The sequence below is a fragment of the Beta vulgaris genome, chromosome 1 (assembly GCF_026745355.1).
Source record: "Beta vulgaris subsp. vulgaris cultivar EL10 chromosome 1, EL10.2, whole genome shotgun sequence".
NCBI classification, from domain to species: Eukaryota; Viridiplantae; Streptophyta; class Magnoliopsida; order Caryophyllales; family Amaranthaceae; genus Beta; species Beta vulgaris.
In genome coordinates this window covers 31,459,211-31,531,299 of record NC_079202.1, presented here as the reverse complement: position 1 = coordinate 31,531,299, position 72,089 = coordinate 31,459,211, and the positions used below count along the sequence as shown (strand labels likewise).

The 72,089-nt window shown below is 37.3% G+C and overlaps 1 protein-coding gene and 1 non-coding gene across 2 annotated transcripts; both read left to right on the top strand.

The window, feature by feature from the left end:
* The first annotated feature begins 30,922 nt into the window (after positions 1-30,922).
* Positions 30,923-47,394, top strand: LOC104884640 (uncharacterized). The gene is made up of 10 exons (XM_010669322.4): positions 30,923-31,223; positions 31,304-31,617; positions 33,821-33,959; positions 36,532-36,653; positions 36,743-36,946; positions 37,981-38,040; positions 39,451-39,589; positions 44,967-45,085; positions 45,957-46,178; positions 47,037-47,394. The coding sequence occupies exons 1-10, from the start codon at positions 31,022-31,024 to the stop codon at positions 47,229-47,231; spliced, it is 1,716 nt and encodes a 571-aa protein (XP_010667624.1). The 5' UTR covers positions 30,923-31,021; the 3' UTR covers positions 47,232-47,394.
* Positions 47,395-70,313: 22,919 nt separating this feature from the next.
* Positions 70,314-70,420, top strand: LOC125494484 (small nucleolar RNA R71). Its single transcript, XR_007270732.1, has one exon. It is a non-coding gene; the product is annotated as a small nucleolar RNA R71 (small nucleolar RNA).
* Positions 70,421-72,089: the final 1,669 nt, after the last annotated feature.

The window sequence follows — 72,089 nt, the reverse complement described above, 5'->3', positions numbered from 1 at the left end:
GTGACCTGGAAACCAACACAAACCACATGTATCGGAAGGAGGGGTAGAGGTAACATTGTTACTATTTGATGAATTACTCCCTGCAGACAACAAATTATTAGTAATATAATCTAGGCAAGGCATACTATAGGATGACAAGTTAGAAAATTTACCTATACCATTTGATCGTCCCCGATTACCATCGTTGTTGTTTCCTCCAGAGCCACGATTATTATTATTTCCTCCATTCCCACCATTATTACCCCGAGCATTGTTGCCCCCACGATTATTATTACCACCTCTGTTTCTGTTATTCCTTCCCGATTTCTCCCTCCAGAATTAGTCTGGGAGGAGGAACTTGAACCAGTACCAGTAGATTTAACGGCAAGTAAGGCATGATGGGATGAGGGATCAGATGCATCCTTCGAATTTATCAATCTTAGTTCATGCAGTAACAACTTGGGACACAAATCATCAAAACTAATTGGGAATGGATAATGCAGGAGAGTAGTAACTATGTGATCGTACTTAGAATCACGATCTAGACCAAACAGAGTATACTGCACTAAATCCTGGTTCGACACAGGACATTGAATAGCAGCAAGGGAATCAGCAATCACCTTCTCACGTAAATATCCATCCATGGTCTGGGAAACAGTCTTTTTAATACGAGTAAGACGACCCTTTAATTCCATTGATCTAGCCATACTAGCATGCATAAATCTAGTTTGTAAACGAGTCCAAATTTCCACAGAAGTAGATAAATCATGCACGTCTACAAAAACATCCCTAGAGAGTGTGGCAAAAATCCAAGATTTTATTTGTTAATCCACACGCAAATATTCATAGAACTGATTATTAGGATTAGAAACACCATGGTCATCAATAACAGTTGCAAGGGGAATAAGAGCAGAACCATCAACCATACCAAGCAGATTATGGAAAAGTAAGAAACAAGTAATTTGGGTTTTTCATAACAAATAATCCTCCGGAGAAGAAAGAGTAATAGTTAGCAAATGACTGAGATTAGGGGAGGAGATTTGCGGGAGGGCAAATACCGAAGAACCTGGCGGCAGGTGGTAGGACGGAAAGAGACCAGTGGTGGTCGGGTGGGGAACAACGCTGGTGGTGGCTGGAAAACCCGGAGGAAAACGCGGTGAACCGCAAGACGAGGTGGCCGGAGAGGCACCTACGTGAGGCTGGCCGGAAGAGTATCCAGCAGCAATGGAAATCGGAACCGCAGCAGACCATGACGCAGAGAAGGACTATGGGACGCGCGATGGGGTTGCCGGAGAAGCGACGAGGTGGTGCAGACCGGAGTGAAACCCGACGGAAGGCACTAACGGACCAGCAGCGGACAAGGGAGAGTGCACGGAAGGCGCCTGAGAAGACGCATACAGACTGGCCGAGGGAGGAAGGTCTGACGCCGGCGAGAAGGAGCCGGTGGTCGATGGCGGCGAAGGCTGTGCAAGAGGAGCACTAGCAGCGGAAGCAATGGGTAAGAGATCCATCGCAGAGAGAAAAAAAAAACGTTGGAAAAAAAACTTGTTTTGGGTGTTTTTTTTTTGTTTTTTTTTTTAAGAAAATCGGTGGCTGTGATACCATGTACAATTGTGGGAAAATAATTGTGTTAACCTATTGTAGGTTAACCTGACATTCAATATATATAGTGTTACAATACAGACCTACAACTATAAAAGTACCATTCTACCCTTTACAATATAATATTATCTCTTTACATATAATATTATCCAATAGCATGAAACTGATTAGTTACGAAAGCATATAAAATCGAATTACTTACATCATATTGAAGTTCGTTTGGATCAAAATATTCGCCCATTGAGTATCAAATTCAAAATTTTCAGTTAGGTCTTTTGCAATTTATGTTTTTCTAACTATGAGAAGGTAGGAGGAGATAATATTTTTGTAGAGAGAAGGTTTTTTCTAGAGAGAATATGATATGAGGGTTTTTTAGGGTTGCGTGTGGTAAAGTGGGCTGCATTTAATAATTCCCAAAAAAAATACAAGGGAGGATTTTCAAATATAATGTCATTTGATAGCCAAACTACTAGAACATATCACCTTAAATTACATGTCTCAAGTTCTAACTGAGTATTTAGATTTTTGTGGAATGGATATAGTATTTTTATCTCTATTATATAATGAAAGGGATGAGAGTCGCAAAAAAAATAGAAAAAAGGGTGCAAATAATAACTGAATTTCAAAAAAGAGTCCGTTTTTAAAAAGACGGTCTCACGTTAGTGTTGATGTGAGACCAACTGATGTCATGCTGGCATCATGCATGTGCATCAAACCAGCGGCAGAATTAGTTAAGCGCTTGGACCTATTAGTTATACTAGCCTTATATTGCTTATGGATAAATTAGTTAAGTGTTGAAGTGTATTAGTTAAGTTATGAGGTAAATTAGTTACGCACTAAAGTATATTAGTTATATCATAAAAATCAGACTATGACGCCTTTCATTGGCCCCAATTTCAGTATCATGCATAAATAATTATCTCTTTCTTGAATAACTAACACACTAATTCTCTCTTTAAAAATTAAGTATCACATTTTTGCATTATTTATGCCAACCTCAAATAACCAATGCAAAATGAGTGTTTACTAAAGCATATAATAAATAAAATTAATTACCTTAAAATGATAACTATTAACTTCCCATATTATCAACTCTCAAAGTAAAATTGTTAACCAAATATTATAACTATAACCATAAAAACCATGCATCATTGTTACTCATGAAATTAATAAATAATTATTCATATGCTATAATCATAATCTTTCAGTTAATTTCTAGACTAAAACTATTAGCCATAAACTGGAACTAAAAACAAAAAGTCATAACTAATATAAAAAAACAATAATAATTAAATACCCAAATATCATAACTATTTATCAGAAAAAAATAACTAATTAATAGCTAGAATCATAACTATCAACCATAAAATCATAATTATTAACCACAATTAATAGCTAATAACTTCATAACTATTAAGCAAAAGCTGACTATGAATCAGAAACCATAACTAAGAGCCAAAAATATGTAACTAATTATTAAAATTCTGTAACTAATTGGAAAACTATAACTATAACTTGAATATGAAAAAATAAGCCCCATAAATTCACCTTTCACACGAAAATTAACTCACCCACCCAAAAATTCCACCACTGAAACCCACTAACCAACCCATCGCTCACACGCCATATGACCTATAAACCACCACATGAACACTAATAAAAACCAACCCACTACACCACAACAAAACACACCATCTTCTAGTAACTAAAACTCAAACGTAATAAAAACATTTGAAAGTCATATGTAGATTAATTACCTTTTCATATCTTTAATTCCACAACCTTAATTCTCAGAGTTTTTTTATGAGTTTTATTATCTTCAACAAGAATACTTCTTGAAAAGGGCTAATGCAACATAGCTTTTGTGAATTTATAGGAGTTGGGTTGAGCTTAGAAAAACATGAATTAAAAGGGTTTGCTTTTTGGAAGAAGAGCAACTGCTAGTCTTGGATTAGGTGAGGAATGAGGAGAGAGAAAGAGAGGGAGAAACTATAAAACCCAAAAATAAAAGAAGAAAAAACAAAGCAAGAATAGAAGAAAAATGGAAGAAAACAAAGAAAAGTAGAAGCAAAAGTAGAAAATGGAGAAGATCTGGGTTGTAATGGTCGAATAAGAGAGTTATATATAGAGAGAAATGTCCAGATTTTAGAAACAATATGAGAAATGAAGAAGAAACATGTTGAACAAAATGCTTAGGCCATTGCAAATTAAGCGTTTAGGCCAGTAAAGCGCTTGGGCCAGTGCATGCTTCTTGGGCTTCGTTGCTATATTTTGTTGGATTTTGATAGGTCTCACGTTAACACTAACTTGAGACCATCTTTTACAAAAAATTGTGTATAAACAAATAAAGTAAAAACAAACAAAAATAAAGGAAACTAACAACTGTATTTAAACAACAAAAGAAATAAAAAAAGGGCAAAACAAACATTGTAAAATCATGAAAGTCATTTTCTAAAGTATTATCAAATTTATTTTTTGAAATAAAAATCCCTAATTTCATAGGAAACTGATAACTGACATTTTTTTGTCTAAAATTCAAAAAAAAAAAAAAACAAACAAACTATCTGCTTTAAAAAACAAGTCATATTATTTGTTAGAGTAACGAATTTAATCATATCATTTTTTGGAGTAATGATATTATTCATATTCATATTCATATCCATTATTTGTGTGAGGACTACAATAAACAAGGAATATTACAAATATTTCATCTTTTATTTGTTTTATACTTCTTTTAGAATTGAGATATAACATTATCTACTTATTTTATGATTCTCATATGTTAAAATATATAACCTTGAATGGAAAAATATCTAACACTTATTAATCACTGTTTAAACTAAAGTAACTAAGACTTTTATAGTTGGCTATTTATGGATCTTTTTTTCACTCTCTAGATACGCAATTGCCACACTTATCTTACCTAGTTTTCTTCTCATCTTAATGTGAAACCATTTGAGAATTAAATTGATATTAATAAATTATACACATTCCAAACAGGAAAGGGTTGTGTTTTAAATAAATTTAATGTCATCTCCTTAAGTAGATAATACTCTCTTTGTTTTTTAAGGATTGCAGTAGAGCGGGTCAAATAGAAGACCCGCCCCATCCTAGCCCAAGTGGAGCGGGGATGGAGGCGGGGATGGAGATTAAAATCGTACTCACAATGGATGGTGGAGCAGGTATGAATTTTATGATGTACCTACCTCCATCCCCGCCCGTCTCGCCCCACCCCCGTCCACCCTGCATATATTTTATTAAAATTTTATTTATATACTTATATTTTAATAATTTTATCTTGCAATATGTGGTTATGAAGCGGGTACAAAGCGGGTGTAGGTACCCATGTGGATGGTGGATGGTGATGGGGATGAAGTGGATATGACGCGGGTACGAAGTGGGTGTCATGCGGGTGATGGGACGGTGATGAGTTTAAATACGTAATTGGTGGGGCGGGGATCGGTTTGGATTCCCCCCGTAATGCAGTGGTGGGGCGGGGATGGGGATGAGAATTTTATGCGGGTGTGGAGGTACCAGCCTCCGCAGTCGCCCTGTCCAATCGCCATCAATAGCTTTTTTTAACTTTCTCACTTTTCCTATGTGCGTCTCTCAATTTACCTCTTTGAACTCAAATATTTTTCATTATATATTAGTAAAAATTATAACGATTGAATATTAATAAATTAAATTGAGACGAATCAAACAAGACCTCACACGACTATGTTTTTTTTTGTTATAAGTTGAAAAAAATTGAGAAAATTCTTTCTAAGTATGAATAGTGTCAAGATTTCAAGTGGAAAAGATAAAAAAAACAGAAGGAGTACTTAGCTTATTATCAATATCATTTACACTTTGATTGTCTTTGTATATTATGATGGATGTGATTTTTTTTGGAATACCATGTTTTTCACTAGTCGGATTGTTCGTCGTTATTCATGATTTTAAAAAATTTTGAATTTAAAAATTATGTTTAGGATTGTTTAGAATACACTTAATATAATTTTAAAATCCTAAAATTATCATAAATGAATTATAAGTATGCAGATACATAATTTTTATAAAGTCGTTATCTACATAAGGAATTATCAACAATAGATACTAGATAGTTAGAACAAAATTAATATAAAAAGATATCAAAAAATTACATTCAAAAGGATAGAAACATAATTATATACTTCCTTTGTTTCATAATAAGTGAAACACTTACTATTTTAGATTGTTTCAAAATAAGTGAAACATACCTTAAATGAAAAAAGAAAATGATAAAATGACAAGAGTATCCATAACAAACTTGTGTGGTTTGCTTTTCTCTCTCCTCCTTTTAATAATGAAAAATGTATTTTATATTTTTTTGACTTTTGAAAGTGATGTTTATTAAATCTTGTATCCAATTCCTATATTTCACTTATTATGAAACGGAAGAAGTATCTATATATATATATATATATAAACCTAGAAAAATTTGCCTATGTGTCATTTCCACATCTCTTCCGTCCACCTGTCAAGTGCAAATGAATTTTATGCCACGTCAGCACAACGTATTTCTTGGACAAGTGGCAACATGGTTGCTATGCGCATTGAACTCACCGTATAATTGTTGTGCAAATCTCACCAAATCATGCCTAATTAGTTCCATGATCATTGTCAAGTTTAGTAAATTTTTAATGCTATCTTTAGTTGCCGCTTTAATCTAGATTTTTTTAAATGCTATTTTTTTAATGCATCAATTAAAATCCCCTAAATTCGGTAAATTTATAATTTAATCTACCCATTAAAATTACTTGATCTATGCAAATATGATCACCACTACATAGTCCATATCTATCACCGTATTTTTTAAGGAGAGTGTCAAACATAAAATCCTAATTATTTTATAGTTCAAAATTGAAAGCAACACAATCAAAGACTCCCTACATCCAAAAGAGTCATTAGGCTTCGCAAAAATTAACAACCTTATAGATGTTGAAGACATGCTTATAAGTAAGTCACTATTACAATATCAGTGGTATCATTATTCTACTTCAAATGCATTAATATAATTACTTAGCCTAATTTTTATTAATGCTAGGTATAATTGGTATCATTGTATATGCGAGTTCTATCACCTTGGCCAAAGATGGAGTGACATACCTACAAAATATTGTACTAATTGATAGAAGGTAACATCTTTTTTACTTTTATCACAATATGTTTATTGGATCTATTCTTTTTTTTTAATGTAAAATAATGATTTCCATGTACTATGAATTAGTTGCATGGAAGTTATGTTGACTATCTCAAGTCAATTTTATATTTGGTCCCAATGCATTAGATAACCTTAAAGATTCAATCAGTTGCCTTATTGTGGATTAGTTGTCACAAAGAATTATGGTAATTGTAATCACTATTAATATTCATTGTAAATTTTTTTTTCAATTGATTGAAAATAATTTTTAAAGATCCCATTATTTTATATGTCCCTACATTTTTATAACATTAGGTATATCTTCATTACATTGTAGAAGTGCTACAACTATAACATGTAATCCAAGGTGTAAAAAAGCAACGAGAATGATGCGTTCGTAAGGAACATACAATATGTATCTAAGTTCTTTTAAATGTTTACATTTACTTATCTTTTAAATTAAGCTGTAACAGATTTCTTACTGACCGTTTTGTCCGACACAAAGTCAATTGGATAAAAAGAAGCACCTTCCTATTCAATATGACACTGAAGATATCTAATGCAACGAGAACAACAATTAATAAATTTATTAACATGAACCATGTATGTCAAGTTTAATTTACAGCAATTCCAATATAATATCTTTTTTATTTTGAATATGTTTATGATATTTTAATATGTGTAACAATATTTATACTATTAATGCAGGAAATATGTTGTCGAATCGTTGGCCGATTAGTCCATGTAAACATCGATAGTATCAAATGGATTGATTCGTGTTTTTTTTGTAAAACATAATTAAATTACGTGGGGCCACATAATATTTGCTACATGTGCCACAATAAGAATTTGCCACCAAAGAAATGGTAAACATACATATATTACAAGTTAATGTTCACGTTTATAATAACTTACTAATATGTGCACTAACGTATTTTTGTATCTAAATTTTCTACAGCATGTCATTGAAGGTTACAATTAAGGACAAGAGTGGATCCATAACTATCACTCTGTGGGACAAGAAAATTGGCTTTCTATTAAATAAAAATATTGAGGTACTCGATTATTTAGAGATCCATGCTTTATTAGTTTAATATTTTCGTAATACTTTTAACTGTTTTTTTTAAATAAACATGGAGTTAGGACGAAAGAAATCTCTAAAATACTTGAAGCACATGTAGGATATATATGCTTATAACCTATGTTGATTAGGATGAATAATGTGCTTATCATGTTTTTTTGGAGTTTCTCATGATTTTATATTTTTAGTTGATTAATGCCAAAATTTTGGTTGCTTATCATTCGTGGTGTTATTTCATATTGTTATGTTATTATTTTTATGTATGTTTTCAACAACATACAAAATAAAGCACATCTATATGTATGTTCTAAATAATTTAATTACAAAATAATGTTAAATACATTATTATTTGCTTGATCTTAAGTTGGCTATTTGACAAGAATTATTAAACCACATATTTCTATAGTGTACATCCAGTAGGCCCAAATATCTAATTACTAAATTATTGAAAATATATGAGATCATGTTTGGGCAATTTATTAGGTTCAAATAAATTTACTAAAGGATAAATGAACATGTAGATTGACACATTTTTTATCAAAAAAAGTGGGGGTCAAAATTGAATACGTAACAAGCACTCTTATATTTAGGGCTATTTAAAAATAATTATAGTTATCCCTGGACCCTTATATATTTAGGTACATAGTGGATGAATCTTCTTTTTCTTATAGAATAATTAAATTTATCTCTGAACCCTAACCTATATTTAGGTACAAAGTGGATGAATCTTCTTTGTGATCTATACTATTATCTAAAGTAAAATCCTAAATCCTATGTGGCAAACTCATGTTCACCAAGTAATTCTAGAGCTTCACAAATACATCATATGTACAAATCGTTGTGCTAGTCATGTTTTTTTGGTGTTTCTCATGATTTTTTTTATGTTATTGGTCATAATGTACAAAAGTTAGAGGAGATAATCAATACAAAAGGTTGTCAATAATGTCGTATAAGCTATTGGTCATATCATAAAATATTTATAACAAAAAGATTTTGGTGCACCTTTTTTATAGAAAAACTTGAACTGTTTGACATTATATTCAACAATATTACCTCACCTATATGCACATCTACGTCTATAATATTAAATCCTTATACTTGATAGCGGCTTCCCAAAATATATTTCTATATAATAATAATCAGGATCATATTGGTTTTTTTGTAGTCAGGTATATCATATATAGATAGATTATTTGATTAAAAATTTCATCACAATAATTTCTTTTTTTTATAATTAATTCTGAATTTTAATGTTGTAATGTTAGGTTTTGATCATTGATATTCCTAGATCCACCACTTTTGGTAGGTGATTTAGGTAATTAATCTAAATGTTAGACTTGAATTTCTAACTTTTGTTTAGGAAATATGGAAGGTTTTAAGCTTAGCACTTTTGACAGCTCAAGACACGAATGAGAGTAAGAAAGAATGAACAAATGGTCGAATTTGGTAAACGAAAACAGGGATTGGGTTTGAGCTTTAATGAAGTGATGTAGTTTAATAATACGGTCTTATTAAGCTCAAATACTTAAAAAGTGGATCATTAAAACCCAAAATAATTTTAAGTAAATTTAGAAAACTCATTTCATAGATAATTACAACTATGATTGCAAAAACTAATATCTATATTTAAGAGATAAAATCCGTATTTCTCATAATGTTTCAAAAAGATATATACTATCACATTATTAAGCTCATAAAATACAATTAGCCTAAATAAAAATTGCTTGAAATTCGGGCTATCACATTATATGAGGCATTGATTCAGCTATTACAATTGTATAAATCTCTGCACTATTTGGTGTATTATTCATATTTTGTTGATTTATTATCTTCCCATTCTAGAAAATTTATGTATCAACATTTCATGTTTTGTTGTTTTTTTCTCTTTACATTCTCATTCCATAAAACAAGTATACAATTGAAGGGGATGAAAAACAACCTTTAAAATCTATGTTATCTTTTTTTCTACAAGAGCGATAAGTTACAAAAATCTTCAAACTATATTTTTAAAGATAAGTTAAATAGTAAAAAACTCAAAAATAAATATTTGTTAACTTAGGCAAATAAAAATGATAATATAGTGGTCTGAGGCGGTGAAAAGCGATGCTGCATGAGGGCAACAAGAGATAGAGAGATAGAGAGATAAAGAGAGAGAGAGAAAAGGGGGGGGGGAAGAGTAGGAGTGCCGGAAGCGGGTGTATGGTTGAGTGCTGGTGGTGGTTTGAATCATATATATAATATTAAAGCAAGAAAAAATTAGCCTACGTGGCAGCCTCATAGAAATTCTGCTCTCACAATTCACCCCACATTCATAGAGCAATGAAATAGATGCCACGTGTCACATCCCATTAAAATGATTTTGTTTGATTATGATATTATTAGTTTCCAAAATTTTAAAAATCAGTCATTGAATGCTTTAATTTAGGAAAATCCGTGATTTGGGCTGTAAAAAAAACCTCACTAGAAGGAAATCTCCACTTAAGCAAATCTTCCAAGGTTTTTCCTTTCCTGTCAAATATTCCATTCAGCTACTTTTTTGAAGTTGAAAAATATTTGCAGGATGGTTTTAGATTGATACTGAAAGTGTTTAAGGAAATTTAGTTACACACAATTGAATGACTGTATTATAAATCGTGTAAGAATATACACACATTCCTTCCTCTGTTTACTCTTTTACCTTTTTCGCAGTGTTCATATATGACATAATCATCTATTATATATCATACTTTATGAAAGAAGTATAAAACAACTCATGGGTGATGGGTTGATGAAAAAATTGCAAATGTGAAGTAGTATATGATATACCTGATAATATGTTAGCCAGCTAATTAATTTTCTTTTTCTTAATTCACTTTTGGTAATGAATATAATGAGATGCTAGCCCGTTCAGGAGGAAATGCAAATGCAAATAATATATAGTCATGCAAATTTATCTTATTACCAAATAAGAAATAAAAAGATGTTTTGTTCAAAAAAAAAATGTCACACATGACTATGATCAGAGGTTACATATAACAAAAACAATAAAAACAATAACAACTGAATCTTTAATCCCAAAGTGGTATAAGGTGGGCTAATATGAATCATTATAACAAATCATATCCACGACCAATACATACTAATTTTTTTAAAAATAAAAAAACAGAGTTAGAGCTGTTCTCTTTGCATAAAACAACTGAACTGAATTGAATAATAATTATAATTTAACTAATAGTAATGATAATAATTTAGGAATTGAACTGAACTGAAAATAAGTTGGGGAAAACGTCCTTAAAGTGAGAGAAGTAAGACAAGAGACAATATATGAAACAAGAAATTAAATAAGGTAAAAAAAAGTGAAAACCAACAATAAGGGTCGGTTCACTTCAACTTATTTTGACAAACTATGACGATATAAGTTCGAAAAAATTTAGATGATTAGGTGATCCAACGGGTTGCCAACCCTCTAATTATTGAAATTTCCTTGGCCAATAGTACATTCAGACATTAATTTTATGATTGTTCTCTCTCCAATTTATTGTAATATATTAATATTATTATTTTATTGTGTCTAAGAGGGTTAACCTTAGGATCACTCAAAATTTTCCCACGCTCTTACATTCAAATGAAACAAAAAATATAAAACATCCACTTATGAACTTACGCTTGATATTAATATCATTTTTAAAGAAAATGTATACTTTGAATTTGGCCCATTCTATATAAAATTCTAAAATAAAGGATTAGCAGAGAGAGTGAAACATGGCCCATGTGCTTAAATTATAAAATATAGCTTTCTTTAATGAGCTTCGAGACACTAATTGAGAAGGTGAATCAACAAAATGAGTTAATTATATATCAAATGAGGGATTTATAAGTATTCAATTTTAGTTGGTCTATAAGAGAGTAAACTGTTGTTAAAAGAAGAGTTATCGAATTAGAAAAGTTGTTAATTTGCCTATGCACTTTGTTTTGACAGCTTCTTTTTTCTTTGATGTAAAATAATATTGAAATGTAAATCATATGGAGAACTTATAAAACAACATACATTATACAAGTACTGTGTATTTATATTTGTTTATTACAAAATTATCATTTTCTAAATTATTCTTAATATTAAAATTGTGGTGGCTTAATATATTCTAAAATTGTTTTTAGGAAGAAACTAATGAGTAAGGATATTATTCAAGTAGCAACGGGGAATAAGGTATTTAGGCAAAAAAGTAAAGTGGGAAACCCCGTATGATACTCATTATGTCAGATGGAACGGGGAATAAGGTATTCATCAAAATTGTGGTAATTTCATGTAGCAATGGGGGAATAAGGTATTTATACCCATATGGTACTTATTCCGTCGTTGGAACAAAATTTCTTATGATGTTTCAAAAAAGACAGTTTTTTTGGCCATGTGTTAAAAGTCAAGGACAATCCCTATCACATGGTAGGTTTGTATCTCCCAAGATCAGTTCTTAGTCATGGCTAATTTTATGTAGCCATTTCTCAGTCACGAGTAAAAATTGCCTAATAGTACTAATTTATGAGAAAAACATGGGAAGTCTAACACTTTAAGGCCATTTCGAGTAAAAAATGAAGACTGTAATGTGGAGAGGGTTTCTAAGACAATTGACCCTAAGTGGTTATGGGATAAGACCAAGTTCGTGCAAATTTTCTCCCTTTTTGAAGCAGTTGAGATCATTAATTTACCTTTCATCTCAACCCTTAGATGATGGCTTTGTGGGGCTACACCAAAATTGGTATATTATATTAAATCATGTCATCACTTTATTAATTTTTCAAAGAATTCCCATAATAAGTTATTAGCGGTTCAATTCGAAAGTGTGGAGAAAATATGGAATTCCAAATTTCCTCTTAAGGTTGTTGTTGGCTTTGCTTATGACTATGTTATACAACCTCCGTTCTTTTTCTACTGAACAATTGAGTTTTCACGTTTGCCAATGACTATTTTAACTATTAATATCTTTAATTACTTTTTAGTAAAATTATACAAAATTGATATTCTAAAGTATAATCGAGACGAATCTAACAAGACCACATGACAATATTTTTCCTTACATAAAAATCATAATATATAGTGAAAGGTTATGATGGTGAATGAATGTGTAAAAACTCATTTTGCAATATTATAGAAATAGAAGGAAGGAATCTACTTCTTAATAAATTTCGTTTTGCACTAAAAAGAAGTCTTCCAAAACATATGAGTATCATGATATGTTAAACAACTTTATAATTAATATAAAGGTGTATATCTCTTAAACACAAAGTTTTTTATCAATTAACGTAAGAATCGTTTACACGTTTTCATTGTAGCTGATATATACACATTGTTATTATAGTAAATAGTTTCCGTGCATTATGCACGGGCCTAAAACCTAGTTATGATTATACCTAGGTGTAATAGCCCTGTTTTTAAGAGCATTTATTTAAAGGTTAATTATAATTATTAAGTTAATTATGTTTCGGAAATTCTTATTTGAGTTGGAGTTGAATTATATTGTCGTCTTTGTAATATACTTATATGTTTAATTTTATAAGGTTATTATTAATATTATTTTATATTTTGAATTTTGTGCATTTAGTTGAGCGGTATTTGGCCCAAATAGGTAATCGAAGTCGGGCCCCCATCCTTTAATGTTATCGGTTGCTTTTGAAAGATAACCCACAAATTCTCCTTCATTGTCGGTCAAATGAGTAACCAAAATCCCAAACCCCAGTCGTTTTCTCTCTCTCCCGTGAGAACCCAAACCCCCAAAACCCCGTGAAGCCCCGACGAACCTGATTCCCCCCCCCTCTCTTGTTCGCCAGCGCTGCTCGCGAAGCTCTTTTCGTGGGCGCCGCCGTCCGCCGTTTTCAGATCGTCGGAGACTCGACCTCGCAGCCCTGTTCATCTCCCTCGTTGATGTGTTGTTGTTCGTGTCGCTACTGCCTTGCATCACGTCGCTAGTTCGCCGCCTTGGCGGCCCGCGTCACACCACGACCGCTAGCTTCGCCGAAGCTCCGCTGCTCTGCACTTAAAGCTCGAAAATCCCCCTCAATTCCTCTGTTTTTCGGTTCTTCTTTATTCCTCGCTGCTCCATGTAGAGCAGAGGTAAATCACATCCTTATTCCAGTTTCTGATTTCTTATTAGAGTTTACAATTACAACGCCGAAGTTGATGTTGTTTGTTGTTCTGTTGCTTTGGTGTTGTTGTTGGTGTTGGGATTGTGGTTGTTGTGTGTTGTTGTTGTTGTTGTCGTTGCTGCGTTGTTGTTATTGTGGTTGTATTAAATTATTTGAGTAGTAGTTATTAGTTGTTTTGTTGTTTGTGGTGGAATGTGGTGTTGTTGTTCGGTCATTGTGATTGATGTTATGTTGTAAGAGTTGTTATATTTGGAGATAAGTGTGGAAGTTATAGAATATCTTAGTTTCTGTTTGGCAGATTTAGTTTAGATAGAGTTCATTTTTAGAATGTTATGGCTAGTTTGATGGCTATATCTTTTATAGGAATGATTATGAGTATGTTTCTAGTTTAGAACGTTAAGTTTGGTTATTTGTTATTTCCCTAGGAACACTACAAGAGGGGGGGTGAATTGTAGGTGTAGAAATAAACGTAACTTTTTGCGGAAATTAAAACTTAAACGAATAAACAAGCTAAAGGAACACAAGGGATTTTTACGAGGAAAAACTTCTTGGGCCCAACAAGAAGAAACAACCTCGACCACTAGGGATTTTAAACTCAACACTTTCACTAATTAGGCCAAACAACTCTGTTACAACCTAATTCTAACTCGAGCCCTACCTTGAGTTCCTAAACTCAAGTTCCTGAACCACTGTTCCCTTAACAGCAGTTCCTCTCAACTTCACTCGAAGTTTTCTCACACATACAAGCTTCACTCAAAGCCTTTCTCTTACAGAACTTCACTCAAAGTTCCCTTACCCCAAAAACCAAAATACAATTGATCGAAATAAGCTTAGTGGAATTAGAGTAAGAAGGCAAAGAACAAATGGCTATTATGAGAGAATGAAGGCACTGACACTTAATAAGTTAAACTCACTTAATTACTTAGTCAGACACAATTTGGAACTTATCTAGACTTCTATATTTATAGTGTTAATCATGAAGAACGTGGGATTAATGTTAGAGTACACGTTTTAATCCATTTACCCATGATGTTCCTTCCCCTAAGGAACACGTTTTACATCATGTCCCATGATCCCATGAACTATAAATGAACGTGGATAAAATGCAGCCATTACTCCTAAATAATAGGAGTTCCTTACATTATCCGAAAATCAGTTTTTATAAACTCTTTTTATCTTTAAATCTGAATTTCTAATCTTTAAGAAAATAATATCTTTGAAATAAAATCTTTCTAACAACCGGATATTTATTTTCTTATTTTCCGAAAAATAAAATCTTTTCCAAAACAGATTTTCTTTTTAAAACTGATTTTATCATTTGAAATTAGAAATAACTAATTTCCTATAATCTAGGCATGACTTACTCCATTATCTTTAATCGTTATACTAAGTACACGCCTAAGTCTAGTTCCTTATATTAGTTCAGTTCCTTTAACATATTTCTAAGTGCCACTGAGTTTGTTCCTTACAAAGGAACAAACGCTTCATTCTCAAATATTCTGCCACAGTTCCTTACCATTCTTTCTTTGTTCCTTTACATTGGAACTAGAAAATAAAACGCCTAGCTTCTATTATTCTTGATCCAATGCTTGCTCCAGTATCAACATAGAAACTTCTTACTTAGCCTTTGAAATCCTCTCTTGACTTCTTCATTGACTTCGTACTCCCAGTTCCTTGCATTGATACCTTAGACACCATACACTTAAATAATTCATTAGTTCACTACTTAGTTTGTTCCTTTGTTTCTTTGTCATTATCAAAACTAGGGTTCAACAATTTCCCCCTTTTTGATGATGACAACAAAGGTACAAACTAAGGAAAATAACAAATAATAAGTGAATGAAAATAAAAACATAAAGAAGAAAATGAAAAATAAAACACAATTATATGAGTAACTGAAGGTTTTGATTTTTCATTTACCTTAACCTATTTTTGATTTTTCATTTACCTTATCCAATTTTTAATTTTGTTTCATTTTTTAAGTTTATGTACAGTTTGTTCCTTAAATCCTTTTCCCCCTTTGTCATCCTCAAAAAGAATAGACTCTGCATGAATTGATGAATTGATTTAACACCTTAAGACCAATATGCAAGCACCATTAGTGGTTAAGTTAGAAAATCAAAGAGTAAACTTGCTCAAACATCAATCACATAATACTAGCCATTCCAAGGAAGAAATTATGCAAAGCATTTAGAAACATAGACAATATAGCAAAAGTCATTGATTATATAGCACTTGTTCCATAACAAAAAGAAAGAAAAGAAAAAGGAAGAAACAAAAGTTGTGTTCCTTGATGAAAGAAACAGGAACAACAAAACAACAATAAAGAAACTAAGAAAGGGAAGGGGAATGGTGTTCCTCTACAACTTCTTCTTAAACCACATCCTCCAACTTTTTCATCACCACCCCATGATGTATTCAACCTGTTCCTTCAGCTCCTCCAAGTACGAGCCATATTCCATCTTCTTTGCTGCGCAACCACGGTATCACTCAATTCTTCATAAGACTTAGCATAGTATCAGTTTTGGCATCCAAAGTCCAATGAAGATGATTGTAAAATTTTATCATATGTTGTGCAGGAAGGCAGACTTCATTAACCCAGTTAGTGTCATCCGGATTTTCCTGTTCCTTACCCTTGGAACTAGAGGCAGATGGGGGATGTTGTGAAGGAACTGGGGAGGTTTGAGTGGAAGGCTCATCTGTTCCAGGAATGGAAACAGAAGGTGAAGGGTGATAAATGGGAGAAGAAATGGTGGTGTGGGTGGAAGAGTTGTGGAGGTGGAAGCAAAAGGATTTGGTCCTTTTATTTCATCCTTCAACTGCTCAAAACTTGAAGGAACAGAGAAGGACGAAGGTGAAATGGAGGGTATTTTGTGAAAGGAACAGAGAGTTTGGGAGATGGTGGAGTATGGTTCCTTGAGAGTAGAGGGTACCTGTTCCTCATTATCCGAAAGGACTAAAGGAGAGTCCTCGTTGGAAGGAACAGGAACAGGAGCAATTTTTCGACGAGTGCTCTTTCTCACTCTCAAAGGAACAGAGGGTTTAGGCTTAGTGGCAATGTGTTTGCGCCTCTTAGGTTTCGGTTCCTCCGGCTTAGGAACAGGGTTATCCAAGATTACATCATCTCTTCTAAGTCCAGTTTGGGCATTTTCTTTTTCCTGAGGAACTGGAAGCCATTCTTCCTTGAATGAGAACACCTTCTTGGACGACAATCCAAGTCCATTTAGGGTCTTCTCATTCAAATGTTCCCTTGTTTGACCCTATGGTGGTCCAACCAGTAAGTCTTACTTCAAAATGATGAAGTAAGGAAGTTATCAAGGCCCGTACCAATAACACAATGATTTTCAATGCAATGGGTTAAGTGTTGAATGAAGGGAAGGAAAATTAATTTGTATTGGTCCAAGCAAAACATGTAACACATATCCAAGAGACCCACTTCATTCCTCTTTTCAGTTCGAGGAATGAGTGCTCTCCAAACCAAGTTAAACAGTACTTTGTGAAGGGGAGAGAGTAGGTATGGTTAAGTTTGTTTTGGCCAGCTGTTCCTCCAAAATATTCTAAGATTTTGTCTTGAGGAAAATTCGGAAAGGAAACAGTTCCTTTCCTTTTAAAATACAAATCAGTTCCTTTGCAAGGAACTTCCCATACTTTGCTTAAAGTTGCTTGATTAAACCTTATTTTCTTCCTCTAACCTCAATTGTGCAAGTTCCATTAGTATTAACAAAATTTGCACAAAACTCTTCCATAGCTAGAGGAACAAGAGCATTATTAAAGGCGAATTCAAACAAGAATTCCATGCCTTGTTCCTTTAGAATGGAGGTTAATTCTAGAAATTCAATTTTATTGCCCATTCTAAATCGACGCAAAAGCCCAAGACATACCTAGATTCACTTCGTTCGACCCTTTTCTTGGAAGACGAAGAAACAGTTCCTTTGGAAGGAACAGGTGCAGTTTCTTCTTCTTCCCCCTGAGATTGTTCCGGGGTTTCTTCTTCATTCTTCCCCAATCAATTTTCTTCTTCTCATGCTCCTTCTAGGAGATTCTAATTGCTGTTCCTCTATGGGGTTTTCTTGAATTATGTCGGTTTCAAGGGTTTTAGTTGGAGATGAAGAAATTTCCATTTTTGAAGTGTCGGTTGTTTTTGGTGTTGGAAAAGGTGAGTTTCTTGAAGTTTTTGCCATGATTTTCGAAGGTTTGGAGGTTTTATGGAGTTTCAAAGGGTGTGATGAGGTTTCGGATTTGGTGAAGATGAAGCGTTTGAGAGGAACACGGTTTCTTTAGATGAATTGAAGAAGGAAGTTTTGCATGTAATAGTAATTATGACACGCGGGAAAGAAATAAAGCAAAAGAAAAAATAAAAATAAAAATAAAAAGGAAGAAAACGAAAAGATAAAAAGAACCAAGATTTAATTAAACTGGTTCCCCTTATTTTTGGGATTTTATCGGATTTTTCGGATTTTTATGAATTTTAATTTTTGAAAGAAAATAAATGCTAAGGAACTTGTGCTATAGGAACAACTAATGCTACATATCAATATCCTTCATACTATGCATGTTTCTTGACCTTAGGAACAGTAAGGGGAGTATTATGTGACATTTGTGAGTTGTTTAGTTTCTTTGACTTCATGGTTATGTTTTCAACATTCCAATTTGCAATGGTCTTAGGCAATTAAACACAATTATTTTTAGCACACAAAGTCACTCAAATTGATTCAAACATGGGGGAATTGACATAGGAACAATCACTTAATTTTTATTAAGCCTAACTCAAGCCTTATATTTTCATATCTATCTCTTTGCAAAGGCTTATAGTATAGAGACATACATCTGATTAATATTGACAAAACTCAAGTTTGATCAAACCTTTTTCAATTTTCTCTTAAAAAGTGATGTCTAATATGTATATGCTTTACTCTAGAATGATGCACTGGATCTTTAGATATACTATAGCACTTGTATTGTCACAATAAATAGGAACACATTCAAAGTTTATTCCATAGTCACTAAGTTGTTGTTTTATCCAAAGCATTTGAGAGCAACATGCAGCAGCAGCTACATATTCTGCTTCAGCAGTGGATAAAGCAACTGTGTTTTGTTTCTTGGTACTCCAAGAAACTAAACTATGACCAAGGAATTGTGCCATACCTGAGGTGCTTTTCCTATTAACAAGATCTCCAGCATAATCTGCATCTGCATATCCTTTTAGTTCGAATGTATCACTTCTTGGATAGTAGAGTCCAAGATCATCTGTTCCTTTAAGGTATCTAAGAATTCTCTTCACAGCAGTGAGGTGAGACTCCTTTGGATTTGCTTGAAATCTAGCACACAAACCAACACTGAAAGCTATGTCTGGACGACTAGCAGTTAGATACAAAAGTGAACCAATCATTCCTCTATATTTTGTTTGATCAACACTTGTTCCTATGGAGTCTTCATCTAATCTAGTTGAAGTTCCCATAGGAGTGTGATTTATCTTTGAATTTTCGAGGCCATATTTCTTTAATAGTTCCTTTATGTATTTTTGTTGGTGAACAATTATACCTTTTTCAGTTTGTTTGATTTGTAGTCCAAGAAAGAAATTTAACTCACCCATCATACTCATTTCAAATTCATTGCTCATGAGATTGAGAATTCTTTGCACAATGTTTCATTAGTAGCTCCGAATATGATGTCATCAACATATATTTGAACAAGCAAAATATCAGTTCCTTTAGATTTTAGGAACAAGGTTTTATCAACCTTTCCTCTTTTAAAGTTGTTTTCTAAAAGGAACTTAGATAATCTCTCATACCATGATCTAGGTGCTTGTTTTAACCCATAAAGAGCTTTATCAAGCTTGTAGACATGATTTGGGAGATTGTTATTTTCGAAACCAGGGGGTTGTTCAACATATACATCTTCGTTTAGATAGCCATTTAAAAATGCACACTTAACATCCATTTGATATAATTTGAATCCCATGTAAGCAGCAAATGCAATTAAGATTCTAATGGCTTCTAATCTAGCTACAGGAGCAAAGGTTTCTTCATAATCAATTCCTTCTTGTTGGTTATAACCTTTTACTACAAGTCTAGCTTTGTTTCTTACAATGGTTCCATATTCATCTAGTTTGTTTCTAAACACCCATTTTAAGCCAATTACTTTTTGTTGTTTAGATGAAGGAACTAGATGCCATACCTTGTTTCTTTCAAACTCATTTAATTCAGCTTGCATTGCAATAATCCAATCAGAGTCAGTTAAGGCTTCTTCATGATTTCTTGGTTCCATCATTGATAGGAACGCATGAAATGCACAAAAGTTCCTTAACTGAGATCTAGTTTGCGTACCTTTGGATATGTCGCTGATTATGAGTTCCACAGGATGTGACTTTTGTAATCTCCAAGGTTTTGGTTGAAACTCTCTTATAGGAACATGTTGTTCCTCATGAGTTCCTTGAGTGGATGAGGAACTCTGCTCAGTTGTTCCTCTGTTAGCCTCGGTGGACTCAGTTCCTTCATTTAGAGGAACAGGAGCATCTTCTCCTCCTTGAGGAACAGGAAATCATTGATTCATTATTTTCGAATTCCTCGTTCCTTTCCTCTTTCACTTCTTCTTCTTCTTGTGAATCTGTGTTCCTTGACTAGGTTGTGCTAACCCTATCTCATAGTCATCAACCTGTATGCTTGGATTATGTTTGTCAGATTCATCAAAGATTACATGAATGCTTTCTTCAACACACATAGTTCTTTGTTATATACTCTATAAGCTTTACTATGTGAGGAGTATCCTAAAAATGTTGCTTCATCACTCCTTGCATCAAATTTTCCAAGATTATCTTTTCCATTATTATGCACATAACATTTGCATCCAAATGTTCTAAAATAGGTGATGTTTGGTTTCTTTCCAAAGTAAAGTTCATAAGGAGTTTTATTAATGATAGGTCTCATCATGGCACGATTAATTATGTGACAAGCAGTATTAACAGCTTCAGCCCAAAAGTTCCTTGGAAGTTCACTAGCAATTAACATGGTTCTAGACATTTCCTCCAAAGTTCTATTTTTCCTTTCTACAACACCATTTTGTTGTGGTGTTCTAGGGGCAGAAAAATTATGATCTAGGCCATTATCTCTGCTTAGGTCATCAAATTTATAATTTTCGAATTCCTTGCCATGATCTGATCTAATGTGCATTATTTTATGTCCACTTAGGTTTTGAACTCTTTTAGCAAAGACAAGGAACTCATCATAAGTTTCATCTTTACTAGAGAGAAAAATAACCCAAGTGTACCTAGAGTAGTCATCTACAATCACAAGTACATACCTCTTTCCACTTCTGCTTTGAATTCTCATGGGTCCACATAAGTCCATATGAATTAACTCTAATGGTTTAGTGGTACTTACAATCGTTTTAGATTTGAAAGAGGATCTTACTTGTTTACCTCGTGCACATGCATCACAAACTTGATCAATATGAAATTTTATAGATGGTAATCCTAAAACAAGGTCTTTTGATCTAAGTTTCTCAAGGAATGAAAAGCTAGCATGTCCTAGACGCTTGTGCCATAGAAGTGAATCATCTTCAATAACACTAAGACAAGTTAAATTGATTTGAGGAACAAGGTCTAGATCCACAATGTATGTGTTCCCTTTCCTTGTTCCTTCCAAATAACCTTCTTAGTTTTAATGTTGATGATTAAGCATTTTTCTTTATCAAATTTTACAGTATTTCCTTTGTCACAGAATTGAGAAATGCTTAATAGATTATGTTTTAGACCTTCAACTAAAAATACATTTTCAATGGAGTGTAATGGTGACTTACCGACCTTACCCATAGCAACAATGTTACCTTTCTTATTATCACCAAATGTTACACTGCCACCTTCATAGGTTGTGAGTGAGAGAAACTTCGTTTTGTCTCCTGTCATGTGCTTGGAACAACCACTATCGAGATACCAAGTGTTGTTCCCCCTCACTCCAACCTGCAAAAATCAACTAGTTGTTAGTTGAAGGAACCCCATCTTTCGTGGGTTCCTGTTCTTGACTAGGATTTGTTTTGACAACCCATTTTTTCTTACTTATTGTCACATTTTTCCCAATCATCTCAGATTTTAGTTGACATTGATTTATGTAATGACCTACCTTGCCACAATACATACAGAACTTATCACTAGGTAGATCAACATATTTCTTTGTCTTGTTCCTTTTCTTGTAGTTTTCAAAACCAAGACCTTCCTTCCTTTTGGTCTGTGGTTTCTCAATCCACTTAGGAACTTTCATGATTTTGCCTCTGTTCCTTGCGACAACCAGTTCCTTTTTAAGATTACAGATCTGTTCCTTTAAAATATTTCTCTTTATTTATTTTTTCAATCTCAGATCTGTATCCTTTCAAAGGGGTTGATCTTATATCAAAGGAACTCAGAACAGGGACAAATTCCTTCAAGTGTGAAATCTCTAAATTAATTAGATAATTTTCATTTTTCAAACTCTCATAACATTCTTTGATTTTTAAGTTTTTATCAAACAAATCAAAAAATCTGGTTTCGACATCAGTTCTCATTTTCTTAAGCCATTCTATGTGTTCCTTGCAAACCTTTAAGGCTTGTTCCGTTTGTTCACGTTTTTCACGTTCATCTCTACATTCAAGAATTGCATCATAAAGAAGATCATATATTTCAGTCCTAGTTTTACCATCTAGTTCTGACTCAAGTCCATGTTGACTTACCTCAATTTTTTCTTCATCTTCTTTTTCGTCAGTGTTTGCCATGAGGCAAAGGTTTGCTGTTTCTTCAGTTGGTTGTTCCTCTTCTTCTTCCGTCTCTGAATCTCCCTTTGCGCACATTTGCCTTAGAGAAAGGTGCTTTTGATTCTTTGTTCCTTTCAGCAAAGCGTTCCTTGTTCCTTTCTTTGGTTTTGTCGTTTTCCCAAAGAGGACATTCTTTGATGAAGTGATCTGTACTTCCACATTTATGACAAGCAGCTTTGTTAGAAAATTTCTTAGTTTTACCTTTGAAGTTTCCATTCTTCATGTTCCTGTACATCTTTCGAAATTTTCGAACCATGAGGGCTGCTTCTTCTTCTTCAGAGTCCGAATCATCTTCATCATCTGCTTTGAGAGCAATTGATTTTGATTTGGAGCTTTCACCATATTCAGTATCAAGGTGAAGCTCATGAGTCATAAGTGACCCTGCCAGCTGTTCTAAGTTGAACTTAGTGAAGTCTTTTGTTTCTTGAAGAGCGTGACTTTAGCCATCCATCTGTCCTTAGGAAGACTCCTAAGAACCTTTCGAACCTGTTCCTCAGATGAAATAAACTTTCCAAGAGAAGCCAACTCATTTATAATGTTAGTAAAACGAGTAAACATGTCTCGGATGCTTTCTTTGGATTTCATGCAGAACAGTTCATATTGATTCATAAGTAAATCAATTTTCGATCTTTTAACTTCATTAGTTCCTTCGTGGGTTACTTCTAGTAAATCCCATATTTGCTTTGCGGATTTGCATCCCATGATCCTATTATGTTCATGGGGTCCAAGTCCACAATGCAATAATTTAATAGCCATGGCATTTACTTCCATTTTTTCAAAATCAGATTTGTCATAATCAGAGAGGGGTTTAAGAGTTACCTCATTTTTGTCATTTGTAGTTGTGACTTCGAAATCACCAACTTCAATGACTCTCCATACCTGATAGTTTTCAGCCTTGATGAATATCTCCATGCGGTTCTTCCAATAGTTGTAGTACTTCCCATTGAACATAGGAGGCCTTTGAGTGGAATAACCTTCTTCAAGTTTCTCGGTGGTATTCATTGTTCCTTGGATCTTTTCCTCAATAGGGTTTCCTATCTTACGTGAGTTCTAGCTCTGATACCAATTGTTATTTCCCTAGGAACACTACAAGAGGGGGGGTGAATTGTAGATGTAGAAATAAACGTAACTTTTTGCGGAAATTAAAACTTAAACGAATAAACAAGCTAAAGGAACACAAGGGATTTTTACGAGGAAAAACTTCTTGGGCCCAACAAGAAGAAACAACCTCGACCACTAGGGATTTTAAACTCAACACTTTCACTAATTAGGCCAAACAACTCTGTTACAACCTAATTCTAACTCGAGCCCTACCTTGAGTTCCTAAACTCAAGTTCCTGAACCACTGTTCCCTTAACAGCAGTTCCTCTCAACTTCACTCGAAGTTTTCTCACACATACAAGCTTCACTCAAAGCCTTTCTCTTACAGAACTTCACTCAAAGTTCCCTTACCCAAAAACCAAAATACAATTGATCGAAATAAGCTTAGTGGAATTAGAGTAAGAAGGCAAAGAACAAATGGCTATTATGAGAGAATGAAGGCACTGACACTTAATAAGTTAAACTCACTTAATTACTTAGTCAGACACAATTTGGAACTTATCTAGACTTCTATATTTATAGTGTTAATCATGAAGAACGTGGGATTAATGTTAGAGTACACGTTTTAATCCATTTACCCATGATGTTCCTTCCCCTAAGGAACACGTTTTACATCATGTCCCATGATCCCATGAACTATAAATGAACGTGGATAAAATGCAGCCATTACTCCTAAATAATAGGAGTTCCTTGAGCATTATCCGAAAATCAGTTTTTATAAACTCTTTTTATCTTTAAATCTGAATTTCTAATCTTTAAGAAAATAATATCTTTGAAATAAAATCTTTCTAACAACCGGATATTTATTTTCTTATTTTTCCGAAAAATAAAATCTTTTCCAAAACAGATTTTCTTTTTAAAACTGATTTTATCATTTGAAATTAGAAATAACTAATTTCCTATAATCTAGGCATGACTTACTCCATTATCTTTTAATCGTTATATTAAGTACACGCCTAAGTCTGTTCCTTAATATAGTTCAGTTCCTTAACATATTGCTAAGTGTCACTTAGTTTGTTCCTTACAAAGGAACAAACGCTTCATTCTCAAATATTCTGCCACAGTTCCTTACCATTCTTTCTTTGTTCCTTTACATTGGAACTAGAAAATAAAACGCCTAGCTTCTATTATTCTTGATCCAATGCTTGCTCCAGTATCAACACAGAAACTTCTTTACTTAGCCTTTGAAATCCTCTCTTGACTTCTTCATTGACTTCGTATACTCCCAGTTCCTTGCATTGATACCTTAGACACCATACACTTAAATAATTCATTAGTTCACTACTTAGTTTGTTCCTTTGTTTCTTTGTCATTATCAAAACTAGGGTTCAACATTATTGATTATCGTTATAATTGTGAGGTGATTCTAGGAGGATGATTTTGGAGTGAAGTATCATTCGAGTTTATGAAAGAAATTATGTTGGTGGAATTGAATTGCGATTCAGGTAACTTTTATGTTCAGTAAAATAATTTACTCATGCCCTTGTGTGTGGATCTTTGTTCTGTTTCGTAAATAACTTCGTATTATGGCCATAGATATGAATGTGATGATGAAATGTCATTGATTGATTATGAATATGCAAATGTTTTGCTGGCTTAGTTTATGAACTGAAAATAGAAAGTGGGCAAGGTATGGGTGGAGGACGGTTAATTTTTGACCTGATATGGTCGGCTACGCTCCATAACGAACCTTGGGGGTAGTATTGCTGGGCTCCATAACGAACCTTGGAGGCAGCGTTTGTCTTTGTCCAAAGCCTGTACTTGCCACTAATTTGTTTAAGAGAGTGAGCTATGCCAGCGTTGTAATGGAAAACAAATGATTTGAGAAATAATAGTTTTAACGGGATGAAGTAAAAGTTACGAGTTTTCCACTCATTTTGGAATTTTGTTTGTTTTGTATTTCTCCCTGAATTTGCAGGTTTGATATCAAGAGCTCGAGAATGGAAGTGAAGCAAGATTATGGTGTCGTCCAAGATCAAGGATTGAGTTTGTATATAGATAGCTGATTTGAGAATAGTTATTTATGTTTCGTTGTATAATATTTAGGAATATTATTGGAGTTATTGGTGTACTTAAGGTTGTTTTTCCGCTGCGATTTTATTAATTAAGATTTGGATTCTAGTTTATGAATGTTAAGTGTGTTTCATTAGCAGCTCGGAAGAGCGGGCTGTTACAAGTGGTATCAGAGCTTGAGTAGTTTTTGGAGGCGCTGTGATCTCCATATCATAGCGTAAGGGTTGAAAATAGGATTAATGGATTGACTAAAGATTTAGGTATAAATGAATCAAGCCGTATGAGTGTTTGCGCTTATGCGTGTGCTATATGGATCCATTCATATGAATAGGTGATACTTGTGTGTATAATTGCTAATGTGTATAATGTTAGCTTGTTATGACTTGATTATTTCTCATACTATTGAATTAATAGTGTGTATTTCGAGAAAACTATATAATTTAATTAAGTAAATGAATTTCAAATGAGATCTCTGCAAATGAGATGATTGAAACCCATTGCCAACAAGTTTGCCCCTTTTGCTCTTTGCTCCTTGATATTGTGAGTCAAGTCGAAGTAGAGATTTTCTTTGCTCCTTGATTTCGCAAGTCGAGTTGAAGTAGAGAACCAAAAGATGATGGTAGAATGGAGGCTGGCCATTCACGTCTTGCGAGTTTGAGATTTTGATTTTCTGAAAATAACCATATGCAAGTTTCGAGGACGAAACTTTAAATAAGGGTGGTAGTATGTAATAACCCTGTTTTTAAGAGCATTTATTTAAAGGTTAATTATAATTATTAAGTTAATTATGTTTCGGAAATTCTTATTTGAGTTGGAGTTGAATTATATTGTCGTCTTTGTAATATACTTATATGTTTAATTTTATAAGGTTATTATTATTAATATTATTTTATATTTTGAATTTTGTGCATTTAGTTGAGCGGTATTTGGCCCAAATAGAAAATCGAAGTCGGGCCCCCATCCTTTAATGTTGTCGGTTGCTTTTGAAAGATAACCCACAAATTCTCCTTCATTGTCGGTCAAATGAGTAACCAAAATCCCAAACCCCAGTCGTTTTCTCTCTCTCCCGTGAGAACCCAAACCCCCAAAACCCCGTGAAACCCCGACGAACCTGATCCCCCCCCCTCTCTCTTGTTCGCCAGCGCTGCTCGCGAAGCTCTTTTCGTGGGCGCCGCCGTCCGCCGTTTTCAGATCGTCGGAGACTCGACCTCGCAGCCCTGTTCATCTCCCTCGTGTGTTGTGTTGTTGTTCGTGTCGCTACTGCCTTGCATCGCGTCGCTAGTTCGCCGCCTTGGCGGACCCGCGTCACACCACGACCGCTAGCTTCGCCGAAGCTCCGCTGCTCTGCACTAAAGCTTCGAAAATCCCCCTCAATTCCTCTGTTTCTCTGTTCTTCTTTATTCCTCGCTGCTCCATGTAGAGCAGAGGTAAATCACATCCTTATTCCAGTTTCTGATTTCTTATTAGAGTTTACAATTACAACGCCGAAGTTGATGTTGTTTGTTGTTCTGTTGCTTTGGTGTTGTTGTTGGTGTTGGGATTGTGGTTGTTGTGTGTTGTTGTTTGTTGTTGTTGTTGCTGCGTTGTTGTTATTGTGGTTGTATTAAATTATTGGAGTAGTAGTTATTAGTTGTTTTGTTGTTTGTGGTGGAGATGGTGGTGTTGTTGTTCGGTCATTGTGATTGATGTTATGTTGTTAGAGTTGTTATATTTGGAGATAAGTGTGGAAGTCATAGAATATCTTAGTTTCTGTTTGGCAGATTTAGTTTAGATAGAGTTCATTTTTAGAATGTTATGGCTAGTTTGATGGCTATATCTTTTATAGGAATGATTATGAGTATGTTTCTAGTTTAGAACGTTAAGTTTGGTTATTGATTATCGTTATAATTGTGAGGTGATTCTTGGAGGATGATTTTGGAGTGAAGTATCATTCGAGTTTATGAAAGAAATTATGTTGGTGGAATTGAATTGCGATTCAGGTAACTTTTATGTTCAGTAAAATAATTTACTCATGCCCTTGTGTGTGGATCTTTGTTCTGTTTCTTAAATAACTTCGTACTATGGCCATAGATATGAATGTGATGATGAAATGTCATTGATTGATTATGAATATGCAAATGTTTTGCTGGCTTAGTTTATGAACTGAAAATAGAAAGTGGGCAAGGTATGGGTGGAGGACGGTTAATTTTTGACCTGATATGGTCGGCTACGCTCCATAACGAACCTTGGGGGTAGTATTGCTGGGCTCCATAACGAACCTTGGAGGCAGCGTTTGTCTTTTGTCCAAAGCCTGTACTTGCCACTAATTTGTTTAAGAGAGTGAGCTATGCCAGCGTTGTAATGGAAAACAAATGATTTGAGAAATAATAGGTTTTTAACGGGCTGAAGTAAAGGTTACGAGTTTTCCACTCATTTTGGAATTTTGTTTGTTTTGTATTTCTCCCCTGAATTTGCAGGTTTGATATCAAGAGCTCGAGAATGGAAGTGAAGCAAGATTATGGTGTCTACCTAGATCAAGGATTGAGTTTGTATATAGATAGCTGATTTGAGAATAGTTATTTATGTTTCGTTGTATAATATTTGGGAATATTATTGGAGTTATTGGTGTACTTAAGGTTGTTTTTCCGCTGCAATTTTATTAATTAAGATTTGAATTCTAGTTTATGAATGTTAAGTGTGTTTCATTAGCAGCTCGGAAGAGCGGGCTGTTACACTAGGCCTTTAAGAAAAAGCAGTAGGCGGAGCAAAGATATAATCAACTTTTTCTTTTAAAAATAAAAGCGTAAATCACATGACCCACCATGACATTAACTACGTTAACTAAGTCAGTTTTAAAATATTTCCAATACACGGTTATAAAACTTTAAATCACAAGCTAATATTCACAAGATAGTTTTAGGAAAAACATTCTAAAATCTTAAATTTATAAAAATAATTTTTTTTCTTGCAATTAGCACGAGTCTAAAATCTAAAATATTTATATATATTGTTTATCCTTACCATCCCATTTAAAGGATTTTAAATTTTAGCATATCTATACTAATATATTAAAAGGCGTGCGTAAACCAGGCACGGTGCCACGTGTCGCTCTCCCTATGGAGTTTTAGATCATGTAATCCATGTACAATAAAAAAAATTAGAAATTGCATAGTATAAGTTTTGATCCCGTGACCTCAAGTTCATGTACTAAAATTTTAACCACTAGACCAAGTAGTATTTAGTGCTATTATATCAAAGTACAATTTTAATAAATGAAAATTTTCTCACCCGGGGCATAGCCCGGGCCTAATAACTAGTTAGTTGTAATATAGTAGATGTCTTTGAATGGTGAATCAAGAGATGTTTGAAAGAACAGGGACAATACAACTGGAAAAAAATATAAATAATAAGATATCGTACAACTTATAGTTACTTTAACCTTTTTTTAGATGCTTGAGAAAAATGTACGGTCCTATGTCAATGTAAATTAGTGACCATAATTTTAATTAATTTATGTGCAACAAATATTACCAAGCTTTTGTGATTAATTAGCTCGATATCCCTTATTCAAATTTCATAAGCAAAATTTGTCCACGACAACAATTACCTACTTATATAAATCGATCAAACTGGGAACTTGGCACATGAAGCCTGTAATTTATCGGGAGCTGAAAGTTAATAACGGGACAAGGAAAACAAATGGAAATTGTATACTGTATACGTATATTATTTTTTGAGAAGTTTTTTTTTTTGAAGGAGACTTTTTGAGGAAGTTATATATATATATATATATATATATATATATATATATATATATATATATATATATATATATATATATATATAATACATAACATAATTTAAAGAGAAATATCATTAAATATATGATTCAATATCTTATAGTTTATCAACTTTTAACGCAATTATTGAATATATGCAATATATTCAGTTTTGTTGGAATATTTTAGTCTAAAAGTTAGAGATGAAGTAGCATACAATATATTTTTACACGGGTCTAAACGCTAGAGACCTACTTATAACTTGGTTATGAATAATAGTCAGCTACTTAATAAGCAAAACAATTCTCGCACATTATGCACGGTCAAAATCATACTTCTTCCGTTTCTAGATAAGTGCAACACTTCTTGTTTTCACGTTTGCCAATGCATAATTTTAACCATTAATATGTTCAATTATCAATTAGTAAAAATTATTAAAAGTTGATATTAAAAAAATTCACATTCAGACGAATCTAACAAGATCCCACATGACTATGTTTTTCCTAAACCCTAAACCACTAATGCTAATTAAAGTTTAAAATGTGAATAGTAAACACTATGTAAATATTGTACTTATTTAAAAAAGGAGAAAGTATCTACTATAAAACTTTCCATGTATTTTTGCACGGGTAAAAAACTAATACAACAACAAATGTCGAAACTGAGTGAGAATAATTTAACTTGCAATAGTTTAACTTGCATAAACTTTATTATATAAGGGAAGGGGGAGTTATGGTGTCTCCGAATGAAGAGACTATGTTACCCCCTTCCCATTCTAAATTACAAATTCACTTACAAATCAAAGGGGGCTTCAAACAAAAATAACAAAAAATTTAATTATAACAATCACTCACAAGTCAACTAAAATCATAAAATTGCATAATTTATGTTATGCAAATTACTAAAATGAGAAAAAACTTTACAAAAACTTTAAAATTCACTTACAAACTACAACATATGAAAAAATTGACTTGAAATCAAAGTGTCCATTTTCTTTACAATTTATGAAGTACTGTAATTAATTTAAAAATCAACTAAAAAATTATAATATTAGAAATCATAAATGAATTTAATAAAATTTGTTATTTTATTCATAGAATTTAACATTGAAAAGTAAAAAAAAAAAAAAAAGAATGGTGAGAGACTTAAGTGACAGAAACTAAACCAATCAAATTTTGCAACTAAAAACAATTATATTTCGTATGTCTAATGTTTAAATTTTGACTCTTATATCGAAGAAAATCGAGTTTCTGTTTCGAAAAAAATTCGAGCACGTATCGCGTGCAAAAAATTCTAGTGGTATGTAAAGCTAGTTGCTCTTCATAACATGAGGAACTAGGCAGAGAGCCAACGACATACTTCTACTTATTTACATAACTAAGTATGTAGTCTTGGTTTCCCGCTACCCGAAAGAAAGCAAGAAAAATGGGACTTCTCCCCTTACCCCTTCACTCTCTCATCAACATCATCCACCATACTCGATTTCCAAGACATTCACCAATTTTCTCAATAATTTCTTTTCTTCCCCATCATTTCTCTAAATTCTCACCTTCCACACTTCCACTTTTCTGCAAACCCATATGCACTAAACCCTCTCTAAACCCTTATGCTCTTCCCTCTTCAAAAGGTCCAATCTTTTTCTCCTTTCTTACTTGCTTTTTCTTCCTTTGTTCACTCTGAGCTCAATTTTTTTTGAACTTTTTGCAGGAAATTTGTTGGTTTTGAAGCAAGATGAACGGTTTTCTGGGTCAGTTGAGAAAACCCAGATGGCAGTTTCAAGCACAATTGCTGCCATTGTTACTTCTTTGGGTGGTCCTGCAGCTGCAGTGGGTATTGTTAGGTTATCGGGACCATTATCGGTGGAGATTACCAGGAAATTATTTCAGCCAATGGGAGAGAGGAAGAAGAAGATGATGGATGAAGAGGTGAAGAGGACAGAAGATGGTTGTTTATGGCAGCCCAAAAGCCATGTTGTTGAGTATGGTGTGGTTCTTGATTTGTTGGGCAATGTTATTGATGAGGTAATAAAGTGGTTTTTTTAAATAAAATTTCTGGAGGATTTTTTGTTATGTGATTGTTTTAGCTATTGGGGTTTGATTTAGGCTTGATTATCATGACACTTGAATATACTATATCCTAACTATTGGAAGGTTTTATTTATATAATTTATTTTGAAAAATATATTTATCCAACATAGTTAGGATACTGATCTAGTAAGTTTTATGGCTGATCAGGGTCGATCATGTTCAATTAGGGCCTAGGGGAGTAGGGGTAATTGATGGAACGCGCCCTTAAAGCTCCTAGTTTGGAGATTTAGCTTTTGTAGGCTTACCCATGTTAGCATATACTCCCTCCATCCCCAACCGGCTTCCCATTCTCATTGTCATGTTTTCAAATGCACATTTTGTATCATTTATATCTTTAATTACATATTAGCTAAAATTATAAAAGTTTGATTTTCGTAATGTACTCAATGAGATGATCAAACAAGACCGTACACGAATATGTTTTTTCATATATATTGAAAAAAAATTGGAAATTTTCTTTCGTTATGAATAGTGCTAAAAATTAGAAATGGGAAGTATATTGGGGTACGGACTACGGAAGGAGTATATATGAACTATGAATTCTGGTTCTATTTGATGGAAAAGTATTGTGGCGTTGGCTTAGACATTGAGTTTCATTTATCCTTTTCAGGGTTATCTTGGGGATAGCCTCTTCTCTTTTCCAATACTAAGGCTGTCTATAGTTTTCTTGCTCTAAACCTCTAGTACATGTAGTTTTTCGTGATCACTTTTGGTTTTGAATTTTCGATGTGGATAATTTATGCTAAATATGTTTACATTATGCCAAATTGGAAATGTATTCATAGGAAATTTCGCTCCTTTGGTTCAGAATTATCAGTCAAAAGGTCATTTATGATCCCCAGAATAAATTGTCCCCGATTCTAAGATAGTAATGATTATGATTAGATTTCGCGATATGCTACTATTATACTCCCTCCGTCCCATAACATAGTGCTTACTTCTCATTTTACACGGGAATTAAGGAGAGGGGAACATGATATGATTAGGCTTTAATGACAGAGTTGCATTGGAATTGTATTTGCACTTATATCAGAAATGGCATGGATCATTTAATGGAATTTGGAAGGTTTATAGAAAAAAGCATCTAAAGAGTACAACCCATAAAAAATAAAGGAAAGTAAACTTTGGATTAATCCTAACAAACTCAAAACAGCCAATAAGAATACATTAGTAATTTTATCAACCAATATGTATGGAGAATGGGAGCACACAGATTGCAACCATATTTACAACAAATCCACAAAACCTTTCCCTCATTAAATCCAGAAATATTCACCTCCATAACCATATACACAACAATTACAACAACCTAAATGAACCTAAACCTGTACCATTATTCTGTGAATGAAACTAACAAATCAACCAAAAACGAATGTATGCGTGAATGAGATGAGAGATAAACACACCAATTTAGGTTTTATTTTTGAAGAACAGAGACAAAGGAAACGAAGTATTAATTTCTGAATTTGGGGCAAAATAAGATGAGAGAGAAAATGGAGTAAATTGAGAGGAGAGAGAGGCATACTCCCTTTAATGAGGGGAAAAGAAGTCAGATGAAGTTCATCGAGAAAGGGTCCTTGTACCATTTTTCATCCATGAGAGATTAATATTGGTACAGATTTCAAAGGAAAAATGAGGAGAAAACTGGAAAATATTTTATTGAATGAGGGTCCTTTGAAGAATTCATACCATTTTATAATTAGATTGGTGAGAAACAAGAACAAATTTTGGGACACCCAAAGAGGAATATAAGCACTATATTATGGGACGGAGGGAGTAGATAGGAGAAGGGGATAGAATAGACTTGACTCAAATGTTATCTTTAAAACTATGAGGAGTTTGAACAATGTGACAACTAATTCTGTATAGAAGGAGTGATAATTATGGCTATATCATAACTGGCAATTGATGGCTCCTAAATTTTACATGTGAGTAATTAGTCCTTCATTTTTCTTTCTTTCATTTCCTTCTGCTCATGCTTTGTTATTGTGTGTTAGAACTTAGAAGCTTGTCGTGTCTCGAATATTGTTTTATCTGTTTTCAATCTATACAACTGCATATTGAATTCCTTAAGCATGTTAGCATCTGCGATATCTGGGAAAGCATGCATCGTAACATAGAATTGGTTTGTTGCTAGGTTTTAGTGATTCCCATGCTGGCCCCAAGATCTTACACTCGTGAGGATGTGATTGAGCTACAGTGCCATGGTAGTGAAGTATGTCTTCATCGTGTGCTGAGAGCTTGTTTAGATGCAGGGGCAAGACTTGCTGAACCAGGTGGGAACTTTGATTGTCAGCATGAAAGTAGTTTTTATCACTGTGGCAATGTATTGCTTTTCTTAGCGGCTTGCTGTTATCTAATTATTAGTTACTTCAGTTCCTAGGTCAATAATGACTCCTTTGGAAGCCATTTTGTTCAGTTGTTGAACATCACAAAGTCACATTCAAGGGCAACCAAATTATGTTCAAACTCCAGAAGTTAGATATGCTTTAATGATTTGTCGAAACTTAGAAGTACTACGGTATATAATCTATACACTGTAGATGGAGTTCCAAATCTTCCTTGGTGACACTGACTGCATCTCCAGCATGACAGCGTTCTTAGGTGATGAGAGGAGTGGGCTTGAGGGCGAGATTTCCGGATGATATATGAGATAAGATCAACTTGTATGAAGGAGTCGGAATAGTTTTCAGCAAAAAGTATTGCCAAAGTCCTTGTTCATCATGTTTCACTTGTTAGTTTGTGAAGCTCTGGCGAGGTACTGAATCACAAGACTTCATTTGACTTTTCTAGAGGTGTCTAGGTTTAGTAGTGTGTTGTGGAAGCGGCTTAATATAATGGAATGTGTAGCGGTAAACGCTGGGATTTTTGCAAAATAAAAAATAGAAAAAAGAAGCAAGAATGCCCAATCTCCGTTTTAATATGACGGACAAGTCCCATTGAGGTACATGACACGTGGTGCAATATGTTAGAGGTACTAGTATTTTTTATAATTTCACCATAGTACCATAAGCTTTGGAAATGAGTTTCACGTAGGTATTATCAACACTTTAGTGAACACTTACCAAAACTTCGCCTGATGGTACCTTAGTGAAAAGTATATGTAAAGGTCATGGTACCTCCATGAAATTATTGAAACCACAATGAACCTCTAAACTATTAGACCTACATTTTTTTGCTCCATATGTCAGAATACCACAATGGAATGTTTCCCTTATTTGAAGGCCATGCTATGTTCTTCTTCCTTCTTTAGCGTGTGAATGCATATTAGTTGGAGCTATTTAAAGCTATTCTTGAGCTGCTAGAAGAGAACCTGGAGCTCTAGGGAGGCTTGGGTGATATGGACCATAAGACACAGGTGGTGAGAATTTCTTTTCCCATGTCCATATATGACTTGCACAAGTTTTGTTGAACTTAAGGCAGAACATTTCCTCAAAATGCGATGTGTGAAGGATCTTAGCTGGAGGAGAAATAAAAAAGAAGATGGAATATCCTATTAGATGTTTTTGCTGATATATAAAATGTTTTCTGATTAGAATATCAGAGCATATGATCATGAGAGAGGAAAGAAGGCAGGAAGGACCGAAAATTTCCTCAATGGGTAGGATTTATATTTGATTGCTTGGCAAACTGTCCATTGTGAGCTTAGAATTGATTAGTCTTTTTTGTGAAATTAACTAAGCTGGAACTTATAAGCTGAAGGAGATCTGGGTTGTGGACGTGAATACGAGTGCGTTTTCTCAAGTTGAACGAGAGATGCATGATTTTGTGGAGATGTAAGGTCTTCCAGTGCTCCCTTGTATTTGAGTAGGATTTACGGTTATTCCCATGTTAATCTACATTTTGTTTGATAAGGTTTTACACTCTGTCCTTTTCTTTATATCTCTGGTACAATGTTGAGTGCATTTTTATTTGATCTTTACAATGCTAATCATCAGTGATTAGCGGTTGTTTGACTTTGAGGTCTAGTCCTTCCTCCGTCCACAATGTGCTAATTCCAACATGGTTTTGCAAAAGGATATCTTGAGAAATTATTTTTCTATATTTAGAGCCATTATGATTTTAAGTAATAGGAGTTTTCATTATTCTTTCCTGAGGGAGTCATTAATAGTTGCGCAGTAAACCTCCTCTCAAACCAAGACCTTAAAACTTTAAAAGAGTAATCTACATGGAACAAAATTATGTACTTCCTCCGTTAAATTTTACTTGCAACATTTTCCATTTTAGGAAGTTGTATATTACTTGCAACATTGACATTTTTGGCAATATATTCTTTCTTTCTCTCTCCTAGCACATGGGATCCCTATTTTATCTCTCTATCTCCCTCCTCTCTTAAATTATTGTGCCATTTCCATTGCTGCAAGTAATAAAAAACGAAGGAAGTATACATTTTCTTACCTAAAAGATCGCAGGAGTGATTTGTTAGTCTTGTCTTTTCCGTTCTTTGAAATATGTCTGTGTCCTTGTATTGAATCATTAGAATTCTGCCTGTTCAATGTATAATAATCCAGTCCACGTGTGGCCTAATTTGTAATAGTCTCCAGTTTAATTCTGTTGCGCCTTCTGGACGAAACAGCTCAAGGATCAGTAAGATCTCTCCACAAGGCTTGCCTACACCAGGACATGTTTGTTCTTATAGCCCGGTACATTATTTTCTCTTAAAGGGTGATAAATTATGATTTAGGGGGCTTTAAAGATCTTGCATATTTGGCTTATGGATATACTACCAAAAGCTCCACCGATGCATTTATGTAATGTTTGCTTACTCTTGTGAGTAGACTTCTTGCACTTTAAGGGAACACCTGTCTTCAATATGTATTCTAACTATTTCTTTGTGCTCTTTGTTAGGTGAGTTTACCCTTCGTGCTTTTTTAAATGGTCGCTTGGATCTCTCACAAGCAGAAAATGTGGGGAGGCTTATAACAGCAAATTCTGTGGGCGCGGCTGACTCAGCACTGGCTGGGATCCAGGCACGTTTTTACAGTATTAGAATTTTTTTTTTTTTTTTGTGAATACTTTTTAGTTTCTATATATTTTCCAACCTAAGGTAATTTCACAGGGTGGCTTCTCACATCTTGTCAAATCGTTACGAAAACATTGCATTGAACTGCTTAGTGAGATTGAGGCGCGTCTTGATTTTGAGGATGAAATGGCACCTTTGGACTTGATCTCTATTAGAAATAAAATACATGCTATGATAGAGGATGTAAAGAAGGCACTGGAAACTGCCAACTATGACAAGCTTCTACAATCAGGACTGCAGGTGATAATCTGCAATTTCAGCAAAAGATATGGATTGGCATTTCATTCTTCATGATTTGTGCAAAGTCATGCTTCATGTCTTGGTTATTTCTTTCTTGAAGAGACTTGTAAATGAAAGTCATCTTTTATGTCTATCTTTGGAGATAAATGACATTTAGTAAGTGTCTTTTATCATCCATCTGTTAAACCTAAGAATCAAGTGTATTAGAGTTATATGAGGTTGCTATGAATTAACATAGCTTTGACACCATTAATGACAGATAAAAAGGAAGAAGAAGATTGGAATAATAAACTAAAATTACAGCAAGATAAAGTGATAATTACATGCTCTCGAGAGGCTTGTTCTCTCCTATTGAACTCTTAAAAGCTCACTTAAAATACTCAACAATTTTCAACATGCCTTTTTCACTCTAAGTTGCTCTATATTTATACTTCTTTCCCTAACAACTATCTAACTTATTCCCTAAGTTAACTAATAGAGATACTACCTAAAATACCCTCCCCCCTAAGATATCAGTTCTTAGGAGTGATCAGCTTATGAAGGCATATTAAACATATCTAGCTTTAGCTATATAGGATTTTTCGTTTTTTCTAATGGATAAATAACAAAACCTATCCGCTTAACTGTTCCCTGATGATTCCAACAGCTTTGCTTTCTCTGTTCATTCTTTTTATTTTTTTGTTTTTTTTTGTTAAAGCTTCTATTGGAAGATGGTCTTTGCTCATCATCATACAATTCCCTATTTCCTGTGTTGTATACTTTGTTTATTGCCTCACCATTTTTGAGCATCTAATATTATTTACCCAATGCCCGATAGTTTATGGTTAATACCTTCACAATGATGGGTTTTGTTTTGGCCAAATAGCTCAGTGGCATTGTTCTTTCCCTCAATGTCCTTAAAAAAGTTCTTTCACTCAATGTAGGTACAAAAAAGTGGCTTTATGTTCTGATTATAGTTACAGTATTAGTTCTAACATCGTCTCCCTCTTTTCTATGCTAAGTTCATGTATATTATTTTTGCAAGCTGTTTGCAGATTGCGATTGTTGGTCGACCTAATGTTGGAAAGTCGAGCCTTCTTAATGCTTGGAGCAAGGTATATGAGACAAGATCTTTCCCCATTTAATGGGATATGTTTTTATATCTGTGACAAATATTCTTACTGCATTTGGTGTTAAAAGTGATTTAATTAGCTGATGAATGCAGTTTTTATGGTATATGACATGCTTGGATTTACTCCTAAACATTGCGCATGTACCTTTGTCATGCACTTTTCCCAAAAGTGATAGTGAGTAATGGATGACATGATCTCAAGTACTCAACCCTCATACGCGGTGTAGTTGTTTCAGATATCAAAATTTTGATATCTTGTTTGCATCTACAAACTGTTTTACCAAACTTAAGTATCTTATGTTTGCTTGATGTATCTGGCTATTCATACTAAAATTATCAAACTAGTTATAAAGAAGTTCTTTATGAGTTTCAAGTAACCTCCCAAAGAACATGATATCACATATAAGAGCTTCCCCATCTTCATATTTAATATTTAATTCATCAAGGGAGATTTAGGATATTGTCCAAGTTAGCTTATTTCTTAAATTAAAGAAATTCCACAGCTTTGACTGAGCTGAGCGCAAGCTATTTCATGAATCCAGCAGTTTATGTATACTTCCAGTTCTGGGAAAGGGGTGGCTGAAGATGAAATTGGTAGTTTACCCTCCTTCTGTCCTTATTTTGGAGTCAAAATAAATTGAGCTACAAAGCCATAATTATCCTTCAATTTATGAAAGTTCAAATTTCCACCTTGCCAGTGCAGTTTTTCCTTTGATTTCTTTTAAGGGTATCACTAAGGGGTCGCACGGGACAGATCAGAATTTAATATAATAATTGTAGAAAGTGGCTTGTTATTTTGGATGTACTAATATTAATATCTTAGGATGATGGTATTACTTCTTTCATATGATTGTAGTAGTAGCACAGAAAATAATTTGTATCATGCCTTATTCTTTGAAGATTTTAGAAGTTAATTACGGTCTGGTGTGGGATCTGTTCAATGTGTGCAGTGTCAGTGTCGTTTTTGTCATGGATCATTAGACATGTTTCTGATAGTTTGACTTGTAACAAGTCCAGTATAATCTTCAAATCATCTTTGTCCCAGAATTCAGAATGGAATCCCCAATTAATTTCCTTCCAAAGTGGAGTAGGGAGATGCAAATATGTATTTTGGCTTGAGAATTTGTGGTTTTTAAGTTGGATGAGATGACATTGTTGTAGCTCTTAAGTTTTAGCTGAGGGATATGTACACATGCATACTGCTCAATTTCATAATTTTGGGAGGGAAGGGGGGGGGGGGTGAAGGGGTTGAATTGGTGGGATAATATCAGCATCAATACAGTTACTGTTTCATAGTTCTTTAATGCTATCTTCTCTTTTGATGTGATTAATCTGGTATGTTCCATGCTAAGCTGATTGGAATTATGTGGCTTAATTCTTTGTTAGCTTACAGAGTGAGAGAGCTATAGTCACTGAAATTGCTGGGACAACTCGGGATGTTGTTGAAGCCAGTATCACCGTTCAAGGTATCCCTGTCACTTTGCTTGATACTGCTGGAATTCGGGATACTGAAGATATTGTGGAAAAGATTGGTAAGTGCTGCTACACTTAAGACAATAAATTCCTAGCTTAAAAATGTAGCTGGATAGATAATGTCAATCCGCTTTGGTCTTTACTTTGAATAGAGGATAATACAGCAATTTGACATGGTTTCCTTTCTGCTTTTACTTGTGTTCTATGGAACTAATCAGGATACTTTACTAAAATTCCTGAATTGATATATGTTAATTGTGGACGCTTGAAGCTCATATGCAGGTTTTTTGATCCATTAACTTAACTTTCTTGTCAGATACATGGTTATTGAAGAAATTTGCCCTTTTGTTTGTCTACTGAGATATATCTAACACACAGTTCATTCTTATTTTTAAAAGCTGTCTTATTCACTATACTTTCTGGGTTATTATTGTAAGAAACTAATACGATATTAACTTCTTTTTTTGGCATGTCAATGTTCACCATTGTTTTGTCTTTCCAACATGTTGCAATAAGAAAGATTTTCCTGAGGCCACATTGTTTTACCTTCCCCACAGCTTGCATTATTAGTGTAATCAAAATTTTCCTTTAGGAGAAATTAATTTAGTTCAGTTCATCAAAAGCAATTTAAGTAAAAGTAAGATTAACAATAGTTTCTCATTATTTTTATGACTAGAGTAATACCGATGTCCGATTATATTCAGATATCTTCTCACATGATATTTGCTAATCAATATTGGTGTGTATTCATTGTAAATTTGTAATAGTGATAATAATAAGTTCTGAAGTTGACGGATAATAACAATACATACTTTTTAGAAATTCCAGGAGGGAATATGTATATTAAGAATAGTAATGTTTTTACTGTTCTTATAGTTGTGTTATTAAACAACTGCTACTATTACATATTTTCAACTGCTTCTATTTTTCTGACTTCTAAAATGCAAACTTAAATCATTGATACATTTCTTTTTATTCTAATACTTTTTGAGGCAAATCGTAGAGCTGTAATAACAATTTAACATGCTCTCTTTGACTCTTTCTATATCAATACTACATGTCTTGCTTGTTTTTAACTTTTTAAGTACCTTTTCTTTATATATATATACCTTTTGGTCTTAGTACTTCATTCAGTACTCAATGTTGAATCTTTAGTAATGGCAAAGATGCTCTGGCTTTCTTGTTGGGGGATATGATATTAATTATTAAATATGAGAAGTTCTAATTTTATCCATAATCTGATTTTTGGATTAATGGACTAGCTAATTTCCAAGTTTGAGGGCTCCTCTTGCGCTAACCCAAGATTTAATATTTTGTTGAAATCCCAAGTGTGGTGCTATCCTTCCTATATTATTCCTTGGTCCAAGTTAACTTGACAAACAAGTAAATATAATGCATGTCATAGTATCTAATTGGCTTTCTGAACATGTTTATTTGATTTTTCTTAGTGCCTCCTCACCGCCCTTTCTCTCCTTCTTCCATGGCAAAAAACAATGCTGCAGCCCTTTTCCTTTTCATCATTATTGTCTCATTGGCAAGGTAGTCACCACTTTGTTTGGCATGCCGTTGAGCTTAACTAATTTCCATTACCTCTAAAGAGCTGCTTGTCCCTCAAAGTGCATTTTTGTTAGGAGGGTGTTGTAGTGTTTGATTAATGCGGAAGAAATCAATGAAATAATAAGAACGAGAAAAGCAATAAATAAGAAAAACAAGAGAACACAAGGATTTACGTAGTTCGGTTAACAATAGACCTATATGCATAGGTGGGGGATTCATGAGCTTCTTCACTATTATGGAGAAAACAAAGAGAATAATACAAGGAGTCCTAAAGTACTGGAAGCTAAAAGTGTGTCTCAAACAATGATCACCAATAGGGTTCTTTTATAACACAAGAAAATCCTAATAAACCCTAGAAAAATCTCCTAGTATAACTCTAATGACGACTTAAAAACTTAGGATTAATAACAACGTAAAAATGCGTCGTCCGGTCGGGCCAAAACCTCTCCGAGTTAAGACATCCTTAACCTCCTGCAAACTCAAATCACTATTCATACAATAAAGTATCTCGAAAATGCTTATACGAATGCAGTAAAGAACACAACAACCTAATAGCCATATCCTCATTGTTGATCTTAACATCGATGTTTTGCAAATCCATAATAATAGAGAATGATTCATCTAGATGAGACTCAAGCAGTTTACGCTCCTCTAGATTGAGATCATGAAGTCTAGATTTGAGTAGTAGACGGTTGGTCACGCTCTTTGTCATATAAAGTGACTCTAACTTCAACCACAAACCTGCAACAATCGTCTCCTTGGCAACCTCTCTCAAGACTTCATTAGAGAGACATAATTGGATTGCCGAAAGAGCCTTCAAATCGTTCTCCTCCCACTGATCATTCGTCATATCCGAAGGCTTTTTGGATGCACCTTCAAGAGCCTTGTGACAACCCCTTTGAACCAAGATGGCTTTCATCTTCAATTGCCATAGGCCACAATTTTCTTGCCTATCAAATTTCTCAATGTCGAACTTCATTGGCATGATTTAATCAAAACTCGTCTATGAACACCTAAGACCTTAAAACCTTGCTCTTGATACCGGTTTGTTAGGAAAGGGTGTTGTAGTGTTTGATTAATGCGGAACAAATCAATGAAATAATAAGAACGAGAAAAGCAATAAAGAAGATAAACAAGAGAACACAAGGATTTACATAGTTCGGTCAAATAAAGACCTACATCCATAGGCGGGGGATTCGTGAGCTTCTTCACTATAATGGAGAAAACAAAGAGAATAATACAAGGAGTCTTGAAGTACCATAGGCTAAAAGTGTGTGTCAAACAATGTTCAGCAATAGGGTCCTTTTATAACATAAGGAAACCCTAATAAACTCTAGAAAAATCTCCAAGTATAACTCTAATGACGGCTTAAAAACTTAGGGTTAATAACAATATAAAAACCCGTAAAAATGCGTCGCTCGATCGGGCGAAAACCCGCTCGGTCGGGCGTAGGATGAAATTTCATTTTCCTAAGTTCTTCGTTAAACAACCATAAGTTTCTCGTTTCTCAGCGGAATCGAGCATATGACATGTCGTTGGAAAGCTCTTAAAACAAGCTATGACCTCCAATTTGAATCACATCAAAAACATTTATAAATTGAGAGATGTGCATTCAAAGTCAGTCTTATATCATTTTCACAAGATTTCAAGTCATAAATAACAATTTTAAGTGAAGAAACGGCCAAGGGATTAAAGCCTATGGTAGATGTCATAATTTTATTCCACAAAAAGCGAAGTTAGCTAGTGGTTCTTTTGTTCACTACCTTCTATCTCTTCATGAGAGGAAAAGTTTAATGCGTGAAATAAAAGACAATTTGCACAAGTTATTGTACATTTAAGGCTATTTTAATGATTTAGTTAAGGCAAAATTTCTATCACAAACAATTTTTGAAGTTTAATTTTGGTGAGCTTTGTTTGCGTTAAAAAGTCAGTTACATTTATGGTAGGAGGAACGAGAAGGTGTCGGGTAGTTGCGGCTTTGTTGGCATGAGCGATCGTGGAGGCTAAGCTTGGAAGAGATATGTAGCGGTGGTTCAGATGTGGAATTTGAAACGGATGGTTATGGTGGAAATTGGGTGGTGGCATGGCAAAAGGGTGGGGAGGGGGTTAGGAGGTGGTGATGATTGATGTGCAGTGAAAAGGGGTTGTAGTGGGGGTGATGGGCATTGTGTCAAAACAAGGCCGCATCGTATCGTATCGCCCGTGTCGTAAAGGTTTTCAAATATATCGAACCGATATTACCCGCATAGTAAAGGTGTAAAAAACCCGCTTTTTAGGCGGGTTTAGGGATATTTCATGGTTCAAGCCGATATTCAGCGGTATGACAACTGCATCATCACCGTTCCCGTATCACCGTGATCGTTACCACAACTGTGACCAAAACAGTATTTTCGAACTATGGTGATGGGTGAATTAGCAGTCAAAGGTTAACATGGGATGAGAAAAGAAAGTGAGAGAAAGGAGATAAATAGTGCCATATCATCTTTTGTTTAAGCATTTCAACATTGGACCATTTTGGTAAGACAACCCTCAAAGTTGCGATTTTTTTTCAAATTTTAAAATTAAACTTGGGATTAATATAAGGTAAAAACCTCGAAGTTTGGGATTTATCTTATCAATCCTTTATTTATTGTACTCTTGTATTACTTTCTGAATTTTAGTTTCACTGCATACTACCTCATTCCATACCAGTCATAATCAATGTTAAATATTCATTCTTTATTTTGGTGTTTATCTATAATGTATTAAGTTTGAACTTATGCTCTTTGATTATTATTTTTAGGGGGTTTATATCAAATACGTGATTCTTGTAGCATGATCTGGTCTTTTGTCGGTTGAAGAAACTTGTCTTTCATTCTTGCTTTCGAGATAAGAGCATCTTGATATTTGGTTTGATACTAATCATAGTTACATGATTGACTGTATGTGATATGTCTTCGAAAAGATTTTTCATGTTAGGTATCTTCATCTTGGTGATGACTATGATAGTTTTACCTACCTGCATTTATTTTGCTGTGGGGGTTTTAAACTCATAATTATGATTGATATCAATAGCCATAACAAACAAACAGTAATTAGTGTGGTTGCAACAAGGATACTGTGAAAACCAACCTTTTGCTTAATTTTACATATTGAAAACCACCACTTTTTGGTTTTTTTTGTTGTCCAAAACTACCTGAAATTATACACTGAAGTCAACACTATCTCATGCCTGAATCTGACTGATTTGCAGTCAAAAAAATTTAAAGGTGGTTGCTTTCTAATTGCTATGTAAGTAACTGCTTTGGCACGAGATGTGGGCTGTCTTTCTTTGATCATATTCCTTTGGACCTCAAATTATCTTTTTGCTAGGCTTAAGCATGCATATTAAGAGTATTTATGCAGTTGAATTGAAAATTAGGTGCGGTCCAAGTGGGCCAACATCTAAAGAGAAGGAATAGTGGCTCTAATATCACATGGGTTTGGATGGGTTATGTTTTTAATCTAAGATACCAGAGAGAGTTGTGGACAGCCCAAAAAGTACACCGGAACATAACGTGAATATAGAGGGAGTATTTGGGGGGTGAACATTATAGTTTTACAGAATGCTGACTGCTTAAGCTCATTTCTATTAGAGACATTTCTAAAATATGTCTGGCAGCCATTTGCAAGGATGATAAAACATTCAGCTGCCTAGACCAGAATTAGTACTTGTAATTGTAACTCTATGCTGTTTTTGTGACTCAGACGTTTTCTATTTTTCTTTGACATCTTTTCTAGCTTTTACCTTCCAGGCTTCTACTCAACTAGTGTCTAGAACTTGAATGTAACTATGCCATTTAAATGATGTGGCAAATTTTCAGCTATGCCTTGAACTTGTTTTGACAATTTTGGTTGTAGGGGTGGAGAGATCTGAAGTTGTTGCCTTGGGTGCTGATGTCATCATAATGACAGTTAGTGCTGTTGATGGTTGGACAATGGATGATAAGAGGCTTCTGAATAGAATTCGAGCTGCTAAGGTTTGGGTTGATCTCTATTTTCCCATATCTTGGCATTTGAATCTTCCATATGCTAAATTGAGGAACTTCCTCCAGCTAGATTTGCCATTCTAAGCTGTAAATGATGTCCTCTTAGAGTATATTTGGTATGAGATGTTTAAGTGGATAGAGAAACAATCAAACAAGGAACCATTTCCATTGGATGTTTTGTATGAGGAGTGGGTTAATGGTTCCTTTTATTGAGGGTAACTATTTCCACTCTTTTATCTTCTCCTCAATCCCACACTTATAAGTGTTTCCTTTTCATAGTGCAAACCAAATACTCCCTCTGTCCCTAAATAAAGTGCCCATTTCTTTTGGACACAAGTATTAAGAAGAAATCATGTGCAAAACCTTAGTTGTATTAAAAAATATAGAAGTTGGTACACCTTTTATGAATTTTTTATTAAGGAGAGAGAATGTGGATCATATGGGGAAGTGGGTGATATTATAAAAATTGAAAGCAAAATAATATTTTAATTGGTAGACCCATACCAAATAAGGAAATAGGAAATCTATTTGGGACAAACATAAATGGAAAAAGGGGCACTCTATTTAGGGACGGAGGGAGTATTAATTACCATTCCTTCGCTTTATATGATTTATTCCCTATCAATTTCACAACTTGAACCAAACAGACACTTCTTTTCTTTTGCAAATTATATTAAGCGCTACTTGTTTAGGGACGGAGGGAGTATTAATAACCATTCCTTCGCTTTATATGATTTATTCCCTATCAATTTCACAACTTGAACCAAACAGACACTTCTTTTCTTTTGCAAATTATATTAAGCGCTACTTGTTTGTTGGTTGTGACTTGCTGTTGCTTTTCCCTCTTTGTGCAAATACACAGGATATGAGATTGTTTACACCAATGATCCTTGTCATCAACAAAATAGATTGTGTCCCATCCGCAAGTGTTGAAAACTTCAATGTTGGTGAAAATCCTTTTGATAGGTATATATTTACATGTGCTGTCACCGGTGAAGGACTGGAAGATCTTGAGATGGCAGTATCAGAGGTTGTGGGTCTCAACAGCATTTTCACTGAGGGGCGAAGATGGACCATCAACCAGGTTAGCTACCTTCAACTTGGTTATTATCTCTAATTTTGATGCTGCATTTCTATACCTTTGGATTACCACCTCCAGTCTCCTAGAAGGTAGCCAAGATGGAAAGAGGACAAGGAGAGAGTATAGGAATTTTTTGGTTTATTTTAATGTGTACATTCCAGTTTCCAATCTCTTCAAAGCAAGGATTTCTTTCGGAAAGTTTTCTTTGTTTCCCTCTTTACTCCCTCGTTTCCTTTTCCCTTTTATTCTTTATTATTTTTTTTCCTCCTCTATTTTGAATAACTTCAAAGCAAATGAGTAGATACTGTCAATACGTAATCTGGATAATGTGCGTATTTAGTAATAATCCTAATGCCTGATTGCTATTAATTCTTCAGTATAAACATACTTTTCCCCTCCCTTTTATTTCTTTATTATAAGAAAATCGTCCACAGCAATGTTTTGGAAGCTTGGGAATCTTAGGAAGTTGTGCGTGAGACCTGGTCATATCCTCTCGGCATGAATTAGCCTCTTTGCTGCCTCAAGAATTTTAAGGGAAAAGAAAAGTAGCTTGTGATGCACATAAATTTGTAAGAAGGATATGAGACAAGCCTAACCATTTTATTAAACAAATTGGTTAATGTTGAGCGTTCTAACCCGTTTAATTCAAATGAGTCGAGTTAGTGTCAAAGGTGTTCAACATGATGTATCTACGAACACGAATTTGACACGATACGACCTATTTGCTAGCTCTAGTAATGAAGTTTGGCTTGCTAGTCTGTAATTGGCCCTTTTTGGCGTTAAATCAATCTGTTAGCTACTTATTAAATAGGCTGGCATTTGGTTTGATGATCTTTACTGAGATTTTTGCGTTTTCAACAGAGACAATGTGAACAGTTGGTACGTACGAAGGAGGCTCTATTGAGGTTAAAATCTTCGATGGAGGAAGACTTGCCGTTGGATTTCTGGACCATTGATTTGAGAGAAGCTGCTTTGGCTCTTGGCCAGATTTCTGGAGATGACATCTCTGAAGAAGTTTTATCCACTATCTTCACCAAGTTTTGCATTGGTAAATAACATCTAAAAATATATCCATTTTGAAGAGTTTCTTTCTGCGGTATACATTTTAAGACCAGAGTCCTTAATTTTTTTCTTGGAAATCTATTGATTTGCTTCAGTCATATAACCCAGTGTATATTTTCATGGTTATAAAAGCAGTATAATCACATCTTGGTTTGCAGTACTCCCTCCGTTGAGATAAGTGAAGATTAGCTTACGGCTTCTAAATAGTGGTGCTAATCGAGCTAGTCATGTGTGAATTAGGTTCTGCTAAGCTTGAGTTGAAATTTTGACCTAGTTATGTGTGAATTAGGTTCTGCTGAGCTCGAGTTGAAATTTTGACCTAGTCAAATTCAAGTAACTCGCAAGTCCTACGCTCAATTAGCACCCCACCTTTGAGGAGATGGAGATCATAGATATAAATCATGCTAAGATAGGAAGTACTAGTTATAATTATTATGGGTTAGTTATTACATGACAATGTGACAGTTATTTTATGGAGTAATCGTATTTACAAAGTACACATATCATTCTTGATACGTCCCTTGTTCCTTTGTTTATTTGTCTAACGCATCATACTTCCTCCGTTTTATATTACTTGCTACACTTTTTAATTCAAACTCCTAGACAATTTTTGGAGAAGAAAGAGGTAAAGAGTAAAAAGAAAAGGGACCTATGTAAGAGAAGAGAAATAGAGATAATTTTTTGCCCCAAAAGTAAGTGTAGCAAGTAATGTGAAACTGCTTACGCTGGAAAGTGTAGCGAGTATTATAAAACGGAGGAAGTATGAGATTCCAATTTTTCTAACGCATCATGCACAAATTTGATTACTAACATTTGTAAATTGTAATTATTAGTATTTGGGCCCATTTCTTGGACTAGCCCACCTATGGCAAAGTTACTAAAATACTCCTACATCTAGGGAAGCCATCCCTCCACCAGCTGTCATTTATTGGGGCTCCTATCCTCTATAAATAGAGGTTGTCTCATCAGACAAAGGGAAGCAACTCTAAGCTGCCAAACCCAGAGGGCAGAGCATCTCTCTCTACATTGATCCCTTTCTCTCTACCTCAATCATTTACTGACTTGAGCGTCGGAGGGGCGACCCCGGGACCACCCCGGGGTAGGCTAACCTTGTTTTGCAGGATTCCGATGTACGGATAACGGAGCTCAGGCGTACCTTCTTGGGGCCCATCTCAAGTCTCTCAGCACACATCAGCATTTGTGATCACCCTCAATTTCTTAGCAGAAACAGTTTGGCGCCGTCTGTGGAGAAAGTACAAGAAGTTATTTTGCACCACTCAGCAAGATTCACCTTGTTGCTACTCAGCAAAAATCACCTCATTGCTGCTCAGCAATGGCCCCAACCATGAAGACATGCTCCCAAGCCAATCGTTCCTGGAGAGCTCAAGCATCCCATATGCACCTATGGTGCTATCCCTCTATTCGAATGATGAGGATTCCACCCCAATGGAGAATCCACTACGGAGTCGGTCATCCCGTAGCATCAGGTCAGATATGAGTAGCTGACCCAATGCCCATACCCTCAACAAAAGCAAAGTCGGATGGGTATGGTCTCCATTCGTCGTGAGGAGATCATTCGTCCTTCCTGAGATGGTCAACCTAATTGAATAGGGCCTAAATAGAGGGAAGCATCCCGTCAACCCTCAAAAGGATAAAACACGTTTTCACTCAGAACAAGTTATATGAAAGAACACAACCCATGAAGACTGCCCTGAGCAAGGGGTGTGGTGACTCAGAACCGTAAAACCTCTCCAGAATAAGAAGTGGCACCCTCGAGTTTATGATGTAGTTCAGCCAGAGGGGCCTATTCATCAAAAACATCGACTCATCAACGATGTCCACTCATCCTTGGGTGCCCACTCAGCGAAAAGAATATGCTAAGCCAGATGTGCCTATTCATCATCAAAGGCACCAATTCACCAACGATATCCACTCCGTCGATGTACCCACTCATCCTTGGTTGCTTGGTCAGCCGAGGCATCTACTCGGCCTCAGATGCCTACTCAACTTATGAGAAATTTATCTCAGCTTCAAAGGCATACTATCAAAAGCCTTGCATCACCCAGATCAGCCCAGCAAAACTAAGACTATCAAGTCAATAAAGGCGAGCAAAAAGAGACTCAAAAGGCGAGAATTTCGCCATGACACCTCCTCAGTCAGGAAAATGGCTAAGTACAACATATCGGATCATTCATGATGTCAAAGCGGTGAGGCTCAAATCGACCCATATCCTCCATATCCGGACCCGCTCGGTCAGTAGGAGACCCCTTCTCCTTTGCCGAGTCATTCATACTTAGCGAAATTCAAACTAAGTAATTAATTGGCGCCCACTCGGACGACATGTGGCCGATAGAAGACTCTCTCCTTTGTTGAGGCGCTCAGCTGTAGGAGACCCTCTCTCCTTCGTCGAGCCGCCCTTATACTTAAGCCAAATTTAGGCTAAGTAATTCACTGATACCTGCTCGGAGAAGAACTCGGTCGGCCACTCAGTCTTGCACATAACTTGAAGCGAGGCACAATCTCGGCGAAGGGAGCTGCTCGGGCGGACTATACTTTGCAAAGTTCGAGGGCGTTACTTCCCACCCCCCACCAGGGCGTTTCACCCCCCTCTCGGGCCCAACAGAGTCCCCTAGGAACATGGATCTCTCTCGTTTTCTGCTGGACGATCGCCTTGGGAAGGAATGATGCTACCCTATCCGATCATCCAGCGTGGGGCTAATTGCTTGAACGCCTCAGCTGGTCAAATGAATACACTTGATGGAGGTGCGATGATGTTCGTCATCTCCTGAATAAAAGCTTCTCCAACGACACTCAAATATGGAGAAGCCTCCCCCGAACAAACTTAGTCGAAAAACGGCTAAGTATCAACAATTGAACCTACTCGAAATCTGATTAGCGTCAGAAAACCTCATCGGAAAGCATGGATCTCCCTAGCCTCCCCGAGTCGAGAATCTCCATCATGGGCACCTCCTCAGTCAGAAAAGGAGCGTCCCACAAACTTAGTCGAAAAACGGCTAAGTATCAACAATTGAACCTACTCGAGATCTGAGTAGCATCAGAAGACCTCCTCGGGAAGCATGGATCTCCCTAGCCTCCACGAGTCGAGAATCTCCATCATGGGCACCCCCTTAGTCAGAAAAGGAGCGTCCCACAAACTTAGTCGAAAAATGGCTAAGTATCAACAATTGAACCTACTCGAGATCTGAGTAGCGTCAGAAGACCTCCTCGGGAAACATGGATCTCCCTAGCTTCCCCGAGTCGAGAATCTCCGTCATTGGCACCTGATCAGTCATAAGAGGAGCGTCCTAACCAACTTAGCCGAAAAATAGCTAAGTATCAACGACTGGACCTACTCGTAAGTCGAGTAGCGTCGCAAGACCTCCTCGGCGAAACATGGGGCTCATATTGGCCCCCCGAGTCGAGCGTATATCTCGTGGTTCCTCCTCGACTAGGCAGGAGTACCCTACCACTTAGCGAAAATAGCTAAGTGCGAACGAATCAACCACCTCGGGAAGCATGGGACACATTAGCCCCCCCGAGTCGAGCGTATATCTCGCGGTACCTCCTCGGCTATGCCTGGAGTACGCTACCACTCAGCAGATATAGCTAAGTGTAAACAAATCGAGTCGCTCGGCCACAAGGAGACCCCCTCTCCTTTGACGAGTCGGCCTCGTACTTGGCCAAATTCAAAGCTAAGTATTTCGTCGGCACCGGCTCGGACAAGCATGGGGCTCATTGGCCCCTCATCCGAGCCGCGTCCACCTAACTCGGCCCAAGGAAGCCTCCTTTCTTGGTTGGGTCACTCTCCAGTCCCAGTTTGACTTGGCGAGAGACGGCACTGGCTCGGACAAGCCTGGGGGTCATTGACCCCTTATCCGAGCCGCGTCCACCCAACTCAGCCCAAGGAGGTCCCCCTCCTTGGTTGGGTCAATCTCTTAAGTCACAGATTGACTTAGCGAGAGACGGCATCGGCTCGGACAAGCATGGGGCTCATTGGCCCCTGATCCGAGCCGCGTCCACCTAACTCGGCCTAAGGAAGCCTCCTTCCTTGGTTGAGTCACTCTCCCAAGTCCCAGTTTGACTTGGCGAGAGACGGCACCGGCTCGGACAAGCTTGGGGCTCATTAGCCCCTCATCCGAGCCGCGTCTACCCAACTCGGGTCAAGGAGGCCTTCCCCTCCTTGGTTGAGTTACTTTCCTAGCCAAAGAGGCTTAGTGAGAGAAGGCACCTGCTCGGACAAGCTTGGGGCTTCTTAGCCCCTCATCCGAGCGGCTTCCAACTTAATCGGCCCAAGGAGGTCCTCTCCTTAACCGAGTCACTTCTCTAGGCAAAGAGGGCTAAGGACCTCCCTCAGCATCTCGAGGAGCGTCCATCACCTCCCTCAGCACTCGAGGAGCGCCGCTCTCATACTTAGTCAAATTCAAGCTAAGTACTTCATGACACCCACTCGGACAACATGAGACTCATTAGCTCCTCATCTGAGTGGCGTCCGACCCGCTCGGCCACTAGGAGATCCCATCTCCTTTGACGAGTCACGCCCATACTTAGCAAAATTAAGGCTAGGTACTTCATTCGCATCCACTCGGACAGCATAGAGCTCATGTCCAATCTACCTGGTCGGCTAAGTCTTAAGGGAACCATGAAGCCAAGCCTCGAGTGAACCGAGTCGGCCAAGCAAAAGCACCCTATCAGCTCGGCCAGCTAGGCCTCGGCCTTGGCACTTGGTCGGCCGCTCGGCCATCCCGGAGCTGCTCGGCCAGTCGGCCAATGAGCCCGCTCGGCAATCCTCGAACGTCAGCTCGACCAACCATCAGTTCGGCTAAGGGGAGTAGCTCGGCCTCGACCCGGTCGGCCAGCATTAGCGCACCGGCTCGACCAGGGCACCAGCTCGACCCGGTCGTCCATCTTTCAGCCTCGCACCCGGTCGGCCAGCCAACTCGGCCATCCCAGCAAGCTCGGCCAGCCTCGCACCCGGTCGGCCAGCTCAGCCACAGGAAGCCACTCGGCCATCCTAGTACCTGCTAGTACCTGCTCGGTTGATCCGTGCAAGACCCGGTCGGCCATCCTAGTACCTGCTCGGCTAGTCCGTGCAAGACCCGGTCGGCCAGCTCGGCCACAGGAAGACCCGGTCGGCCATCCTAGTACCTGCTTGGTTGATCCCTGCAAGACCCGGTCGGCCATCTTAGTACCTGCTCGGCTGATCCGTGCAAGACCCGATCGGCCAGCATGGCACCCAGTCGGCCAGCTCGGCCACAGGAAGCCACTCGGCCATCCTAGTACCTGCTCGGCTGATCCGCGCAAGACCCGGTCGGCCAGCATGGCACCCAGTTGGCCAGCATGGCACCCAGTCGGCCAGCAAGACCCCCGTGCTTGGTTAATCAGCGCCAGAAGATTTCCTCGGCGGCGATCCGGCATAAAAATTCTTGGGTCCCGCTCAATAACGGCAAAAATGCAATCACCTTCTTCCGCCAATCAACCGCACTAAAAACGGCGCTTTCCACTTCGATTACTTGGCGTGGGGCTAATTGTTTGGGCCCATTTCTTGGACTAGCCCACCTATCGCAAAGTTACTAAAATACCCCTACATTTAAGGAAGCCATCCCTCCACCAGCTGGAGGTGACCAAAATACCCTCATTTATTGGGGCTCCTATCCTCTATAAATAGAGGTTGTCTCATCAGACAAAGGGAAGCAACTCTAAGCTGCCAAACCCAGAGCATCTCTCTCTACATTGATCCCTTTCTCTCTCTACCTCAATCATTTACTGACTTGAGCGTCGGAGGGGCGATCCCGGGACCACCCCGGGGTAGGCTTAACCTTGTTTGCAGGATTCCGATGTACGGATAACGGAGCTCAGGCGTACCTTCTTGGGGCCCATCTCAAGTCTCTCAGCACACATCAGCATTTGTGATCAACCTCAATTTCTTAGCAGAAACAATTAGTGTAAAATAATAATTGATATTTTGAAAATATACGTTGAGATGAATTTTTAACTTTTTAATTATTAATATTTGTTTTTTTGAAATTACTAAGATTCGTTTTGATATAAGTCAAAGCAAGTACATGAATGATAAAAATTGAAAATGATGAAACAGATGGAAATAATGGAGGTCGTATTTTCTTAATCTGACATCTGAGTATGAAACAAACTCCCATTTTTGTCCCATTTTTGTTAATAAATTCAATTGTAAAGATGTTTGGGATTTGACAGCGTGCAAATTTTCAACTATGATGAATAGTCTGCAGCAATTATATTAGACCGAAAGAGCCTTGTTTTTTGTTTGAACTGTTTGCTGCTGTCTTCTCAACCATACTCATTTTGCATAAAAGTGTTAAAATAGTTGAAGATTCGAGAATGCCAGAATGGTATCATAAACTACAATTAGGAAAATAGTAAGTGTTTATGCTAAAAACGGTAATGTGGGTGGAGTTAGTAGGTAAGCCTTGGCTAATTGAATGTGAGTATGATGAATGATGGGTTGAATTTTCAAATGGGTCGTTACATGCAAAATAGGAAGACTAACCCGAGGGATTTTCGGGTGAATACTAGATGGTTGAGCAAGAGTAAGCAAGAGATGAGTATAATTGTCAAATGAATGTGTCTACTTAGTTAGATTGAGTTACTTCTGTTTAGAGTAACAAATGGAGTATATATAATGGGAGGTAGGTACAGGAGGTATTGGGCTGGTTTTATTTGAGGTTTCACCTCTACTTTTTTTTAAAGAAAAAATCCAATAATGCATTAATCAATGGACAAAACGTCTGAGAGAATATAGGGATAAATCTCTGAAAGATATTGATTCTCGCAACTTGTTCTACTCTAAATGGTACTGTCTTAGCAAGATGGTGATCGACATGATTCCCACCCTTTTTCACATGAAACCATTCTATGGAACTAAAAGTAGAGCTAAACAATAAAATTTCCTCTAATACACTATTAAAATTAGGCATAAAAACTACAATTTTAGAAAGATCGAAAGACAAGTACTTGACTATCCAAGTCCAAGATGATGTCTTCATAAAAATAACGTTTAGCTACCTTGATAGCAAGAAAAGGGCTCTACTTTCGGCTTGATAGTAAATTTGAGGTCTCACTTCCACTTATATCCCTCCACTTAAATATTAACATTTTATAATTTTTACTAATAGATAATTAAAAATATTAATGGTTAAAGTTGTGTTGGCAAATATACAAGTCAAATTGTCACAATCTTTTAAAACAAAGGAATAATCATCCTTGACTTACACTCTCTCTTTATGCTCTTTATCTCTTTTAAAATAAAGTATAGCTCTTACCTCTCATTGAATAAAGTAAGAAGCACAACTGGATCTAACTATATATGCTCTTTTTCCAATTTTGTCTTAATATGATCAAGTTAGGGTTATCAAGTCCAATTTCCTATTATAATAAGATCAAGTTCAAAACTTTTGATGAATTAACGTTCATAAGCTCAATCGAGTATATGCATATTATTATATTACATAGTTAAACAAAAACGAATAATTGCTAATTAAGAACTACTAAGATCACTTAATAATATAACGCAAAACTAATTCTTTGATTGATTATCATCAAATTAGTAAAACCTAATTTAGTGTCAACATGAAACACATGCATGATAAGGGAAGCATACAGTTTCTATGATGCAGACCACCTTGTATAAGCCAAGCCAAATGAAAAGAAAAAAGTTTCAACAGAAGCATTGGGAGATTAAAGGCAACCATCTGAAAAAAAACAACCACGAGAAGATGGGAACACTATGACTTTTTTCTTTCCATCAGTAAAAAAAACAACCACTAGAAGACGGGAATACTACGACTTTTTTTTTTGACATTATGAAAACATACAAAACAAACAAAGGAAACTAAAAACATAGAAAAAAAAAAGATCTAATATCCCGCTTGCTGGCTTTGGCCAGATCATGTGCCCACTTAACTTGTGTGCAATAGACCTTAATAATCTCACACTTCAAGCGTGACAGCAAGCGCTTGTATCTCTGCGATGGTATGTCGGATGAAGATATCTGAATAAGAGGCAGTGAGTTGTACTAAAGTCGCTGAGTCCTTGTGGATCATAACACTTCAGATAGCCTCCCTCCTAGTCCATTTGAGGGCCTGAAGATAGGCTTTAGCCTCTGACATAAGAGCGGAAGATGTATGATAGCTAATTCCCTTGCTTTCTCTGGTACGACTACGACTTTCAGACATGCTAAAAAGTCATATTAGAACATGTCATATCTTTAAATGAAACATCATTTTATTTGGTACTCACATCTCTTTATCTCTCTGTTCGTCACATGGGTCTCTCTTTCTCTTTCTCTATATCTTTTTTTTTTTGAGGGGAAAAGCATAGATTATATTAAATCAAGAGCAACCAAAGTAGAAATACTTTGGGGGAAAGAACCAAACCATACAACCCAGAACGTCTTAAACAATCCTAGCGAGCTAACAGATGGGCTACAGCATTGCCCCCTCGTTTCACATGAGAAAAAGAAAAAGACACAAAGTTTAAACATAACCTATTAATATCATCAAAAATATGAAATAAAGGAGCACCACCCTCACATTTGTTGTTGACAGCATTCATAACAAGCAAGGCGTCACTTTCGAATATCACCTGCTCATTGCCAAAACGTTGGGCCAGGTCCACCGCATGCAGCGCAACCATGGCTTCCGCCGTGGTAGCATCCCACCTCACATCCACACGCTTCACCCCCATCGCCACCACCCGACCAGTCGAGTCACGAAATACCACACCTAATCCCACCTCACCATTGGGATTAATGTGTGCATCAAAATTGGCATTCAACACCCAGCAGGGGGTTTGCACCATGACACACTCGAAGGAGCTACCCCACCCTTATGCCGAAAGACCCTCTCCGCATACAAACAACATTCGTCGACCAATTTCACAAAATCGGCTGCAACCATTGGGGCGTCTAAAGTTTCATGCTAAAAAATATGCTTATTTCGGCAAAACCATACCGTCCACATAAGTGCACATATAGTACGCATCTCTTCCTTCGTACAATGATTCAATAACCATGAGAAAACCTCACCAAATGATGAAGAAAGCATATTGGCGATAAGAGAACTAAAATAACTCACATGCCAAATCGCTTGGGCATACTTGCACGAGAATTAAAGAGAGCATGGAGAATCGAACAAGATGAAGTATCACACACATGCCGCCAACATAATCTTTCTTTCACACCTAAGCTGCCCTTACACGCCCTTCACAGGAAATGAAGAAGTTTTGGCAGGCCTTGAACCTTCCACACATCACGCCACAACTTCTCCTCCCCCTCCCCATATTGTAATCTCCAAGTTCGTAAATGCCCCAATTTCCCAAGCCAGTAGCACCACTTCACCAAAAAAAATGCCATTACGTGATGGCCACCAAAACCGCCTATCCAGCAACCGAAACCTAGACAAGGGAATATTAAGGATCAAATCCCATTCATCTTCATGAAATACCTGCCTTACCAAGTCTACATTCCAGCCACCTCGTTCACGCTCAATCAAATCACATACCCTCAAATTCATATCACTATCCACCTTTGGTGTTGACACGAGATGAGAACCCTCCCCCATAATCCATGCCTCCTCCCACACTTTAATGTTGTCCCCAGTTCCAACTCGCCACTTTAACCCCTCAAGCAACAAAGACTTGGACCCCCCCAAATACTCCTCCATGTAAAGCTTGGATTGTAACCTCTTCTAGCCTCAAGGACCCCCACTTCCATAAAATATCGGGCTTTTAGAATCTGATAAAGGAAGGAAGCTTCATCTTGACATAACCTCCAAGTTTGCTTAGCCAATAGAGCTTTGGTTAAAACAATGCCAATCTCGAAAACCGAGGCCCCCATAGACTTAGGAAGGCACAAACACTAGGGAAAAAAACAGAAAGGGCTGCGCAGGAAGGGTTGCGCTTTTCCTAAAAGCGCAGCCCTACATAGCAGAAGGGCTGCGTTTTTTAAAAAAAACGCAGCCCTTCCTAAAAAAATTTGAAATAAAAAAGTTCGCGGGCTTCAAATATTAAGCGGGATTCGTCAAATATATCCCTCATTCTTCTCTCTCCTCTCTCACGTCCCTCATTATTCCTTTTCCTCCTTCTCTCACGTCCCTCCTCCTTCTCCTCCTTCTCTCTCATCCTCCTCTTCTCTCTCAAAAACTCTCAGAAACGTTGCGACAAAAACGCTGAAATGATTTGCACTAATCATGCCGACGGAGTTCGATTGCCTATTGTGATACCTTTTCGGAAGCGGAACAGGCCAACGAGTCAAACTCACCGCTATGCTGTGAGGTTTAGGCTTTTTAAGCCATCCGAGTTCGTTTAAGCCTCCAAATAGGCATTTTAAGTTTTTCCGAAATTTTTTTTCCTTAATTATGTATTAGGGTTTTGTTTTATGTATTTAAACATTATTAGGTTAATGTTTGGAGGTAGTTCTTGTATTTTCAGATCTATAATGTTCTTGTATACTTCTCTTTGTTTTGATTAATGTTCTTGTATACTTCTCTTTGTTTTGATTAATGCTCTTGTATTTTCATCTTTGTTTGATTAATGTTCTTGTTTTTCAGATCTATAATTTCTTCTCTTCTGTATATTAGTTTTTGTTCCTTTTTTTCATTTTCGTTTCGTTCTTTTTTTTTGTTTTGGGTTTACTATTTTCATTTTCGTTTCGTTTCTCTTCTCTTCTGTTTAATTTCAGAAAATGTGAGATTATGAGTAAAAAAATGTCGAAAAAAAAAAATTTTTTTTTTTAACTTTTTTTTGGTAGGAAGGGCTGCGCTTTTTAGGTAAAAGCGCAAGCCCTTCTAAGCTAGAAGGGCTGCGCTTTTACCTAAAAAGCGCAGCCCTTCGTTGTGAAGGGCTGCGCTTTTCTAGCGCAGCCCTACTTAAAAAGTGAAGGGCTGCTACTGAAAGAGTTGCTGTCAAAAAGCGCAGCCCTACATGCCTTTTTTAGCGCAACCCTTCTTCATTTTTCCACTAGTGAAATCATCCCAACTATGCCAATGCATCTTTCGCTCCACACCATTGGACCCCCACCAAAATCGGGCTAACAAGGAATGAATTTCATCAATCAAACCACTCGGAAGACAAAATACACTCATCATATATGTAGGAATAGCCTTGGCAACAGATTTTATAAGGATCTCTTTACCTGGTCGGGATAGAAGTTTCTCTTTCCACCCTTGCAGTTTCTTCCAAATTCTCTCCTTGATACAAGCAAAAGTCACCTTTTTTGAGCGGCCAATGACAGTGGGCTGACCTAAATACTTCTCCTGTTTGTCAACCTCCTGCACTCCCAGAATACTCACAATAGCATGACGACTTTCCACATCCACATCTTTACTAAACACAACCTCCGTTTTGCTTAAATTGACTTTCTGTCCCGATGCTCTCTCGTATTTACTGATAATATCAGCCACCATAGAGCATTCTTGCAAGGAAGCTTTTGTAAACATAATACTATCATCTGCAAAGAAAAGATGAGACACCCGCGGGGCCCCTCGACAAATTCTAGCACCATGGATCTTTTTCTCTAACGCTGCTTTGGAGATAAGAGTAGAGAAAGCATCAGCACACAGAAGAAACAGATAGGGAGAAATAGGATCACCTTGACGAAGGCCCCGGGAGGGGGTAAGCGAGCCATCCACCACCCCATTCACTTTAAAAGTGAAAAAGACACTAGAAATACAAGCCATCACCTTAGAAATCCACTCCACATAAAATCCCATCTTCTCCATCACTTTTTCCAAGAAACACCTCTCAACCCTGTCATATGCTTTGCTCATATCAAGTTTCAACGCACACACACCCTCCCCCCTTCCCTTTGTCCTCTTCATCGCATGAAAAATCTCAAAAGCCACAAGAGCATTGTTCAGTGATCAACCGACGAGGAACAAAAGCACTCTGATTAGGGGAAATAATAAAAGGGAGAAGAACTTTGAGTATATTAGCCAGAGTTTTGGAGAGAATCTTATACAGAACCGTACACAAACTGATAGGTCGAAAATCTTTCATAGATTTCGGGTTTTCGCACTTTGGAATCAACACAATACATGTTCTGTTAAGACTACTCAAATCCACCCCTCCATTCCACCAATACTGCACAAACAAAATGATATCCGCCCCAACAATGTGCCAAAACTTCTGAAAGAATAATGCATGAAGGCCATCAATACCTGGGGCTTTATTTGGATGCATAGCAAAGAGAGCTTCACAAACTTCTTCCCTGGATGGTGGAGCAACAAGGTTAGCATTCATCTCCTCAGAAACACATGTCGAAATTCCTTCCACCGCCACCCCGAAATCTACGGGATTTTCCGAAGCAAACAGATCAGCAAAATAATCGTGCACAATGTCACCGATTTCCTCTCTTCCTTTTTTCCACACCCCATTCTCATCTAGCAAACCATGTATGGAGTTATGCCGTTTTCGTTGACTTGTTTATGGTGGAAATACTTCGTATTCTTATCACCATCACGGATTTCATTTGCACGGGCTCTAGCATGCATGCCAATAGGGCTCCTCCAGATGGTGAATCTCATCCAGAGCCGAAGACTCAACATTACATTGCGCCAGGATATTAGCATCTAGCGCCTGTTGTTGTAGTTCATGAAGACGAGCCAAAGCACGTTTCTTTCTTTGTTTCAGATTCCCAAACACCTGCGTAGCCCACGATGTCAGATTAGGCGACACTAACTCCAGTTGAGCAGCAATACTCTCCCCCCCCCCCCAAGCACCCTGATAGGCTAAAGTCGTATCACCTAATCAAAAATAACCTAAGGTCCACTAACTAGTAGTCAGGGAAGTCAGGATCGAATCCACAGGGAGAAGTTATATTATTATATCTGAACTCTAATATTACACTAACAAAATCAGATGAATAGAGTTGTGTTACTAAACTAAGCAAATAACAATATTAAATAAGAAGGTATAAATCGATTAATAAAGCACTAGAATCATGGATCACTATGAATACAATTCGGGAAATCATGGACGAATAATAACCACCTAGTAAGTCAAACTGTCTAGGGCACATGTAATTTCTCTCGAACATTACCTCCCTCAAAGATCACACAGCCGCTCTCGCATGGTCAAGGGTCACTTTGCCTATAATTGAAAGCCTATACGGTATCTCTCCTCTCGAAGCAGATTCAGTATTGCAACAATAGAAATATAAATCAGGCCTAACTTATAATTCTAGCATGAAGATTCAACCATAGGAAACAATTGAAATACAAGGTCATCAAACTAATCAACCAATCCCTCATTGCATACATATACCCCCACAATCCTAGAAAAAAAACTACTCACTCATAATCATGAATACGATAACAAAATTCACATAAAAACTCATACTTTGAAACATTGCAAATAACTAAGAAAAGAATCTAATTAATAATAGAAGAAGTAATAAAGAAGTAATAAAGAAAGATTACCGAATCATATTGAACTTGTGAATAAGAAAAAGGTTCAATCTTGAATTAAAATAAAAAAGCACTAAACTAAGGTTCTTCAAACACTCTCTAAAGAAAAATAATAATAAAAATCAAGATGTGTTCTAATAATTCTAATTTTTCTATTTATACAAGCCCTGAAAACCATAGCAAAAAGTCTCGAAAAACGGCCCCGTATTCATTAAAAACGCGTGGCGTAATGTCGCCCGATCGGGCCAAAGTCGCCCGATCGGGTTGAACAACGAAGGAGAAACTGGGTGAAAATCAAAGGCGTCCGATGTAATCGGGCTCACCCGCCCGATGACATCGGGCGGCCTACGAGCACAGCAGCTTCGCATCAGTTTTTCAGGGGCGCCCGACGTCGGGCCATGTCGCCCGATCGGGATGAACAATGAATCACGACTGGGCTTCCATCGCCCGATTGGGCCCGCAACAGAACCACTTATCTTGCTTCTTCGCTCGATCGGGCTGTGCCGCCTGATCCTGTCGGGCTGTGTCGCCTGATCCTGTCGGGCTGTGTCGCCTGATCCTATCGGGTTGTGCCGCCCGATCCTATCAGGTCGGTCAGCCTTCACTCGTTTCTTGGCTCTTCATTTGCTCAAAGTCCCTGAAAGCATCCTCGAGATCTTGAAACTCAGTGTCCAACGTCTCTAATCCAGTGTGCGGTCATATAACAGATATAAACTAGGTAATAGCTCCCTAAAACCTACAATCCAACACAAAACAGCAAACCACAACTAGATGGAGAGAGTTAGTACAAAATGGCTCCTAAGAGCACCATAAACATCACTTTTAGCATATAAGTAGGGGAGAAAAACTCTATATAAAATCATGACATCAAACCCCCAAGCTAAACCTTTGCTTGTCCCTAAGTAAAGCACACCATGAATATGAATAGAATTGCTTCACCCCTCAAAATATGAAACTCAAACATTTTCACCTCAAAAGCCTTCAAGCAAGCAAAATTCAAGTTCATTTGATCAGATCACTTTGACCACCAATCACTTAAGCAAATTGTCAGAAATAGCTGCCCTACATAACTCGTACATCTTGAAAAGGGACTCACTAGGGTGTCCCTCCTCTCAATTTTTGTGGTGAGCATAAAGTGTGCCCGATCGCTCATCAACCCAACCATAATATCCCTTCCCTCTCACACTCTTATGTGTTTAGAAAAGGTAAAATATCGCTCATCCCAATCAAGTCGACTCGAATAACAAACTTAAGCTTCAACTTTGGCACATTGACTCTGTATCATTCCAATAAACATTTAAACAAGTGCTCAAAAGGTCTTTCTGAGGGTTGTAATGGGGCTTGGGTAAAGGTACGGGAATTATTTGGGGAATGTGGTGGAAAAGCTCAGAATAGGGGAGCAAATAGCACTAGTAGAACTAGGTGTAGTAAAAACAACTCCCATGGCCTCAAATGACATGCCCAAAATAATGACCAACTTTAGATTTTTCGAACCAACCAATAATTGTCTCCTTGAATATAGTTTTCAACAGATTGTGTTGTGTTGTTTTTTTTTTTTTCTTTTCTTTTCTTTCTTTTCATGAATCGTGATTTCTAGAAACTTACTAAATGGAAATCATGGAGACTTTTCACGGCATTTTTTTTTTTGTTTTTTTCTTCTTTCACTTTACTTCGTGTCAACAAGGCATACCATTTCCCAATCAATCCCGCAAAATCAACCATCGAATGTAGTACTAACCTAACAGTTGTTCCCCCAAGCTAGGCTTGGGACAATAAACATTGAAAAGGCTCAAGCCATGTAATGTGGCTTAATATAGATCCAAAAAGTCATTAGGCTCGGCGGGGCTAGGAAGGAAAAAGTGATTCTTTTAATAACTCTGAGGCTAAAATCAAACAATTGAATGCCTCTATCACAGCACATGTCCAAAGTCATCAGAAATCAACGAGTAGAATGCCAAAGTCAAGATAAGAATGATATGAGGAACTAACACACAAGGTCAATTCGGACGTAAATATACATCCGAAGGCTAGAATGAATCCTTACAATGTAGCCAATTCAAGCATGTAGTTAAAGTAGGCGCTTTATCATCAAAATCTACTCAAGACCAAGGCAATCAAAGGTCACATCACAACATCTCAATCACAAATGCCCGACTATCCAGTATAATGAGTTAAAGAATTTCTCAAAGCAAAGTATGGGGCACAGGGAAGTAATTAAACTATTCATATTCAACTCGTATTTTTGGCATTTTTTCAGCAATATTTCATTTTTTTGTTGTTTTTGTTTTTATGAAAAAGCAATTAACTAACATAGCTAGCCTTAGAACACAGTAAAACTAATCTATCTAAAAAGCAGTAACAGTGAGAGTAGTACTTACATAATTCCTCCCCCAAGCTGAACGTGGCAATGACCGCATTGCAACAATGGGAAAGAGTGACATGGATATCAGTCATCCATGCGAGTATCCTCGCCGTCGTCATCGTCACCTCCATCATCCTCACCGCCGCCGCCTTGGCTACAGGCGCTCGGCTGGCTGTAGCTCGGGTTCCAAGTGTACCAAGAAGGGTATGCATCATGTTCAACAATGCAATGAAGGCGGCATTTCTCGTCATACATCGAATACAGAGCTAGGTGCTGATCATTGGCCAATGTATCGACCCGCTGACTCAGATTCTGGAGAAGTGCACCATTGGCATCAACCTGCTGGCTGATGCCCTGGATAGCTGCCGTGTTGGCCGTTATGCCAGTCTCCATCCGCTGGAGCATGCTCATCATCTCCTGAAAATCAAAAGAAGGAGGAACAATAGAATATGGGGGAGAGGGAGCATCAGAAGTGGAGGGGATATCCTCAATATGGAGTGGACGATGATGGTGGGTACGCTCGGGTATCGGGGGATGAGGGGTAGGAAAGTCAGAACCGGCAATGGGAAGGTGGTAATGAGTTTGGCCAGGTTTTATTTTCGCTAAAGGGTTAGGCAGTTCGACGGAGGGCCTTCCATTAATGTGCCACTGGTAGGTATCCCCACCCCGATCCAACCAGTGAAGGCGAGTGAGGTAGGCATAATTAAGTAAGCTAGGTCCTAAGGCCGGCTGGTAATGGGTCTCATCGAAATCGGGAATGGTCCGAGCAAAAAGAGTAACCAACCCCCCCATTCACGATGGGACGAGAGGTCAACGTGCCATCGGCGCGCCGCTTAGGGTAGTTCTTGGCGATACGCTCCATTTGGAGCGCAACGTGATGGGGTATATTATAATGAAAGCGGCACGGAGTGCCTCGGTACATGTAACTGCCTATCAAGTAAAGCTTATCCCCCCGAATGAGTTGACCTTCTACTCGCCCAAACAAAGTTTTTGACATAAATCGAACCCAAATTTTAAAGATAGGTTGGTGGATATATCTAGCATGACAATGTTGGAGGGTGAAATCAGTTTCGTCACCTGTAATGGCGTAGTAGATATCGCGATGATGGTAATCGGGGGGGATGCCCAATCTCCCCCCGATTCAGGACACGGAGTATTCAAGCAAACTCTGGGAGGGTGAGGGTGAAGTACTGATTAATAAGCCTATATGACACATGAGAAATCGGTCCGGTTCGAGGGTGGGAGACATGTAGACTACTATAAAACTCATAGACAAGCACCGGGTACGTGTTAACATGTACGGAAAAAAATTGTTCCATGCCAATTATCTTTATAAAGTCCTTAAATTCAGAGGAAATTCCTAATTTAACTAAGAACTCAATATCAAGAAAAGTGGTAAGACTTACCTCGCGCCCCTTGAGGCGCTGAAATCGTTCCCGCTGTTCCTCGGTGGAGAAGATGACATCCGGAAAGGTGTCGTCTCGGGGGATGACCAGTGGTGGTGGTGGTGGTGGTGGTTGTGAGCCGGTGCTATTTTTTCGCCGCCTTGTAAACATGGTGCTTGAATGTTCAAGATTGTGAAACTTCTACTCACTCTTTAATGGTGGAAGGGAAGAGAAAGCTTGTACCCACTCAACCTCACTTTAATGGTGGAAGGAATGAAAAAGAAGATGGAGGTGGGAGATCGAGTGGAAGAAAAGTGAAGAAAGTGAAGTAAGAGATGAGTAGGAAGTGATGAGGGAGAGAATTTGGTGAGAGTTTGATGATGTAAGTGGGAGTCTTCAATGGTGGAAGGGGAGTTTGGAGAAGAAGATGGGAGAATTGGGGGGTTAGGGTTTGGAGGAGAGAAAGAGTGTATGAGAGAAAGTGAGTGAAAGAAAGGGAAAAAGAACCCCTTTCATGAGCAGCCGGCCCCCGAGCCCGATCAAATCGGGCGTCTTTTTTTTACTTTGGAAATTCCGCCAGTTCCGTTGTGGGCTCGATTGGGCGAGTTCGCCCGACAGCATCGGGCGTGTATTTTTTTGTTTTTCTGCGAGGCTGGATTGGTTGCGCGCCCGATCGGGCGTTGTCGCCCGACATCATCGGGCATCAGTTTTTGTTTTTGTTCCCTTTTCACTTACGGTTGCGGGACCCGATCGGGCGTAGACGCCCGGTGACGTCGGGAGTTGCCCAACTCTACCTTTTCTGTCATAGTTGATTTTGACGGAGGTCCGCCCGATCGGGCATCATGGCCCGATGGCATCGGGCGTTCCCCATTTTCATCAGCTCAATGTTTTTTTTGGTACGGGCCCGATCGGGCTTAGACGCTTGGTGATTTCGGGCGTTGCCTAATAAGCAATGGCTCGAAATTTTTTATGAGTTTCTCCAGTTGATCACCAATCCTACACACATGTGGCCTTAAAAGGGTGATTAGTACCCTCTCACTCTCTCACCAAACTACAAAGTTTAGCAAAACAAAGAACTACGAAAAAAAATAAAAAGAAGAAAAGAGAAGGAAAGAAATTGGGTTGCCTCCCGATCAGCGCTGGTTTATAAAGGTCCCGCACGACCATAATGCTTCATCCTTCAAACAAAAGGGGATGGGGGTTGAAGGTACAACTCCTTCACAGACCCAACAGGGATTCCCGTATAGTACAACTTCAAACATTGTCCATTAACTTTGAACTTCTCACTTGTTGCATTCATCACCTCAATAGAACCAAACTTGTTAGTATTAGTGACATAAAAGGGACCAGACCACCTAGACTTCAGCTTACCAGGAAAAAGATTTAGTCTAGAGTTGTACAATAAAACCTTGTCACCAATAGAGAACTCCCTGCTCAAAATTTTCTTATCATGCCATCTCTTAGTGCGCTCTTGGTAGAGACGCGAACTATTATAGGCATTCAATCTAAGTTCATCAAGCTCATTGATTTGCAATATGCGTATTTCTCCTGCTAATTTAGCATTAAGGTTCAACTCCTTAACAGCCCAAAAAGCCTTATACTCTAGTTCGACAGGTAGGTGGCATGTTTTTTCATAGACTAGTCTATAAGGGGTAGTACCAATAGGGGTCTGAAAGGCAGTTCTATAAGCCCATAATGTGTCATCTAACTTATCACTCCAATCCTTTCTAGATTTGGCTACCACTTTCTCCAAGATAGTCTTTATTTCACGATTAGACACTTCTACTTGCCCACTTGTCTGAGGATGGTATGCTAGGCCAGTCCTATGGCAGACGCCATATATACTTTTTGAGTAAGGCTTCAAAGGTTCTTTTGTTAAAATGGGATCCACCGTCACTAATAACAACCCTTGGTACCCCAAACCTTGGAAAGATAATCTTTTTGAACATTTTCATTACAATCTTAGAGTCATTAGTTGGTGATGCATAGCTTCTACCCACTTAGATACATAGTCAACAGCAACAAGTATGAAATTGTTGCCTGAGGAAGAGGGAAAAGGACCCATAAAATCAATACCCCACACATCAAATACTTCAACTTCTAGAATGGGGGTTTGGGGCATCTCATGTCTACGGGAAATATTTTCTGTTCGTTGGCATGCATCACAAGACTTAACAAAAGTACTAGCATCATGAAATAGAGTCGGCCAATAAAAATCAGATTGAAGTACCTTAGCAACTGTTTTCGAGGGCCCAGCATGGCATCCACATGGAAGGGAGTGAGAGTGCTTCAGAATTTCATGCACCTCCCACACTGGGATACATCGTCTGTAGATGGTGTCAGCATAAAGCTTGTAAAGAAGAGGATCATCCAAAAAGTACTTCTTGGCATCATGGAGAAATTTCTTCCTCTTCTGGTAACTCAGCTCTGGAGGAGTTTGTCCACTCACACAAAAGTTTGCGAAGTCTGCATACCACGGGGTAACGGAAGTGACTGCCAGGAGCTTATCATCAGGAAAGGAGTCATCAATGGTTAGGCCTTCTTCCATATCCTCGTACTGCAATCTGGACAAGTGATCAGCCACTACATTTTCTGCGCCCTTTTTATCTCTGATCTCCAAGTCAAATTATTGGAGCAGCAAAATCCACCGAATGAGTCGGGACTTTGCTTCCTTTTTGGCTAGGAGGTACTTCAACGCAGCATGATCGGTGTAGACAATGACTTTAGACCCAAACAGATAGGTCCGAAACTTGTCCAATGCATAAACCACAGCTAGAAGCTCTTTCTCCGTAGTGGAATAGTTAATATGAGTTTCATCTAGTGTCTTGCTAGCATAGTATATGGCATGAAGGATGTTGTCCTTCCTCTGACCAAGTACAACTCCCACCGCATAATCGCTAGCTCACACATAATCTCAAATGGAAGGGTCCAATCTGGGATCGAATGATAGGAGCAGTAATCAGAGCTTGCTTGATCCTTATTAAAAGACACAGACACTCATCAGTAAACAGGAGGGGCATCCTTGAGGAGCAACTGAGTAAGTGGTTTAGCAATTTTAGAGAAGTCCTTGATAAAGCGGCGATAAAATCCCACATGATCACGAAAACCTCGAACTCCCTTGACATTCACAGGAGGGGGTAATTGCTCAATCACTTGAATTTTTGCTTTATCCACCTGGATGCCTCGTTCAGAAATAATATGACCAAGTACCACTCCTTCAGTAACCATGAAGTGGCACTTCTCCCAGTTCAATACAAGGTGGACATCCTCACATCTTTTCAATACTTTAGCTAGATTCAGCAAACATGCATCAAAATCAATGCCATACACACTAAAGTCATCCATAAATACTTCCATAATGGACTCAATAAACTCAGAAAAAAATGGCCATCATACAACATTGGAAGGTAGCAGCCTAGCAGGGGCATTACATAGTCCAAAGGGCATCCTTCGATAAGCAAAGGTACCATAAAGACATGTAAATGTGGTCTTCTCCTGGTCATCTGGGTGGATAGGGATTTGGAAGAAACCAGAATAGCCATCTAGATAACAAAAATAAGAGTGACAAGCTAGATGTTCCAACACCTGATCAATGAAGGAAAGGGGAAAATGGTCTTTCTTAGTGGCAACATTTAATTTCCTATAGTCAATGCACATACGCCACCCAGTGACTACTCTTGTAGCAATTAGTTCATTTTTCTCATTTTTAACTACAGTAGTACCGCCCTTTTTAGGAACCACTTGAACTGGACTCACCCACTTGGAATCAGAAATGGATAGATGATCCCAGCATCAAGCAATTTCATAACCTCTTTCTTGACAACTTCCTGCATATTGGGGTTCAAACGACGCTGACCTTGTATACTAGGACGATGATCATCCTCGAGATGAATTTTATGCATGCAAAAGTCAGGGCTTATGCCTCTCAAGTCATATATACTATATCCAATGGCCTTTTTATGTTGTCGCAAAACAGACAAAAGTTGGGACAATTGACCATCATTTAGGGAAGCACTAACAATCACAGGGCAATTTTCAGATTCACCCAGAAAAGCATATCGCAGAGAAGGGGGAAAGGGTTTCAGTTCAGGTTTCTTTACCTCTACCGGTTGAGTAGCACATACTAACCGTTCGTCCTCGTGAGTGGTGATACCGTCAAGCTCTACACAAGTAAAAGCTGCTTCCCAATCATCCACTTCAGTATTCCGGGGACTATCATCACCTGTGGAAGATGTAAAACAAAGCAAAGCCTCCAAGGATCCCGCAGAAGGGATTGAGGCATGTCATCATTAACCAGCACATCAATGACATCTATTCTATAACAGGTTTCCTCTAGCATGGGACTTTTCAAAGCATTGGTCAAACTAAAAGTCACCTTATCGTCTCCAACAGTCAAAGTCAATTTCCCATTTTTAACATCTATGACAGCTCACAGTATGAAGAAATGGTCTCCTTAAGATGATTGAGATTCGAGTATCCTCTTCCATGTCAAGCACAACAAAATCCACAGGAATATAAAATTTACCTACCCTCACAGAAACGTCCTCTAAGATACCTAGGGGGTATTTAACAGAACGGTCGGTCATTTGAAGAATAATGTTGGTACATTTTAAATCTCCCATGTCAAGCTTTTTGCAAAGTCAAGGGCATGACACTAACACTAGCACCTAAATCACATAAGGCTTTGTCAATAAAAATGGTGCCAATATTACAAGGGATGGAGAAACTCCCCGGTTCTTTCAATTTAGGGGGGGGTTGATTTTGCAAAAGAGCACTACATTCTTCAGTAAAGGCAACAGTTTCAACTGCATTAAAGGCTCTCTTCCTAGTAAGAATTTCCTTCAAAAATTTAGCATATGAAGTACTTGAGTAATAGTTCAGTAAATGGGACAGTTACCTGAAGATTCTTCACTACCTCCATAAACTTACCGAGTTGGTGATCCAGCTTATTTTTCGATAGACGAGTGGGGAATGGTACCTTTATCGCAGGAGTGGTAGATGCATTTTTTTCAGGTACTATCTGCTTCTCTGCATTTATGTTGATGGTCGCCTCAGGAGCTGGCGAAGTTTCAGTGACGTCTGCATTTTTTCTAGCTCAACCAGACCATCCTTAGCATTGGGGGACCATCATAATGTGTTCCACTCCTAAGAGTGATGGCATTGGCAGTGTCCCTTGGTTGCATTGATTGTGAAGGTAAGGCCCCAGGTGGCCTACTAGCAGAAGAACTAGCCAACTGAGCTAGTTGAGTCTCAACATCTTGTTATGCGTGCCCAAATTTTCCAGTTGAGCTTTTGTGTCAGCTTGAAAAGCATTGAACCCTTTCTGCATCTGGAACATCATGTTCTTCAACTCTGTCATGGCTGGGTCGGCAGTAGGAGCAGGTTGTTGAGGTGCTTGATTTCTTTGAAAACCAGGTGTAGCTTGTTGTGGAGGTTGATATTGTTGATCCCGTTGTTGAGGCACATATGGTTGTTAAGGTTGAGGGTTCAACACATTAGTACTCCTATATGAAAGGTTTGGATGGTGTCTTAACCCGGGATTATAGGTGTTGGAATATGGGTTGAACTGGTTCCTAGGTTGCGACAGAAAAGCATTAACGGCCTCACAGTTGTTCCCTAAAGTAGCAGATAGGAGCGCAGGACACTCTTGAGAGTTGTGTCCAGGTATTCCACAAGCATCACAAAGGTAAACATTATAGTTAGAAGCACTAGCCATCGCGTTAACACTCATGTGGGGGGGGGGGGAGTCATTACCTAACTTCAAGGATCCAATCTTTTGAGTTAGAACCTCAATCGCTTTATCTATGAAGAACCCACCAGATGCTCCATCAATTAGCCGTCGTGTATCTGCATCAACTCTAGTGTAGAAATCTGACACAAATACCATTGGTCCAAACCATGATGAGGACAGAGACGCTGCAGATCCTTGAACCGCTCCCAAGCTTCATATGAAGACTCACCAGGATCTTGGGTGAAAGTAACTATGGCATGTCTCATATCGGCAGTCTTTTGGTAAGGATACCACTTGATGAGAAAAATCTTGGAAAGTTCTGGCCAGGTGGTGATTGTGTAAGGAAGCTTATTATACTAGAATAGAGCTTTGTCGCGTAGAGAGAAACCAAATAGGAGGAGTTTCATCTCATCAGAAGTAACACCAACTTGTTTCTGAGTAGCACAACCCTGTAAGAATCTCTGCAGGTGCTGATTTGGGTCTTCAGATGGTAACCCAGCGAACTGATTATTCTGAACCATATTCAGAACATGGGACTTGATCTCAAAATTCGTAGCGGCGATAGTGGGCATCCGTACCCCAGTAGGCACATTCTTAGGAGATGGTTGTGCGTAGTCTCTGAAGGTTCGTGTAACATTCTCACCCATGTTGAGAATGTGAGGTGAGGCGGGGGATTCTTGGTGTGGGGAACATGGTGGAGAAGGTGTCTTCTGGGAGGGTGTCCCTGCAGACAGCTTTGTTTGCTTAGTTTTCTTTCTGAGTCAACGAGCAGTCTTTTCAATCTCCGGATCGAACTGGATGAGATTTGGGGATTTCAATTTCCTGCTCATACACCAAAAACACTAAAACAAACGTGAGATGCTCCAAAGAACAGGTGTTCTTCAGAGTAGGGGTTAGTTTAATACTACAATTCAGACAAAATAAAATAAACTGTCTCCCCAGCAACGCCGCCAAAATTTGATAGGCTAAAGTCGTATCACTTAATCAAAAATAAACTAAGGTCCACTAACTAGTAGTCAGGGAAGTCAGGATCGAATCCACATGGAGAAGTTATATTATTATATTTGAACTCTAATATTACACTAACAAAATCAGATGAATAGAGTTGTGTTACTAAACTAAGCAAATAACAATACTAAATAAGAAGGTATAAATCGATTAATAAAGCAGTAGATACATGGATAACTATGCATACAATTCGGGAAATCAGGGACGAATAATAACCACCTAGTAAGTCAAACTGTCTAGGGCACATGTAATTTCTCTCGAACATTACCTCCCTCAAAGATCACCCAGCCGCTCTCGCATGGTCAAGGGTCACTTTGCCTATAATTGAAAGCCTATACGGTATCTCTCCTCTCGAAGCAGATTCAGTATTGCAACAATAGAAATATAAATCAGGCCTAACTTATAATTCGAGCATAAAGATTCAACCATAGGAAACAATTGAAATACAAGGCAATCAAATTAATCTACCAATCCCTCATTGCATACATAGATCCCCATAATCCTAGAAATAAAACTACTCACTCATAATCATGAATACGATAACAAAATCCATATAAAAACTCATACTTTGAAACATTGCAAATAACTAAGGAAAGAATCTAATTAATAATAGAAGAAGTAATAAAGAAGTAATAAAGAAAGATTACCGAATTATATTGAACTTGTGAATAAGAAAAAGGTTCGATCTTCAATTGAAATCAAAAAGCACTAAATTAAGGTTCTTCAAACACACTCTAGAGAAAACTAATAATAAAAACCAAGATGTGTTCTAATAATTCTAATTTTTCTATTTATACAAGCCCTAAAAAGCATAGCAAAAAGTCTCGAAAACATCCCCGTATTCATTAAAAACGCGTGGCGTAACGTCGCCCGATTGGGCCAAAGTCGCCCAATCGGGCTGAAAAACGAAGGAGAAACTAGGCCAAAATC

Bases quoted from the DNA above. Each gene is read 5' to 3' on its own strand.
- LOC104884640 (XM_010669322.4), top strand. From the start codon at position 31,022: ATGGGACTTCTCCCCTTACCCCTTCACTCTCTCATCAACATCATCCAC. The intron at 33,960-36,531 runs GTGGGAACTTTG...GCTCTTTGTTAG, and splicing joins GGCAAGACTTGCTGAACCAG to GTGAGTTTACCCTTCGTGCT. The intron at 38,041-39,450 runs GTATATGAGACA...GTTAGCTTACAG, and splicing joins TTCTTAATGCTTGGAGCAAG to AGTGAGAGAGCTATAGTCAC.